The sequence below is a fragment of the Oncorhynchus clarkii genome, chromosome 4 (genome assembly GCF_045791955.1).
Source record: "Oncorhynchus clarkii lewisi isolate Uvic-CL-2024 chromosome 4, UVic_Ocla_1.0, whole genome shotgun sequence".
Classification (NCBI taxonomy): domain Eukaryota; kingdom Metazoa; phylum Chordata; class Actinopteri; order Salmoniformes; family Salmonidae; genus Oncorhynchus; species Oncorhynchus clarkii.
In genome coordinates this window covers 80,428,560-80,496,884 of record NC_092150.1, presented here as the reverse complement: position 1 = coordinate 80,496,884, position 68,325 = coordinate 80,428,560, and the positions used below count along the sequence as shown (strand labels likewise).

Genomic DNA, 68,325 nt, shown 5'->3' with positions numbered 1-68,325 from the left:
CCCACTCCACTACAATGAGCTGCTAGTACACCCTCCCCTTTAACCGAACTGATCCACCATCACAATTATATTTGGGTAAATACAAGCAAATAAATTATTTTCTATACTGTAACAAATGTTGTTGTTGGAAATGTACTTCCCCCTAAGAGCTTTTGCATTGCCATCATGTATTATTATAAGCCTCTGGGTAAAGTTAAGGGGGATGTCAGTATTTTTCCACAGTGTTCAAAGGGAATCACAAAGTGCAACTTTTTTATGGAGAATCTCACCAGCAACAGTGGTCTTGGGCTTAACACCCTGTGTGGAGACTACTGCATCCCAGTGGTAGCACAGAGGTGGTGATGACTCACTGTCAAGACAGATGTCTGAAAATCTCTCCCCATGTTGGTGGGTTGACAGCATAAGTGGGGGGGTATATCATGTGATTGATCAACACCTGCTATTGAAATACCTCAGTCTTGCAGGTAAACACCATAGACATATAATTCTAATCTAAGTCTATTCTATTTCTATGGTAAAGACAGAGAAGTCATCATATCTGAAATGGTTGCACTCGCACAGCATGCTGGGTGGGTATAGTAATTATTTTGTTATTCTAGGGACGTACTCACACAACTTTTTACCAGGCTAGCTACTGCAGCCCCTGACTAACGTCACCCCACTTCCAGACTATCTGCAGCCACTGACTAACATCACACCACTTTATACCAGGCTAGCTACTGCAGCCCCTGACTAACGTCACCCCACTACCAGACTATCTGCAGCCACTGACTAACATCACACCACTTTATACCAGGCTAGCTACTGCAGCCACTGACAAATGTTACCAGGCTAGCTACTGCAGCCACTGACTAACGTCACCCCACTTTTTACCAGGATAGCTACTGCAGCCACTGACTAGCGTCAGACCACTTTTTACCAGGCTAGCTGCCTCAGCCACCGACTAATGTTACCAGGATAGCTGCCTCAGCCACTGACTAATGTTACCAGGCTAGCTGCCTCAGCCACTGACTAATGTTACCAGGCTAGCTGCCTCAGCCACTGACTAATGTTACCAGGCTAGCTGCCTCAGCCACTGACTAATGTTACCAGGCTAGCTGCCTCAGCCACTGACTAATGTTACCAGGCTAGCTGCCCCAGCCACTGACTAATGTTACCAGGCTAGCTGCCTCAGCCACTGACTAATGTTACCAGGCTAGCTGCCTCAGCCACTGACTAATGTTACCAGGCTAGCTGCCTCAGCCACTGACTAATGTTACCAGGCTAGCTGCCTCAGCCACTGACTAATGTTACTAGGCTATCTGCCCCAGCCACTGACTAATGTTACCAGGCTAGCTGCCTCAGCCACTGACTAATGTTACCAGGCTAGCTGCCTCAGCCACTGACTAATGTTGCTGAGAAATGGGATGTGAAAAATACATGCAGTATTACATTAGGGCTGCATTGATGCATTTTCACTTCTGATAATGGCATTGATGTAAGGCTGAAACATGCTTATGATATGGGTGGTACAGTACATGTATTCCTCTGATACATGTTTCCATTGCAACACTATTGTAAATCATTTAAAGGAAACAAATGTTTCTAATTTCTGGAAGAAAAAAAATGTACTATATGATACAATGCATTTTTGCACCTTATATGTACTATTCATGTTTGTATTTCCAAGGGAAATGTAGTTCATGATGCTCACTTGCTATTGTTGCAGTTTATTTGCAAGGACAGATGTGGGATATTTTCTACTGAATAGGAAGGACTATTACGTTATTCTATAGTCCACTTTGAGTTGTGTGTTTAGCCCCATAATGACATTCTGGCATTCAAGCCTCTGGTGTCAAGTACGATTGCTTGTAATGATAAATCATGTAATCTATCACACCCACATATATATTAGATTGAACTCGATATTCTCATAGTAGATGGTGTGAAAAAGTGAGTATCTATCGGGTGTAGAGAACAGTGGCCTAACAGTCCTACCTATTAGGGACCACATCACAGCCATATCATCCCATCTGGCACACAACAATCAAGTACAGATGTAGTGTGGGACAGACAGGTGCAAATGACACTTTAACACTATCTAGTTACTAGTAAATGGTGCTGTTTTTTACTCTGAAACGGTTGTTATTTACCCTGTCCTACACACACAGCTACTTTTTAACATATTTACTAAATGGTGCCCATAGCATCTGGAATTAAAGATGGTTGCTATTGACTTGCGAAAACACCATCTTTGCAAATAGTCTATTTGCAGTGTTAATTTTTGCTTAGCAGTTGTTTATTGAAGAGGCAGAGAAAATACATATTAATGAGGAATTTCCAGTCCATCTCTGGACAGCAGAAAATAGGGTTTCTGTCATGGCAGGGAGTGTGTGTGTGTGTGTGTGTGTGTGTGTGTGTGTGTGTGTGTGTGTGTGTGTGTGTGTGTGTGTGTGTGTGTGTGTGTGTGTGTGTGTGTGTGTGTGTGTGTGTGTGTGTGTGTGTGTGTGTGTGTGTGTTTGAGAGAGGTTTTTATTGACATGGCTTTAACATTGCTTGGACGTTGCTCCACTGAACACTACAGTGGAGAATTTGCCCCTCGCCCTGCCAATGAACTTATTAGTTCAATCTACTTTTACATTTCCTTCAAAAACATAGAACCTGTCCTTTTACTAGATGACATGATATACTGGCATTTGTGTTGCACTGTATATCATTGGCATAGCATATCAATTTACCCACATGAACAGCACATTTGGATTTGAACTATAATACATTTATTCCCATATCATTGTGACGTTAGGGTTGTAAGCTTCCAGCACCAGTAGTTGACTGCGAATGTTCAATAGAATGTGATGCGATTGTTTGCTTGTTTCGGGTTAGTTAGTGTGGTGTACTTGGTGGTGAAGGATTAGCTGTTATCTGTTATATGTCCACATTGTATCGATGAAGAAAAGCTTTTAATGGAGGGCTTTGGAATGACAGCACACAGTAAGCCACAGTTCAGTTGGTCAGATATGTTGCCAGATATTTTGCTCAAAAGGGTGGAAAGTAGTTTAATGAACTGGAACTTTCCTCATTCCTATATAGCTTCTAGTAAACCTCTCAGCATCCCCCATTTCATTTCCTGACGTCAGTCTCTCTCTGCTGTGAAACTCAATGAAACACTTACTTACCAGGCGGCCTTAAACACATGGAAAGCAAAAACGTTCATGAATGTAGAGCCCCTAACAATGCAAAAAAAGGAGATAGGTGCTGTGTAGGAGCTGTGTAGGTGCTGTGTAAAAGCAAACAGTACAGTGATATCATCCCTGGTGATTTCAAGTCCATGTCTGGTCTTAGTGAGGTACACAGGAGAAAGTGAGAGACATTGATAGCTTGATGAAGAGATGCTAAAACTCTAATAATACTCATTAGAGTATGCTGATTGGTCAGTAGAAATGATGTCACTTCAGCTCCTTCACACCTGTTGTGATGGTCTCATCAGAAAGATCCCAAATCACAGGGTCACCAACTGCTGCTATGGTGACGTGCGAGTAACTATTCACTACAGTTAACAAGTTTCACACTGATACTGTATGTCAACAGATACAGATTATATTTAACGTGATATTAGACCAAAGCAAATTGTCTATGGTTTTCTTTCAAGTTTTCTTTCACTCTATCAATTCCTAGTCTTTAGTTACTCATATTGTGTAGTACTGTAATGTGTATATATAGCCTTTTAAAGTAGGTGCATAGGTTTTGACAGCAATTGTTGGTTTTCATAGCAAATTCATTTCCCTTTCTCAATCTCAAACATTCTCTATTAGCACGTTTGTCCCATGCTGCTTTTCCATGACCTTAGGAGGGGTATAGTTAGGCAACTAGGAATGGTGGGAAAAATCTTTAGGTGCCTTAAAATCAGACGTATAAGAATCTGTGAATGAATGTCTTAGGTTGAGGTCTTTGGTTGGACTACAATGCCTGACAGAGTGCTTGGCCATCACTGCTTGTGTTGCTTGGGTAGTTTCACCACAAAACGGCTGTTAGGGAGAAAACTAGCTTGGCTTTATTCATCCAAGTGCATTGATATTGCTAGTGTCAATTTAGAGTTGGATCAAATTGACTGTTGTATGACTGCTGCGCGTGTTGATATGAGGTCTAGGATATGAGGATGTGATTCTAGTCACATTGTGTGAATAGAATGCAGGTATCTTCATGATTGGTACACACTGTTTATACTTTATCTTGTCTTGTACGTTGATGGTCTTTGATTTAGGAACAGAGAAAGCGGCGTAGAAAATGTTATCGAAATCTAATTGAATCAGTGGAACAGGAGCAAACGTGGGGTTTGGCAGAGAAAAACAACATCCCAGAGAGTATTCTCATCAGATAGGAGATGGTGAAGATGACCCCGTTTCTCCTCCGCCTCCTTGCTAAGAGATCGTAACCTCGTTCCAGTTGTCAATGCCTTATGGTTTATTATCGTCGCCACAAACCAGGGATTGACTAAACTTCACCAGCCAAAGGTGTAATAGTGCTTCATACAACAGGCAGGCACACATACAGCTGGTTTACCTCATGGTTGAGAGTCAGTTACAGTGGGATAGATAGGTGTATTTGTATATGACGCCCATCAAAGCACTTTGCCATGCCTGTGTTCTATGCAGCAATCCTGCATCTTATCCCCATGTCTTCAGGCATGCCCTCTAAAGCATTACGACACGTTATTTAATGATTGCTATGAAAGTGGAGATTGTGATAAGAGGGTGGAAGATTTGAATTGTTGGGCACATGGATGAGGTCAATGCAGTACGTTTTCAACAATCTATCTTCTGTAACTTTGGTGTTTACGCACTCTTACTGGCCGTCTTGATTGGTTGTTCTGAAAGAAGCTCCATTAGGTACATACATAACCCTCATCTAGTATGCATTCCACACTGGTAGCACTGGGTGGCTCAGGTCCATATAGATACAGTACTGCATATCCATGATGAATTGCTTTCCAGATACATTATAGTGATTGAAAATATTAGCATTTTAGGAAAATAATGCTCTTTAAGACGTAATCGCTAAACACACATACACAAAGACATTTAGAATAACAAATTGTATCATATATCACAGTACTCAATCAATCAACAGTGGTTGTGATATATTGCTCTGCGGCCCTGTACGTATGGAACTCTTTTAGGAGCTGAAAATGACTCATGTTCCATCATCATTGACTAGTGTGTTTGGTGAGCTGCTGTGCTAAAAACCTTAAGGAAGAGTCACTAAAGGTGATGATATTATTTTGTTACTTTATTTTTTGTAAAAAATTTACAGAGATCGGTTTATTCTGATAATCCGCACAAACAAACAGATGCACACACACACACACACACACACACACACACACACACACACACACACACACACACACAGACACGCTACATATTTCACAGCAGTACCACAAGATGTCATCAAGATGGCACCCTAAATTCTTTCTTTTCAACAACTTATCTTGAAGTATTTTGACACCACCACAGGCCCTGTAAACTTTGCTTTTTTTTTTCTTTCAATCTTATATTTCTTCATTTTTTTCAGTGCAGTTACACTGTAAGAATGTCTCTCTCTTCTCATAAAACATTTGATTCAATTTGGAGCACAGAGTTAATTGTTATCATTATCACTGATCTTTATTTCCACAAAATACCATGGGCTCTTTCTTCATTTCCTCGAGGCAATGCTATTGACTCATGGCTTATTTAAAAAGGTTTGATCGAATCAGGGCTGCTTTACATTCTAAACCTCATGGACTGCGAGTGCCTGCTGCCCGATTAGCAATAAGCTTCATTCAAACAATGGACTCACAATGCACTGTAGCCTCTATATCAAATGACCTTCCAATTTGACCTGTCATCCAATCTGCTCACACTCTGTTTCTTAGTTAATGCCAATATTGTAGAATGGAGGATTCTGCCCACAAGGTCTCCCATTCCCCTGCTATTAACTAGGCCTACATGTATCTCAACTGTATGGACATTCGGGGCATATGTGCGTTCATTGTTCACATTGACAGTCATTGCATTGTTTGCCTTTAAAAGCAAATGAAACCCCCCCAGGGAAGAGAAAGGGCACCCTTGACCTGTGCTATTTTCTCTTTTTTCTAAATGTTTTGCGAGGTGAGACAGCTTTCATTCTATGTTTACCTATGGTGGAGAAATGTCTGATGTCTTGTGGGTAGAATTAATCAATTGGAATGTGACATGGAAGAAAAAAATCATATGAAGGTAGATGTTTAGCTTAAACTATTTTTAATTATTAGATATATCAATAATGAGGATGAATATAATGCCAAATATGCATTATTTGTACAGAAATATACATATATAAATATATAAATATATGCCTAATTTAAACGGAACTATTTTCTGCTCTTGACCATGTTTTTGTTGTTTAAACTTTTATTTGTCTACGTTATTTTATAAGGTCTTAAGATAGCATGCAGGGTAGTGAAAATGAAGGTATTATCTGATGTTTCATTGCTGTTCAGTATTGCAGTTTGTTTTGTATTTGTATGATTCATTTGCTGATTCAGTTACTATTCACATTTAATTTATATATTTGGTTGTCTGAAATGAATTGAATTTCTTTTCTAAATGAGAGTTTTTTGGAACGTTCTTTATCATGGTATTTATTTAGTATTTTATCAATGTGCTTCAGTATTTTTGCCATAGTTTATCAATCTGCCTCTTTGAATTAAGTATTGTTAATGACCATCTGTTGTAAATACAAATTAAACTTTTTTGAAAAAAAACTGCTTCTAACTTGTTTTTTTGCTGTGTATATACAGTCATATGAAAAAGTAAGTACACTCCCTGGAAAGTTGTCTTTTTTTGCACAAATTTGGACAGGTGGATATGTAATCTTCACTTCAACACTATCGACAGATAAAGGTGACCTAATTTAACAAATGACACTAAAAGATTATACTTTGCAATCATTTATTTATAAAAAATCTACAGAAATCCAATTCCATAGTGTGGAAAAAAACATTCCCCCCCTAGCTTCAATAGCTGGTGTTGCCCCCTGCTGAAATAGCTCTTGCAACTGTCTATCCGTCTTATACATCGACTCAGAGGAATTTGCCCATTCTTTACAGTACTGCTTCAACTGTGTCATGTTCCAGGGCTTTCTTGCATGCACGGTCCGCTTCAAGTCCCCCATAGCATTTAGACAGGATTGATATCTAGGCCAGGTATTTTGATCTTGGCATGATATGTGTTACCACACATGATGTGTTACCACACAGTTAAGACCAAACCAGACCAAGTTTCTAATCTTTATGGAAGGCTGGACCCTCCCAAGTTACTCTCTAATCATTTGCATCTGCTTTGGTGCACCTAATTCTAATTTGAGCCATTTTTTGTGATGTAAAGGTAGGGGTCTACTATTTTTTTCCGCATAAGGAAATTGCATTTTTGTTTTAGTTTTTAGTTTGTCTTTTAATTGCATAACATTTTCAAATTAAACTTTTTTTGTGTGATTTGTTAAATTAGGTTACCTTTACCAATGAATGTGGTTGGAATTTAGCTCAAATATCCATGTGTTCAAATATGTTTAAAAAAATCAAAAGACCACTTTCCAGGATGTGAACTTACTTTTTCACGACTGTATATATACTGAACAAAAATATAAATGCAACATGCAACAATTTCAATTGTTTTACTGAGTTACAGTTCATATAAGGAAATCAGTCAATTGAAATAAATTCATTAGGCCCTAATCTATGGATTTCACATGGCTGGGAATACAGATATGCATCTGTTGGTTACAGATACCTTAAAATAAAAAGTGGGGTGTTGATCAGAAAACCAGACAGTATCTGGTGTGACTCCCATGTGCCTCATGCAGCGCGACACATCTCCTTCGCATAGAGTTGATCAGGCTGTTGATTTTGACTTATGCAATGTTGTCCCATTCCTCTTCAATGGCTGTGTGAAGTTGATGGACATTGGCAGGAACTGGAAAGTCAATCCAGAGGATCCCAAACATGCTCATTGGGTGACATGTCTGGTGAGTATGCAGCCCATTTGTAGCTTCCAGGAATTGTGTACAGATCTTTGTGACATGGGGCCGTGCATTATCATGCTGAAACATGAGGTGATGGCGGCAGATGAATGGCACGACAATGGGCCTCTGGATGTCGTAATGGTATCTATGTGCATTTCATTTCGATAAAATGCCATTGTGTTTAGTGTCCATTGCTTATGCCTGCCCCTACCATAACCCCTTCACCACCCTGGGGCACTCTGTTCACAACGTTGCCATCATCAAACCGCTCGCCCACGCGAGGCATGAGGCCAGTTGGACGTACTGCCAAATTCTCTAAAATACATTGGAGGCGGCTTATGCTAGAGACATTAACATTCAGTTCTCTGGCAACAGCTCTGGTGGACATTCCTACAGTCAGCATGGCAATTGCATGCTCCCTCAAAACTTGAGACATCTGTGGCATTGTGTTTCGTTACAAAACTGCACATTTTAGAGTGGCCTTTTATTGTCCCCAGCACAAGGTGCATCTGTGTAGTGATCATACTGTTTAATCAGCTTCTTAATATGCCCGACCCGTCAGGTGGAAGGATTATCTTGGCAAAGGAGAAATCCTCACTAACGGGGATGTAAACATTTATGCACAAAATGTGAGAGAAATAAGCTTTTTGTGTGTATGGAACATTTCTGGGATTTCTTATTTCAGCTCATGAAACATGGGACCAACACTTTACATGTTGCGTATATATTTTTGTTCAGTGTAGTTTTTGAGAGATTGCAACATGTCTGTGTTATGATGAGAAAATACATCTTGGATAGTCTCTTTACTTACTTTAAGTCATTACAATTATTTAAAATGAAGCCACCATCAACTGTTCTTTCAGCCAATGTTGAATGAAACTGTGTTGACCAGAAGGAGGAGCTCTTAGAGAGAAAAACTATCTCAACTTGCGTTTCGATTCAGTCCGTATCCCCAACCTATCTTGGAAGATCTGCTTTATAGCTTGATTGAAATTTAAAAGCAATGTTCCTGTGTTTACGGACTGCAAACTCTGCATATGTTGCCTCAATCGGAATTTACCTTTACATTTTAATCAGTTAGGCAATACGGATAAAGTCCCTTTATCAGGTTTGATAGGGTTCATTTACAACCGTACAGACTTCATCAAAACAATAAACATTCCATTGACCTATATTTTAGACAGTGTGCCTTTCAGGATAACACTTTACTTTACTGGGGTACACATTCATTACAGCATTTATTACACCTTCATGAAATGTGTATTAACACCTTTATGAGTGTAGCCTCTACATTTGTTGTGTGTTGGTCGTCTGTAGCTCATTTGGTAAAGCATTGCCCTTGCAACACCAGAATTGTGGGTTTGATTCCTAGGACCACCCGTATGTAAAATGTATGAATACGTAGCTGTAAATTGCTTTAGATAAAAGCATCTGGTAAATAGCATATATTACCTACCAATTTACTTTCATATTTTTGAAATGTAACATAAATGTGACCATATTGTTAATCAGTCCAGTACCAGTATTTAATCTTTGTGTCTGGTGTAGCCTAGTTGTCGGTGATTCCTTACCCTTCTAACATTCCCTTTGGCAACATGAGCAAATCACTGCAGAGCATTTAACCAGGAAACATTGGGAAGGAAAGAGGAGACCTATGTCAGTTGCACAACACAATGCATTCAACTGAAATGTGTCTTCCACATTTAACCCAACCTGTGAATCAGAAAGGTGCAGTGGGCTGCCTTAATCGGCGTCCAGGGAGCAGTTGTTGTTGGGGGCCAACTGCCTTGCTCAAGTGTAGAACCTCACATTTTTCCACATTGCCGGGTTGGGGAATTGAATCGTCCAACGCTCTTAATCGCTAGGCTACCTGCTGCCCCCTCATTGTAGCAGCAGACACAGGAAAGTAACCCTACCTCTACTTATGTAAGATAATGACTGCACTCTCCTCAGATGAGTAAAGGGAATTAGATGTTGACTGTTAAACTGATTAGAGGTTGTATTTTTACAAGGATCCCTGTATTTAGCTCCACCTGTCATTGGTCCAGACAGCTGGATGTTGATGAAATCGTGGAACACAGAGCCTTTTGTGATGAGTACGTGACTAGACACACTCTCCTCCCTCCCTATACGTTCCTGAAACTAGCATGGATTTAAAAGCATGGTTGTGTTACAGTAACAACCGTGAAATTTGGACTACATGTTTGTTGTACTATATAGATGTATGTTGATTGATTCATTGCCTTATGCATTTCTTTCTTCTGGGGTTAGGGTAAGATCCTTGGGATGTCCCTACCCTAAATCCCAATCCTAAACATAATGTTAGGGTTGGGGTTTAGGGTAGGGACATCCCAAGGATCTCGGATAGCACTGACCATGCTGAAAGCCCCCAGTGTTCTCTATAGCAGTAGCTGTGTGTGGGTAAAATCACCTGGGAAGCCAAGCCAGGAAAAAAAGTAAAATTACAACCTGTGTTGTGATAACTGCATTGTTTGCTCTATAACCTGTAAGTTCATATTCCTTGCCACTGTGGTATATTTTATTTAACTAGGCAAGTCAGTTAAGAACAAATTCTTATTTTCAATGACTGCCTAGGAACAGTGGGTTAACTGCCTTGTTCAGGGGCAGAACAACAGATTTTTACCTTGTCAGCTTGGGGATTTGATCTTGCAACCTTTCAGTTACTGGTCCAATGCTCTAACCACTAGGCTACCTGTAGCCCCAAATAAGTCTGAGGCCGAGACAATTGTCTCTGAGGCCGAGTGGCACAGTGGCAGAAGAAATTCAACCACACCTTTGTTTCATTACCAAACCGGAGAGCAACCTCTGTCTGAAGTCCACAAAACAAAAGGTTACATGGTCAATCAAGTTAATGTTTCTGTCATTTTCTGACAACTAAACAACTTTTAATTTAGAACTGCAGAGAGTTACCGCAAGTCTCAAAGAAAACACGAGCTGGTACTGATTTATGTGTGTGGTATGTTTGGTGTCTGTGCGTTTGTGCAAGTAGAAGAAACATGTTGACTCACACTACTTGTAGAGAAACGCCAATGGCATCCATGTTGCCTAAACGGTCTATGACTCTGTCATACAGTACACACTTTTAGTTTTTGTTGTCCTGGGCTACCTGGCTAAAATGCTTGCTCGCTAGTCTCACTTCCTTTCAAATCAAATAAACTTTTATTGGTCACATACACATGGTTAGCAGATGTTAATGCGAGTGTAGCAAAATGCTTGTGCTTCTAGTTCCGACAGTGCAGTAATATCTAACAAGTAATCAAACAATTCCACAACAACTACCTAATACACACAAATCTAAAGGGATGGGGTAAGAATATGTACATATAAATATATGGATGAGTGATAGCCAAGCGGCATAGGCAAGGTGCAATAGATGGTATAAAATACAGTATATAAATATGAGTAATGTAAGATATGTAAACATTATTAGTGTGGCATTATTTAAAGTGACTAGTGATACATTTATTAAAGTAGCCAATGATTTGAGTCTATATGTAGGCAGCAGCCTCTGTGTTAGTGATGGCTGTTTAACAGTCTGATGGCCTTGAGATAGAAGCTGCTTTTCAGTCTCTCGGTCCCAGCTTTGATACACCTGTACTGACCTCGCCTTCTGGATGGTAACGGGGTGAACAACGGGGTAACGGTGTCCTTGATGATCTTTTTGGCCTTCCTGTGACATTGGGTGCTGTAGGTGTCCTGGAGGGAAGGTAGTTTGCCCCCAGTGATGCGTTGTGCAGACCACACCACCCTCTGGAGAGCCTTGTTGTATAGGGTGGTGCAGTTGCCGTACCAGGCAGTGATACAGCCCGACCGGATGCTCTCAATTGTGCATCTGTAAAAGTTTGTGAGGGTTTTAGGTGACAAGCCAAATTTCTTCAGCCTTTTCAGTATGAAGAGGCGCTATTGCGCCTTATTCACCCCACTGCATGTGTGGGTGGACCATTTCAGTTTGTCCCTGATGTGGAAGCCTAGGAACTTAAAACTTTCCACCTTCTCCACTACTGTCCCATTGATGTGGATATGGGGTGCTCCATCTGCTGTTTCCTGAAGTCCACGATTATCTCCTTTGTTTTGTTGACTTATAGTGAGAGGTTGTTTTCCTGACACCATGCTCCGAGTGCACTCCCCTCCTCCCTGTAGGCTGTCTCGTCATTGTTGGTAATCAAGCCCACTACTGTTGTGTCATCTTCAAACGTGATGATTGAGTTGGAGGCATGCATGGCCACGCAGTCATGGACTAACAGGGAGTACAGGAGGGGGCTGAGTACGCACCCTTGTGGGGCCCCAGTGCTGAGGATCAGTGAAATGGTGATGTTGTTTCCTACCGGCGGGCAGCCCGTCAGAAAGTCCAGGACCCAGTTGCACAGGGCGGGGTTGAGACCCAGGGCCTCAAGCTTAATGATGAGCTTGGAGGGTACTATGGTGTTGAATGCTGAGCTGTAGTCAATGAACAGCATTCTTACATAGGAATTCCTCTGGTCCAGATGGGATAGTGCAGTGTGATGGCTTGCATGGTCAACGATATGCCAGGCCTGCTAATTAACATTAGCATACTACATCTAGTTACACATTGAATTTCCATCCTCCCAGGCCAGGGGCACAGTGTATGAATTTAGGCTTGGATCAGAATTGCCATTATAGTTATTGGCCAGTATGGAAAATTAAGTAAAACCACAAGTCCAAATCCCTATCTCCATCCCTGGCTAATTTAGGAAAGGGACGATTTTAGCTAGCTAGCCAGCCAGGAGGACAACGACACAACTAGATGCAGCAATTCAAGTTTTTTTCAGTCAATGACATTTGGCTTCTAATGTGATTGGTCTAAAGCCAAATCCAAACTAGCTTCCCTTGACATTTTTTTGTGGTGAGCCAGGACCTTTCACAGCTGAGCTCACTCAGTTTAGCTAAACGCTGATTGGCTATTATTATTATTTTAGTTTTTTTTCAATGGAGGCCAAATGCTCGCTCGCTTCCCTTGCATTCAATGCTATGGGCGGAAACAATGTCATACTATTTTTGACCAGACAGCATCAGATAGATCAGACAAAAAAGTGGAGTGCTGTTTCGTTCGCTCCGATGCTTTCTCCAGTGAGATACGTTCAGCCTCTTGCGAACTGAAATTAATTTATGAAACACAGAGAGACCAAAGATTCATTATTTTGTATGTTTTTTTCTTAATTTCTTGGTGAATTTCTTGGGGAAAGCCTGGCATCCCTTGGCTCCATGAATACACGCTACTGCTCTATGGTAACGGTTAAAGGACAAGCCTTCCTGCATCTGAAAGACAATTGTGAAACTTGAAATAAAGAGAGTCCACCACAATTAAAGCAGTTAGCAAAATCCAACAACATGTTTCAAATGCTCATTCAACACTGCAAGACAGCTGTTGTGAGTTCTAGCATGTTTTTTTGGTAGTAGCTATTTTAAATGTTTGATATTTACTTTTTAAGTTTAGTTTAAACAAATAAGGCACTGTATCACAGTGTCCTTGTCCTCCCATAACCCGGATGACGCTGGGCCAATTATGCACCGCCTCATGGGTCTCCCTGTCGCGGCCGGCTGCGACACAACCTGGGATTGAACCTGGGTCTATAGTGATGCCTCAAGCACTGTGATGCAGTGCCTTAGAGTCGCTCTAGCAACTCCCCTGGCGGGCCGGGCGCATGCACATTGACACGGTCGCCAGTTGTACAGTGTTTTCTCTGACACATTGGTGGTGAAGTGAATATTGTGTCAAGAAGCAGTGCGGCATGGTGGGTTGTGTTTCAGAGGACGCATGGCTCTTGACCTTCGCCTCTCCCGAGTCCGTACAGGAGTTGCAGCGATGGGACAAGACTGTAACTACCGATTCTATATCACAAAATTGTGGAGAAAAAAGAGGGTACAAATGTAAAAATAACAAGGAAGGATTTTTAAGACTTGAGTCAATTGAGGCATGTATTGTGTATGTGTGCCATTCAGAGGGTGAATGGGCAAGACAAAATATTTAAGTGCCTTTGAATGGGGTATTGTAGTAGTTGCCTGGCAGGTGCACTGGTTTGTGTCAATAATTGCAACATTTTTGGGTTTTTCACACTCAACAGTTTCTTGTGTGTATCAAGAATGGTCCTCCACCCAAAGGACTTCCAGCCAACTTGACACAACTGTGGGAAGCATTGGAGTCAACATGGGCCAACATCCCTATGGAAAGCTTTCGACACATTGTAGATTCCATGCCCCAAAGAATTGAGGCTATTCTGGGGGCAAAATGGTGGGGGGTGCAACTCAATATTAGGATGGTGTTCCTAATGTTTTGTACACTCAGTGTATATCTGGAGCCACACAAGGACATTATTTAGCTATTTCACCACTTATGTACCTGTCAAAAGTTTGGACAAACCTACTCATTCAAGGGTATTTCTTTATTTTTACTATTTTCTACATTGTACAATAATAGTGAAGACATCAAAACTATGAAATAACACATATGGAATCATATGGTAACCAATTTATTTGTTTTTACAAATGTAAATATATTTTATATTTGAGATTCTTAAAAGTAGCCACCCTTTGCCTTGATGACAGCTTTGCGGGGGGGAGACACGCTGGAGATGCCATGGAACCTGAGAACAGGCCTGGTCTGAGAAAACAACTGTGCTTTGTGAACGCTCGCCAAAGGTGCAACTGGCATTGAACCAGAGGTGTGATGTCATGTCAGCCTGGTTCAGTGGTCTGTTTGAATGGGATACTAGAGACTACTAGCAGGGGAGCCCCCAGACCACAGTGCATTCTGTCTCCCTTGTCAGGTGGTTTCTGCTGTGAAGACTTTCAGTTGGATATTTGGTTTTGGTGTATATTATGAAAATACACCACCTTGTCCTACAAGCCAGCTGTCTAAATTGGAATAATCATACTTTTTCAAAAAATTATCCATGGTTTTTCCATAGCCTTTCTCCTGAGACTGGTCAATGACATGGACGGTTTCGCTAAAAATGTATTTCCTAATTTCCTTGTAGGCCACGGCACAATCCCAATGCTTCTACTGCAACAACTGTGTCAACATCGGAAGTTTAACTCTTTTATTGGTTTGAGTCATTCAGTTACCTCACTGCCCAGAAAATCAAACAATGTGGTCATTCTTGGCGGAGTGCCCTCGTTTGTTCTAAATATACTGTATTCTTATGTGGAGCTACTATAGCCATTTCATTGTTGGCTGTGGTTGCAGCTTTTGTCAAGAAGATAATCTTGACAAAGTTATTATAACGTTTTATTCCAAATGATTTAAAGCTGGAATCAAGAAAGCGGTCACAGTGCCTGTGTTTTGGTAAAAAGCTGAGGGATAGTTTTCATAGCAGTCAAATAGTTTCTAATTTCTCACACTCCTGAGAGTGATGATATAACAGACTGTAGGAAAATAAAAGTATATGATTGGAAAGTGGGAGAAGGGGAGAGAGAGAAAGAGAGAGGCTTAGTTTCTGACTAGATCTGGTCCCAGAACAGCAGCAGGTCTCAGTGTGCTGTTTATTTCTAATGAGGAGTGCAGGCAAAATCTTGTGATGAGTGAAATAGCTTCCTGCTAATCCAAATGTAGAATTATCTCAATTATAATGACCTCATTTGACCTGATTCTCTAACCTGATGTCTGCAATTGTGACTCCTCCAAATAAAAGGTGCCCTCTGGCAGTTAATGAAAATAGGTTAACCTCAGTTTGTTCTCAGAGCAAGTCTGCCTTCCAAAACTCCAATGAGACACTATATCACTCGATCAGTCCAAACCCACCTCTATTTCCTCTCTCAGGCAGTATGTGGAGAATGTTCTGGCCTTGAGTCACAGACCAGCCGAGTAACCTTAACAAGATCAAATCTCCTCATGCTGATGGAAAGTAAATGTTCCAGTCCTGTCTGAATGCTCCCCAAAACATAAGGAGAGGTATTAAATCCAAATGGTTAAGGTAAGGGTTACGGATTGGGATAGGCTTAAAACAAAATTCTCAAAAACAACTTTCTAACGCTGGATTCAAACATACAACCTGCTGCACAAAAAGTAGATGCTTACGCCCATTCTCCATCTCTGTCCACAAAGCTGAAACCTACTTCAAGGTAACAGAGCTCACGGTTGCCCCTAATGTCCGGTTTCAATGTCCTCTCTCGACGTTCCCAGACACGGATGGACATCGAATACTGACTTATCATAGGTGACCTGGCTGGTCCACATACAGTGCAGTGACATCGGGAACTCTAGTGACAGGGTGACAGTTGAATTTTAGTGTATAAATGACGTGAATCCTAACTATGGTCCCTTCTGAGCAAAACAATCACACATCTTTACAAGCAAAACAAACTCAGATCTTCACTCCTTTGAGTCTTTGTGACAGATTCATAATATGAGTCATTCAGGGTTGACAGTGGGGTATGTGGTTTTACTAATTAGAGGTATTTTGACTCATGCTGAATACAAATGTGCCAACAGCCAAACTAAACAAAAAAGGCAAAAAAAAAATTTGAACGATATAATGAGATGAGATCTTCTGGAGAGACAAGTCAGAGTGCATACACACATTTTTTTGTTTTATATCGGGACGTGAGAAAAAAATAGGAAACCATTACACTGCTCTTGCTAGTATCACTGTTCTTTATTATGCTTTACTCATGAAGCGAAATAAAGAGCAGTGATAGTAGCAAGAGTACGGATAGTAGCAAGAGCACTGATAGTAACAAGAGCACTGATAGTAACAAGAGCACTGCTAGCAGCAAGAGCAGTGATAGTAGCAAGAGCAGTGATAGTAGCAAGAGCACTGATAGTAACAAGAGCACTGATAGCAGCAAGAGCAGTGATAGTTGCAAGAGCACTGATAGTAACAAGAGCACTGCTAGCAGCAAGAGCAGTGATAGTAGCAAGAGCCCTGATAGTAACAAGAGCACCGATAGCAGCAAGAGCAGTGATAGTAGCAAGAGCAGTGATAGTAGCAAGAGCAGTGATAGTAGCAAGAGCACTGAAAGTAGCAAGAGCACTGATAGTAGCAAGAGCAGTGATAGTAGCAAGAGCGGTGACACAAGCAAGAGCAGTGATAGTAGCAAGAGCACTGATAGTAGCAAGAGCACTGATAGTAGCAAGAGCACTGATAGTAGCAAGAGCACTGATAGTAGCAAGAGCACTGATAGTAGCAAGAGCACTGATAGTAGCAAGAGCACTGATAGTAGCAAGAGCGATGATAGTAGCAAGAGCGATGATAGTAGCAAGAGCACTAATAGTGGCAAGAGCACTGATAGTAGCAAGAGCACTGATAATAGCAAGAGCGGTGATAGTAGCAAGAGCACTGATAGTAGCAAGAGCGGTGATACTAGCAAGAGCACTGATAGTAGCAAGAGCGGTGATAGTAGCAAGAGCAGTGATAGTAGCAAGAGCACTAATAGTGGCAAGAGCACTGATAGTAGCAAGAGCACTGATAGTAGCAAGAGCGGTGATACTAGCAAGAGCACTGATACTAGCAAGAGCGGTGATAGTAGCAAGAGCAGTGATAGTAGCAAGAGCACTAATAGTGGCAAGAGCACTGATAGTAGCAAGAGCACTGATAGTAGCAAGAGCGGTGATACTAGCAAGAGCACTGATACTAGCAAGAGCGGTGATAGTAGCAAGAGCACTGATAGTAGCAAGAGCACTGATAGTAGCAAGAGCGGTGATACTAGCAAGAGCACTGATACTAGCAAGAGCGGTGATACTAGCAAGAGCAGTGATAGTAGCAAGAGTACTGATAGTAGCAAGAACACTGATAGTAGCAAGAATGGTGATAGTAGCAAGAGCAGTGATAGTAGCAAGAGCGGTGACACAAGCAAGAGCAGTGATAGTAGCAAGAGCACTGATAGTAGCAAGAGCACTGATAGTAGCAAGAGTGGTGATAGTAGCAAGAGCACTGATAGTAGCAAGAGCGGTGATAGTAGCAAGAGCACTGATGGTAGCAAGAGCAGTGATAGTAGCAAGAACAGTGATAGTAGCAAGAGCACTGAAAGAAGCAAGAGCACTGATAGTAGCAAGAGCAGTGATAGTATCAAGAGCAGTGATACCAGCAATAGCAGTGATAGTAGCAAGAGCGGTGATACTAGTTAGTGCGGTGATAGTAGCAAGAGCACTGATAGTAGCAAGAGCACTGAAAGTAGCAAGAACACTGAAAGTAGCAAGAGCACTAATAGTAGAAAGAGCGGTGTGAGGCTTTCTTATTTTTCTCATCTTATTCAGCTTTTGCCAATCACCTGCAACAAAGATAGCTCAGATGTGCGATTGCCTTCATAATTTTAAATATCAGGACATACAAGCATTTCCTAGGCTGGTTCCAAAATACACCAATTGATTATCTTTACTCAAAACAAGAGTTTAAGCTAGCAAGATCTTATTCACAAATGCTCTGTTCTGCTGACGTGCCATGCCATTCTGCCAAGTAGCCTATGAATTATGATGAATCTCCTCTCTTTACTAAATGCCAAACTAGCATTTAATTGCTTCTCAAGATATTGACATCAAGAGTGAGAGTGGATCCTCTAACCTTGACATTTGATTGGTCTTGTGTATAAACATTCTTCCCTCAACCAGTCTGCAAATTCAATTCCCATTCATCATCTGCAGTACTGCTGACTCAATGTCCATCAATTAGCCAATTAGGCATAGGCACAGTAATGTTTGTCTGTCTGCTGTCTGCGTACATTGATCAGAAAATACTTTGAAATTATGAATTGTGACAATATAGGCTTTTTTCTGAGTGTTCTCATATTTTCTAAGTGTAGGTACAGTTACTGTTGTCTTACTGATCTGGGAGAAGATTACAGTGGTGGAAAAAGTAGTCAATTGTCATACTTAGGTAAAAGTAAAGATAACTAAATAGAAAAGTTCTCGCAACACAGAAACAAAAAGTCGGACAATTGAATTTAAGTCAAAAAGCGTTACTTCCTATAAACAGAATTACAAGTTACTTCATATAAACAGGATTACAAGTTACTTCCTATAAACAGGATTACAAGTTACTTCCTATAAACAGGATTACAAGTTACTTCCTATAAACAGGATTACAAGTTACTTCCTATAAACAGGATTACAAGTTACTTCCTATAAACAGGATTACAAATTACTTCCTATAAACAGGATTACAAGTTACTTCCTATAAACAGGATTACAAGTTACTTCCTACAAACAGGATTACAAGTTACTTCCTATAAACAGGATTACAAGTTACTTCCTACAAACAGGATTACAAGTTACTTCCTATAAACAGGATTACAAGTTACTTCCTATAAACAAGATTACAAGTTACTTCCTATAAACAGGATTACAAGTTACTTCCTATAAACAGGATTACAAGTTACTTCATATAAACAGCATTACAAGTTACTTCATATAAACAGCATTACGATATGGTGTAACAGAGTGTATAAACAGTATTTGGTGTGTGAATGAAAACACAAAGGTGTCCGACAGGACATCTGTGCTTTCCTATACGTAACGTTTGACCAAGACGACTTTTAGGTCCTTTGAGGTTACACTATATCCTGTCTTCTTTGGTGATCTTCAATTCTGAAGGTCATCATAATTTTATTTGGTGCCAAGAAAACATGGGACTTTAGCTTCTTCAGTCCTCGCAGGACACAGGGCACAGAAATACAGGACACAGAAATAATTATATTTACATCTATCCGTGTAGTAAAATCTATCAGTGACTCTTTTTTTTGGCCATCTGAATCTACCGTAAGGCTTCAAGTCATTAACAAATTCTAGCAAAGTGCCTGGACACCCATTCTCAACCAAAATAACTTTTTTTGCGTTTTAATGTTGGAAAAATACTTGCACACAGCACTATATATTTGACCTTTATTTAACCAGGCAAGTCACTTAAAGAACAAATTCTTAATTTCAATGACGGCCTTGGAACAGTGCCTGTTCAGGGGCAGAACGACAGATTTGTACCTTTTCAGCTCGGGGATTCAAACTTGCAACCTTTCGGTTACTAGTTCAATGCTCTAACCACTAGGCTACCCTGCCGCCTGCTGATATAGTATATCCTTACTATATCCTAATCAAGGTTTGTTTAGAATGTTTCTCTTACTGTAGATCATTATAGTCAAGGTCAGAGCTCTCAGAAGCTGTAGTGAGGCGGTTTGGGTTTTGCCCAGCAATGACATATTTCTTCCGTGACCTTGAGCACCCCTTAACTTCCCATACTGCTTCTGAGAAAACATCTAATGTAGTCTTGAGCAATCCTTTTAAGTATTCCTCTGTCCATTTGGACTGTCATTTTTATGACCTTAGAGTAAATATGCAGGGTTTATAAACCCCTCTGAGTGTGTGTGTGTGTGTGTGTGTGCGTGTGCGTGCACGTGCACGTGTGCGTGTGTGCGCATGCGTGTGCGTGTGTACAACGACGACCCACAGATAGCATTGTGAGTTATAACAGTCTGTAAATATGGAGAGATGGACATTAGTTTCACACAGGTCAGATCATTATTCTGGTGCAATGTCAGGGGCACTGCATTAGACAAACATGAAATGATCTTCTCTTACTGCTTGACAAGTCACCATAAAGATTTGAACTGTAGAGTAGATAAGAAGAAAAAAGACATATTCCACTTACTGTTTTGTTTAATCAATACTCTATAATTGTGTTCCATTATGTGAACTGTGGCATATCTGCTGTCTTATCTGGTTTCCAGTGGATTCATTCCTATTTTGATGAAACCTTGTGACAATGCATAATCAGCACTGCAAGCTGTTTCACCGAACTGTGTGGCTCAACCATGTGGTTCAGTCAGGAGAAAAGGAAGTGAGCAGGGAGATAGGGTTGGCAACATGCAGCACGGTCTCTGTTTGTTTTGAGTAGTTTCCCGGGCTACAGGAGAGGAGTGGATGGCCTATTGGAATGAGGAGGCCTGTGAACACAAAGATGCTGTCCGTTGTTGGTGACTGAGTGACATCAGTGGGTACTAGCACAACAACATGCCATGTTGCAACATGACAAAGCTTTTTCTGACCCTCTGTCAAGAATGTCTCATTGACCGTTACAAACTAATCAAAATTTTAGTGCTGCAAAATGCTCAAAGGTTTCTTGATTTTAACTGTTGAATGGGTCATTTCCTACCTACAGTGTGATTCCATTCGTGAGTGATTGAGATGAGCTTTCCTCCCACATGTGGCCCTGGAACTGAGGATTCAGGTGACATGAGACAGCTCAGGGGTACAGAGTAAGGACGCGTCAGCTACACAGGGATGCAGCTGGTCTAAAAGACAGGAAATGAGGGGGCTTTAAAAGTCTTCCCCTTCCCATGACTTCTTACTGTATTACCTGTGTAGCAACAGCAGAGGACAACAAACACTGATGATGTCACTGAGGATAACAAACATTGAGTCACAATCTGTCTCTATCAATCCTGCTATCTTATCATCAGAGTGGTCCTCTTCTATGATGTGTAGAAAGCTTTTGGAACCAAATTGCATTGAAGCATTACCCAAGAGGATATTAGTGGGTGATAGTAGTTCATTTCCTGTAGCATTTCAGATTGGCTCAGTATGACTCAAAGTCAGCTCAGATTAATATGTTTTTTAGATGAACATTCTCAAAAGATATTGTGACACCAATGACAGGAAAGCAGCATAAACACAGCTTGCTGCCCTAATGTGGGTTCTCTCGTTCTGTGTGGTTGGTCAGTCAGCCAACACTAAGGGACAGGTGTTATATTAGGCCCAGCAAGTCCTGGTAGTTGGCAAGTGTTTCCTGCAATCACCCACCAAGACCAGTTAGCAAGAGTTTCCGACAATCACCCAGAAAGTGTTTCCTGTAATTACACAGCCGCTGATCCAGCCCTGAGACATATGTTATCATCCCGACAAGAGAGACACACAGAAGGACTGAAAGTCTAGCTAGCACAGCTTGGAATAGGGATTTGAAAGTGCAAGAGAGTACAAACACAGCCATGCATGGGCAGATGTATTGATTAGGAGGAGTGAATGAGTCACTACTACTTCCCGTTCCTTTTTATAGGAAACACAGAGTGACCGATTCCTTCTTGGTTCCACAAGCTCTGAGTGAGCGGCGTGGGCATCTAATAAGGCCTATAGACCTGTGCTAGCTGTGATTCTTCTACCAAGGTGTTTCTAGATCTGGGGTGATTCAGGTCTAAGGAGTGCGGCGGTAGCAAACAATAGTGATGCTAACTTAGCCTTAGCCTAGCTGTGATTCTACTGGGACTCAGCTGGGAACACAGGTCCCCCTGCAGGTGGCTGTGGCTGAGGCAGGGTAACAGTGATCTCGTTGGGGTGGAAATACCAGGGCGGGAGGAACAACAGAAACAAACCCCGGCCAACGGGGCTTCCTTTCTTTCACTCCTCCACTCTGTTTCCTCTCTTGTCCCCCTCCTCTATAATCTGCTGGGGGGGAGGGGGGTACCCAGTCCTTTCAGATGAGGTGGAATCGCTCCTCTCATATTTACCCATGTGGAATGAGAAGCGGCAGCTGATTTCTTCACCGCACAATGTCTTTGGAACACTTGAGATTCCTGGAAGGGACTGATTTAGAAAGCCTTTGAGAAAGTCTCTGCCTTGATTGAATGTCTTGGTTGTTTCAACTTCTGGTTGAAAAGTAGCATGAATTTAGGAAAAAATCACCATCACATTCAATAGATCTCATGCTTTTACCAGAGAGTGGCTGCTGTACGGTGGCCCTCAACAGTCCATTTCAGTATTGAAAGAAATGTGAGAAATATCCGACCTGATCAGTGTTGTCTCATTTATCCTCCTCCTCTTCTCTGTAACTATTCCCCAGGTTGTTGCTGCAAAGGACAATGTGTTCTCAGGTCAACTTACCTGGTAAAATAAGGGTAAAATAAATACATTTTTTTTTATAAACAAATCTGCCGGCAAGGAGAGAGAGACACTAGAGACACGGAGACACAGAGACAAACACACACACATACCCACAGACCCTTGCATAGTCAATACACATTAGGATTAGTCTTGTTATGGCATAAGTGGGGTAAAGTTTGCTTATTAAAGCGGCAAATGTTAGCAGCCTGATTATAATGCATAGCAGTGGCAGATATTATAAGCGTGTGTGTGTGTGTGTGTGTGTCTGTGTTCAGTGTCCTTCCTTGAATTGGGTAAGAGGGTGGCTGAAGAGGCCCCAGGCTTCACTGAGAGTTCTGTGCAGGAGAAACCTGCCTTCAATTCAACAATTGATGATAAGTTTGCTAGACTTCAACTTCCAGTTCTCTGTCAGACTCACTGTTTTAAGGCTCTGCGTGCATGATATTTTACCTGTGAATATGAAACGTCATCCTAAACAGTTTTACTCTGAACATTTCTAATCTTCCATTTCTAGGTAGTCACGTGATTTCCCTTAAGAACCCGTCTTCTGCTTCTGCTAGATAGACTACAAATTCTACCTGCATTAGCAAAACAAGGAAATTTACTTGCAAATTCTTCAAATGGAAAACATTATGGAGATAAGGAGTGGGATTCATATTCATATTTCCAGCACAGTGTTTCTCTATCAGAAGAGCTCTCTAAATCAAAGCTCTCTGCTGCTGCTAGAACTATTTTAGAATATTCATGAGCATGCATGTCATTAAAGTTCCTGCAACCATTTTGGTTTGAAGCAGAGACTTGTGGAACTCCTTGCAGATAATGAGTACATTTTGAGTCTTTGAATTTCCTCTCCATTGGCATCGGCACAACTCTTGCCCTATATAGTTGGCAACTATACAGTACTTACTACACATGTGCTATCATCTACAGTAAAGTATCACTGTTGTTTTGCATGGTGTAGATATAAACTGTTGTTATGTCTGACTTCATGTGCCACTCAGTGAACCTTTTTGCTTAAATATACCACACCACCTTGGGCCTTATTGCTGGAATATCCCTCATTCATCAGCTCATCTCTGCTGTCAGGGTGAGGTCAGGCATCAGTGATTTATCTAGGAGTTGTGTGTAGTCCTCTATTGGAGGCCACCCACTAAGCTCCTTTATCCTTCCTATAAGAGCCTGTGGACTGGCTCTTTCTCACCACTGTTCCTGAGCTGTTTAGAATGATCTTCTGCTTCACTGTGCCAACAGCCATTTCTAATGCACTGTGCAGAGGGGAGGCTTTTCCCATGTGGTTATCTACATGTCTTGAGCCAGTCTCACCTCACAATACCACAGGTACTATTAAAATAGTATGTCAGAGTGCTTGAGCTCTGGTTAGCTGTTGCTGGTTGTTCTATTTTCTATTAGCATTGGGATTATTCAATGCACACTTACCTTCTCAGTTAGAGATAAGAAATTAGGCGTTTGGCAGAAGGGGATTTTGAAAATGCCAAAGCATGTTTATCCCTTTATATTGTAGACCTACTTCCTCTGAAATGTCAATGCCACTGTTCCATTTTAGGTGCCTTCAATATTGAGTTGGATTAACTGGATATATGCACTGTGTGAATCTGATGTATACGTTTTTGTTTAGCTATCCAACCCCACACGGCTCTTTTCTTATTACAGCTCTCATTTAATAACACAAGGCTGCAGTAGTTTGTCAACTAACCTGTACCCCCGCACATTGACTCGGTACTGGTACCCCCTGTATTTAGCCTCATTATTGTTATTTTATTGTGTTACTTTTTTATTTTTTACTTTAGATTTACTTTAGTATAGTAAATATTTTCTTAACTCTAATTTCTTAACTGCGTTGTTGGTTAACCACTTCTGTGAAGGGTTAATAAACCAACACCTTATTTGGCCGCCTTTCCTTACAGTTCTCTGCTGCCTGTGACTGGAACGAATTGCAAAAATCGTTGAAGTTGGAGACTTTTATCTCCCTCACCAACTTTAAACATCTGCTAACTGAGCAGCTAACCGATCGCTGCAGCTGTACATAATCCATTGATAAATAGCCCATCCAATTTACCTACCTCATCCCCATACTGTTTTTATTTATTTACTTTTCTGCTCTTTTGCACACCAGTATCTCTACCTGCACATGACCATCTGATCATTTATCACTCCAGTGTTAATCTGCTAAATTGTAATTATTTGTCCTACCTCCTCATGCCTTTTGCACACAATGTATATAGACTCTTTTTTTTATTTTTCTACTGTGTTATTGACTTGTTTATTGTTTACTCCATGAGTAACTCTGTGTTGCTGTCTGTTCACACTGCTATGCTTTATCTTGGCCAGGTCGCAGTTGTAAATGAGAACTTGCTCTCAACTAGTTTACCTGGTTAAATAAAGGTTAAATAAATAAATAAAATAAAAGGAGGAGGCTTTACTGAATATAATTTTTGTTCTTTTTTCTTCATTAAAAAAAGTAATTATGCAAAATTATCAACATCTTACATCCCTACCTCAAACATGTCTAACAAAACAAAACACAGGTATAAACAAGAAAATACTAAATACATACAATATATATATATATATAACATTAAAATAAAAAATGATATTAAAAAAATATAACAATTCTAGTGCAATTCTATTCACTCAGAAAAAATATAATTATGATTCAGGAAGATGTTGTTCTTATTGTTATTCACTAGGGACAATGTCTTAACAAGATTACTAAATTCAATCAAAAATATTGGTAATTTTGGTATAGAAATCTGGAATTATGTTTTGTGTATAAAGTATTCGACAAATTATTTTTTTTTAAATCACAAAAATTTCAATGGTCTTGTTATCATGGCAATAGTAGCAATAGCATCACATTTTGCAGCTGGGGAGTGTAGTAGCCTAACACGGAACCCAAACCGGCTGCGCGCGTGCGCCATCATCCCCTATCGTGCCCCACACACCAAACGCGATCAAGATACGCAGGTTAAAATATCAAAACAAACTCTGAACCAATGACATTAATTTGGGGACAGGTCGAAAGCATTAAACATGTATGGAAATTTAGCTAGCTAGCTTGCACTTGCTAGCTAACGTTAATTTGTCCTATTTAGCTAGCTTGCTGTTGCTAGCTAATTTGTCCTGAGATATAAACATTGGGTTGTTATTTTACCTGAAATGCACAAGGACCTCTACTCCGACAATTAATCCACACATAAAACGGCCAACCGAATCGTTTCTAATCATCTGTCCTCCTTCCAGTCTTTTTCATCTTTGAACTTATATGGTGATCGCATCTGAACTTTCATTGTATTACCAAGACAACCAGCAACAAAGTTTGTCTTTCAATCACCCACGTGGGTATAACCAATGAGGAGATGGCATGTGGGTACCTGCTTCTATAAACCAATGAGGAGATGGGAAAGGCAGGACTTTCAGCGTGATCTGCGTCAGAAATAGAAATGAGTTCTATTTAAGCCCTTGGCGTCCAGATGCTCATTGGCAATAAGTGGATTTCTACATTTATTTTGCGACGCTGGCGCACGCAATGCGTCCGGTCTGGTCAGCATGTAAGTATGACATTGACTTTGCATTTTAGTTACTGTGATGTTGTAGTTAATGCATTTGTTATTTAGTTAGTTACAATTAGTATGGTGGTTCGTTCTGAAAAGGTGATTAGTTATTTATTGAGGTGCTTCCATGTTTCAAATTAGGCTTCACTCAGAACAGACGCACAAAAGCGTTACACCAAATAAGTCATTACACAATCAACACAAATCCTCTGATATGGGCCATATTACATTTTATATCTCAAAAAGATCATTTATCAATATAGATATATACATAATTTAAAAAAAGTCAGAATACAGTGTTGAATGCAGCCACATCCACACATGGGATTTATATCACTGGAGCGCCCCTGTGAGCTTCCTGGATTCCTATCAACCTTGCCTTTGGCAAGCCCTGCACAGTCTCAAATGTTTTTCATTGTGTCACTCTGAGCTGCATAGCCATAAGAAACAATTAACTAGAATTGTGTTTAGAAGAGTGAAATTAGTCTATCTCGATGCTGTTGCTTCTAATTCCCACACCTCTCCACAGATGACGGCACCAGCACCTGTTGAACCCTGAAATGAAGATGGACAAAGGAAACAATAGGATTTTGTCGTCGTTGATCCCCAGTTCCTGGCATGTCGTAATACTCTGGCTCTGTCCCTGCATGGGAAATTAATTTCATTTCTATTTCCCTATGATCAAATGAAAAGGGGGAATAACAGACCCGAGGAGAGAGCAGATACAACAATACAATGAGATCTTATTATTGCTTGCTGTAGCCCAAGGGATTGAAGGATTAAATAGGGATATTTCAGGGGCGATTACAATAAAATCTCTTAATTTATATTACATCAATATATTGCAGCAATATTGGAATATTGGACATGTCTGATTTATCTAAAACATTAACAAAAATGAATATATCCCAAACCCGTGCGTTGAGATAATGGATGAGAGTGCGCAGTGCGTACTGTTATTCCCAGAGGTGGAAGATTAGCGCCAAATCAGTGCTGATGCTGACACCTCCCCTGTCTGTCACGAGAAAGGGCAAGTAGACAAAATGGCTTTGCTGACCCAGGACTTCATTGGAAATATCCCCTAGATGAAAGATCCAGAGAGAATAACAATTTTGGGCACAATGTATTACGTAGACTAATGGACCACTTTTTATTTCACTAGGCAAGTCAGTTAAGAACACATTCTTATTTACAATGACGGCCTATCCCGGCCAAACCCGGACGACGTTGGGCCAATTGTGCGCTGCCCTATGAGACTCCCAATCACGGCCGGATTCAGCCTGGATTCGAACCAGGGACTGTAAAACCGCTGCGCCACTCGGGAGCCCACTTGTTGAAATGGATAATGCTGTCATGGGTCTTAGATGTTATAATGGTAGCCCACCAAGGAATGGCTCAGTAAATGCAAATGAAGATCGAATGCATGGGTCAGCCATGAATGAGAACCCCCCAACCCCACATATCAACAAAGAGCAGCACTGTTCAATAGAGCCCGATGCGGTGGAGGAGAACTGCCGCGCGCAAGTGAACGTGGCGCACAGCTTGGGCTTTTCCTCTTCTAACTGGATGACGAAACGAAAACACGGAGTGCATCTCTCGTGTGTTAAATCAGCGGTGAAGCTGTGAACGGTCAGTGTTAGATTCATAAAGCGAGTTCCCGGGCGGGGCAGAGGGAGGGGAGGTCTGCGCCTATCACCTTTTGTATCTGCACGGAAGCACAGCCAGCACATGAGCGCGGACAGACGGCTGTGCGGGGAGAGAGCGACCCAGAAGCTACACAGGGAAACCAAGCACCGCAGTCCAGGCAGGAAGGATGGGGATGTGGGAACGGCGTCTGTGCTTCTGGAGATAAGTCTGATTTAGTGATTCAAGTGTCTGGAAAGAAACTTGAAGCGCATAAAGCCGTTTTGGCTGAGAAAAGTGACTATTTCAAGGCGCGGCAGTTCCGAGACGTATGCCGATTAAAGGGGGTGAGTTTTAAGACTTTGACAATATTGGTGGATTACATTTACTCGTACCGAATGCAGGTTAGTAAGGTTAATATTGCAGAGGTCGTCACCCGGGCTAAAGTGTTATACATTCTTTTCGCAGTTCAAGCTGCTGTCGATAAAATGTCGGAGCAGATTACCGATGAGAACTGCTATGAGATTTTGACATTAGCCAAAAGTCAATGTATCGGTGAATTGAAGCAGAAAGCCTACAAGCACATGAGTGACAATTTATTGGAAATACTGCGTGATCCTGCTGTCTATGGGCGTTTGACCGGAGGGGAGAGAGAGCTGATTCTCACTATGAGAATGGAGGGAAAGAGGGCGTTGGTGGTGGCTGAAATCAACGAGGTGTATGACCGCGCCGGGAGCAGACCTCCAAGCCGTGAGAACAGTCGCCCCCAGAGCCCTCTATCGATGGTGTCCCTGGAGGAGAACCATGTGATTTACTATTACAACGAGGAGACAAAGGACTGGAAAGTGCTGACGAAGATGCCGGATGAAATCAACACAAAGGGCTCTGGGATATGCACCATGTACAATTATCTATTCGTAGCAGGTGGAATCAAAGTGCAGGGCGACAAAGGCAAAGTCTCAGACAAGGTGTTCTGCTACAACCCTCTCACTGACAGCTGGAGCGAAATACGACCGCTCACCCAGGGTCGGTCTCAGCTCAAACTGGTGTCCATGGATGGGTACCTGTTTGCAATCGGAGGGGAGTGTCTCTTCACGGTGGAGAAATACGATCCTCGCACTGACAGATGGAGCCCTGTGGCGCCGCTACCAAAAGGGGCGTTCGCTGTTGCGCACGAGGCAACGACCTGTAATGGAGAGCTGTTCGTATCCGGAGGCTCTCTCTTTTATCGTCTGCTAAGATATGACAATAGAAGAGCTGACTGGGAGGAATGCCCGTTCAACAACAGCAGGAAGAAATCCACCGACATGGTGGCGTTCAAAAACTTCATCTACAGGTTTGACGTCAACCGTGACTATGGCGTCAACGTGTTCAAATACAACACTGTGGTGAAAATATGGCATGACAGTGCGTCCCTGGAGCAGACCAACCCCTTGCCCTTTCGCTGTGCTGTCATTGGCAACACTATTTACTGTGTGAACAAGTCCCAAACATTGCAGTTTGTTGTGGAAGAGGAGAATGAACAGTTTTTGCCTGAGGCAGAAGCACTCAAAGCACCTGTAGAGGCTAAAGGCGCCCTTGTTCCATTTGTCCTGTCTCTGCCCAAGACAGCCTGAGACAGAATAATGAACAATATTTACCTATTTTTGGAGACTCACTAAAGTGGCCTCAGAAATGTCATTTGAGGACAAAATATGTTGTGTTTGATAAAAGACTGTGATAAGAATGATACATTAAATAATTTGTCCATTTTCATGAACAGTATTTGTAATTCCTACCAGAGGACACTAATATTGTGATAGGCTTCTCTTATCTTGCCTCTATGGCTATACACTTCAACAGCTCTACAGAAACAATGTAGCCTACTGTATAGACCTAGGTGATGTCAATAGGCAGAACTTTTTCATCAACAGCACTGCCAAAGCAATATTTATTCCCAAGTGTTTATAATTCAATGTCAATATAACTATTGCATGATTCAAATAGTTTTCCTCTCTGAGAGTATTACCTGTTATTACTAAGTGGAAACATTGCCGTGTTCTTTCTTAGAGTAGGAATAAAACGTGTTGCAAAGCAGCTTTTGCCAAAGGCAGGGGAGATATACACAATGGGAGATAACAGGGATCCCTGTTGATTTAATATAACCTAGCTACTATGACTTTATTACAGGGAATGATAGAACATCCCATCATATGGTAAAGGATTAGCAGCATCAAGAAACCGATTTGAATGTCTAAGGAAAGTCTGGTTTGAGTGGCTATATTGTCTATTAGTCTGTGGCCTGGATAATGACATGAATTTCTCACATTACTGTAAGTATGGCATCTTTAGATGGACTTGTCTTCCAAACCCTCTCAGCCCTGATGCCCTGACCACAGGCGGACAGTCTCATTTTGGAGCTGGACATATAGACACATAATGCCAACTCTCCAAAATGTGCTGAGTTAGGCACTAAACATATTTGTGAGATTCATGTTTTTTGACACCTTATAGTATTTATTTTTTTTACACTTTTCACCCGTGTCCGCGGCGATTGTGCAATAGTTTATTTATCAATACATCAATGGACAGCAGTTTGTGAAACGAATGTACTCGACAGCATGTTGTGAAATTCACAGTTGGGATAGTTGCTGTTGCTGCACAGCTTCCTTTTATTTATTTAAACTTAATTAACCTTCCTTATAGAGCGCCTGGAGAGGGCTAAGGCTGTTTACAGCAGGACCAGGGCTAAGGCTGTTTACAACAGGACCAGGGCTAAGGCTGTTTACAACAGGACCAGGGCTAAGGCTGTTTACAGCAGGACCAGGGCTAAGGCTGTTTACAACAGGACCAGGGCTAAGGCTGTTTACAACAGGACCAGGGCTAAGGCTGTTTACAACAGGACCAGGGCTAAGGCTGTTTACAGCAGGACCAGGGCTAAAGCTGTTTACAACAGGACCAGGGCTAAGGCTGTTTACAGCAGGACCAGGGCTAAGGCTGTTTACAGCAGGATCAGGGCTAAGGCTGTTTACAACAGGACCAGGGCTAAGGCTGTTTACAACAGGACCAGGGCTAAGGCTGTTTACAACAGGACCAGGGCTAAGGCTGTTTACAACAGGACCAGGGCTAAGGGCTAAGGCTGTTTACAACAGGACCAGGGCTAAGGCTGTTTACAACAGGACCAGGGCTAAGGCTGTTTACAACAGGACCAGGGCTAAGGCTGTTTACAACAGGACCAGGGCTAAGGCTGTTTACAACAGGACCAGGGCTAAGGCTGTTTACAACAGGACCAGGGCTAAGGCTGTTTACAACAGGACCAGGGCTAAGGCTGTTTACAACTGGACCAGGGCTAAGGCTGTTTACAACTGGACCAGGGCTAAGGCTGTTTACAACTGGACCAGGGCTAAGGCTGTTTACAACAGGACCAGGGCTAAGGCTGTTTACAGCAGGACCAGGGCTAAGGCTGTTTACAACAGGACCAGGGCTAAGGCTGTTTACAACAGGACCAGGGCTAAGGCTGTTTACAACAGGACCAGGGCTAAGGCTGTTTACAACAGGACCAGGGCTAAGGCTGTTTACAACAGGACCAGGGCTAAGGCTCTTTACAACAGGACCAGGGCTAAGGCTGTTTACAACAGGACCAGGGCTAAGGCTGTTTACAACAGGACCAGGGCTAAGGCTGTTTACAGCAGGACCAGGGCTTTGCTCCAATGTGTGCTTTGCCTGGTCACCCAGTCCAGCCAGCAGGGACAAAGAGAGGGTAATTCACTCAAGACTCAAGGGGAAAAGACTCGCTGTGAAATGAGAATATGACCTTGTCTGTCTGTCTGCCAGTGAATCAAAACGCACGCACGCACGCACGCACACACACACACACACACACACACGGTGTGAGGCCTGTGACTTGCTGCCAAGTCTCGGTGGGCCCATATGCTGATGGTCTCTGCCCTAAGGTGTGCCATGTCTACTTACTGTGGGAGCCTATAGGCTCTAACAATAGAATCAATAATCCCCTCACCTCTCTGTTATAGTAATAGATCCTGTTTCAAAGGAATGACATTCAAAGACATGAAGTCACCCTTACAGTATGTCGTTATTTTATCCTGTTCAGTGAAGAGTGCACCTTTGAAAATGTAGCTGCCTTTCCGTGCCGCACCCATTGCTGAGGGCAAGGCTAGGTTTTAATGTACTGTAACTTCAAGCCCTATCTTCCTCTGTCTTTTAGGGTGTTTCTTACTGCAATAAAACCCTTTTTTGATTATATAAAAAAAACGTTATTGATTATTATTTTTGTTTTTATATGACAAAGATCCCGCCGCTAAGGTCTATATTCATCTTGCTGCTGGATCTAATCAAAAGTCTTCATGAATGAGCATGCTGTGTGAGTTATTAAGTTTATGCTGTGTGAGTTAAGTTTATGCTGTGTGAAGTTTATGTGGACCAAGGCAATCGTACTGCCGAACGAATGGCCATAGGCTAATAATACTAATTCAAGGCTTGTGAGCTTGTGAGTGATGGTGTTGGGTGTTTCAGTATGTTTGAATTGCTGTAATAAAAATAGTTATTTGGATCTCCCACCTGTTCGCTGGCTGGCTGTTTATTTCATGTTTATGGTTTGACAGCTTCAACGGTTTTCAATCATACCTTATTTATCTGCTGTATGACAGCCTTTCAACTCCAAACCAACCACATTCACTACTGTAGTGGTGCATAGGACATGATCAATTATATTGATGTTTGGTGTGTTAACGTACTGACTCATTTACGGATGTAGGGTTCCTGCACACAAACATACTGTTTCTTTGTCAAATTGTCAAAGATTTCAGCCGCCAAAGTCATAGACTTTTCTCTCTGCTACTGGATGGCAAGCGCTACCGTCGGACCAAGTCTGGAACCAACAAAACCCAGAACAGCTTCTACCACCAAGCCATATTACTGCTAAATAGTTAAATAGTTAACCAAATAGCTACCCGGACTATCTGCATTGACCCTTTTTTCACAATGTTTTTTGTTTCATCACATACGCTGCTGCTACTGTTTATTATCTATCCCTTCATTCCTAGGTACAGTTTCGGAAGTTTACGTCGGAAGTTTAAGTCGGAAGTTTACATACACCTTAGCCAAATACATTTAAACTCAGTTTTTCACAATTCCTGGCATTTAATCCTAGTAAATATTCCCTGTTTTAGGTCAGTTAGGATCACCACTTTATTTTAAGAATGTGAAATGTCATAATAATAGTATAGAGATGTCACACCCTGGTCTTAGTATTTTGTGTTTTCTTTATTATTTTGGTCAGGCCAGGGTGTGACATGGGTTATTTATGTGGTGTGTTTTGTCTTGGGGTTTTTGTAGGTCATGGGATTGTGGTTAGTGGGGTTGTTTAGAATAGTCATGGCTGCCTAGAGTGGTTCTCAATCAGAGGCAGGTGTTTATCATTGTCTCTGATTGGGAACCATATTTAGGCAGCCATATTCTTTGAGTGTTTCGTGGGTGATTGTTCCTGTCTCCTGTGTCAGTGTTTGTACCACACAGGATTGGTTTCGGGTTGTCACATTTATTGTTTTGTAGTTTGTTCATATATAGTTTTCCTTATTAAAAAACCATGAACTTCAACCACGCTGCGTATTGGTCCGCCTCTCCTTCGACGGAGGCTTCTGCCATCGTGGAGGCCATTTTGCATCTCTGCAAACCCCTGGTCAGACCGGAGCAGATGTGTAATTCTAATTCTTATCATAATTTATATATTTAGCCAGGATCTGCCGGAACCACCAGTCAGCCAGGATCTGCCAGAACCACCAGCCAGCCAGGATCTGCCAGAGCCATCAACCTGCCTGAGCTTCCTCTCAGTCCTGAGCTTCCCCTCAGTCCTGAGCTTCCCCTCAGTCCTGAGCTTCCCCTCAGTCCTGAGCTTCCCCTCAGTCCTGAGCTTCCCCTCAGTCCTGAGCTTCCCCTCAGTCCTGAGCTACCCTTCAGTCCTGAGCTACCCTTCAGTCCTGAGCTACCCTTCAGTCTTGAGCTACCCTTCAGTCTTGAGCTATCCCTCAGTCCCGAGCGGTCCCTCAGTCCGGAGCTGCCCCTCAGTCCAGTGGGGCCCTTGGTTAGGTTTACTAGGCCAAGGTTGGCGGCGAGGGTTGCCAATTTAAGGACGCGATGCATGCAGACTAAGACTTTGTTGAAGTGGGGTCCACGTCCTGCGCCGGAGCCGCCACCGTGGACAGACGCCCACCCGGACCCTCCCCTATAGGTTTAGGTGTGCGGCCGGGAGTCCGCACCTTGGGGGGGGGGAGGAGGACATTTCTCCAAAAAGTACCATCGTTCTGTCACGCCCTGGTCTTAGTATTTTGTGTTTTCTTTATTATTTTGGTCAGGCCAGGGTGTGACATGGGTTATTTATGTGGTGTGTTTTGTCTTGGTGTTTTTGTTTCATGGGATTGTGGTTAGTGGGGTTGTTTAGAATAGTCTATGGCTGCCTGGAGTGGTTCTCAATCAGAGGCAGGTGTTTATCATTGTCTCTGATTGGGAACCATATTTAGGCAGCCATATTCTTTGAGTGTTTCGTGGGTGATTGTTCCTGTCTCCTGTGTCAGTACCAAACGGGACGAGTTTCGGGTTTTCACATTTATTGTTTTGTAGTTTATTCATGTATAGTTTTCCTTATTAAAAAACCATGAACTTCAACCATGCTGCGTATTGGTCCGCCTCTCCTTCGACGGAAGAATCCTGTTTACAATAATTATTTTTTTCAGCTTTTATTTATTTCATCACATTCCTAGTGGGTCAGAAGTTTACATGCACTCAATTAGTATTTGGTAGCATTGCCTTTAAATTGTTTAACTTGGGTCAAACGTTTCAGGTAGCCTTCCACAAGCTTCCCACAATAAGTTGGATGAATTTTTGACCCATGCCTCCTGACAGAGCTGGTGTAACTGAGTCAGGTTTGTAGGCCTCTTTGCTCACACACACGCTTTTTCCGTTCTGCCCACATTTTCTATAGGATTGACGTCAGGGCTTTGTGATGGCCACTCCAATACGTTGACTTTGTTGTCCTTAAGCCATTTTGCCTCAACATTGGAAGTATGCTTGGGGTCATTGTCCATTTCGAGGACACATTTGCAACCAAGCTTTAACTTCCTGACTGATGTCTTGAGATATTGCTTCAATATACCCACATAATTTCCCTACCTCATGATGCCATCTATTTTGTGAAGTGCACCAGTCCCTCATTATGGCCAAACAGTTCTATTTTTGTTTCATCAGACCGGAGGACATTTCTCCAAAAAGTACCATCTTTGTCCCCATGTGCAGTTGCAAACCGTAGTCTGGCTATTTTTATGGCGGTTTTGGAGCAGTGGCTTCTTCCTTGCTGACCTGCCTTTCAGGTTATATCAATATAGGACTTGTTTTACTGTGGATATAGATACTTTGGTACCTGTTTCCTCCATCTTCACAAGGTCCTTTGCTGTTCTGGGTTTGATTTGAACTTTTCGCACCAAAGTACATTCATCTCTAGGAGACAGAACGCGTCTCCTTCCTGAGCTGTATGACGGCTGTGTGGTCCCATGGCGTTTATACCTGCATACTATTGTTTGTACAGATGAACGTGGTACCTTCAGGCGTTTGGAAATTGCTTCCAAGGATGAACCAGACTTGTGGAGGTCTACAATTTTTTTCTGAGGTCTTGGCTGATTTCTTTTGATTTTCCCATGATGTCAAGCAGAGACACTGAGTTTTAAGGTAGGCTTTGAAATACATCCACAGGTACACCTGCAATTGACTCAAATGATGTCAATTAGCCAATCAGAAGCTTCTAAAGCCATGACATAATTTTCTGGATTTTTCCACGCTGTTTAAAGGCACAGTCAACTTAGTGTATGTAAACTTCTGACCCACTGGAATTGTGAAACAGTATTAGTCTATAAATAAATCTGTTTGCCAAATTTGGCACCTGTCCCATGTCTTATTCGACTAGTAGTTGTTCTGAAATTTTTATTGCCTACATTTTACTCCAATGTTTAATATAACACACATACACACATACAGTGGGGCAAAAAAAATATTTTGTCAGCCACCAATTGTGCAAGTTCTCCCACTTAAAAATATGAGAGAGGCCTGTAATTTTCATCATCTTCAACTATGACAGACAAAACGAGATAAAAAAATCCAGAAAATCACATTGTAGGATTTTTTATGATTTTATTTGCAAATTATGGTGGAAAATAAGTATTTGGTCAATAACAAATGTTTATCTCAATATTTTGTTATATACCCTTTCTTGGCAATGTCAGAGGTCAAACGTTTTCTGTAAGTCTTCACAAGGTTTTCACACACTGTTGCTGGTATTTTGGCCCATTCCTCCATGCAGATCTCCTCTAGAGCAGTGATGTTTTGAGGCTGTTGCTGGGCAACACAGACTTTCAACTCCCTCCAAAGATTTTCTATGGGGTTGAGATCTGGAGACTGGCTAGGCCACTCCAGGACCTTGAAATGCTTCTTACGAAGCCACTCCTTCGTTGCCCGGGCAGTGTGTTTGGGATCATTGTTATGCTGAAAGACCCAGCCACGTTTCATCTTCAATGCCCTTGCTGATGGAAGAAGGTTTTCACTCAAAATCTCACGATACATGGCCCCATTCATTCTTTCCTTTACACGGATCAGTCGTCCTGGTCCCTTTGCAGAAAAACAGCCCCAAAGCATGATGTTTCCACCCCCATGCTTCACAGTAGGTTCGGTGTTCTTTGGATGCAACTCAGCATTCTTTGTCCTCCAAACAGTTCAGTTTTAACCAAAAAGTTATATTTTGGTTTGATCTGACCATATGACATTCTCCCAATCTTCTTCTGGATCATCCAAATGCTCTCTAGCAAACTTCAGACGGGCCTGGACATGTACTGGCTTAAGCAGGGGGACACGTCTGGCACTGCAGGATTTGAGTCCCTGGCGGCATAGTGTGTTAGTGATGGTAGGCTTTGTTACTTTGGTCCCAGCTCTCTGCAGGTCATTCACTAGGTCCCTCCATGTGGTTCTGGGATTTTTGCTCACCGTTCTTGTGATCATTTTGACCCCACAGCGTGAGATCTTCCGTGGAGCCCCAGATCGAGGGAGATTATCAGTGGTCTTGTATGTCTTCCATTTCCTAATAATTGCTCCCACAGTTGATTTCTTCAAACCAAGCTGCTTACCTATTGCAGATTCAGTCTTCCCAGCCTGGTGCAGGTCTACAATTTTGTTTCTGGTGTCCTTTGACACCTCTTTGGTCTTGGCCATAGTGGAGTTTGGAGTGTGACTGTTTGAGGTTGTGGACAGGTGTCTTTTATACTGATAACAAGTTCAAACAGGTGCCATTAATACAGTTAACGAGTGGAGGACAGAGGAGCCTCTTAAAGAAGAAGTTACAGGCCTGTGAGAGCCAGAAATCGTGCTTGTTTGTAGGTGACCAAATACAAATAAAAATCCTACAATGTGATTTTCTGGATTTTTTTTCTCATTTTGTCTGTCACAGTTGAAGTGTACCTATGATGAAAATTACAGGCCTCTCTCATCTTTTTAGTGGGAGAACTTGCACAATTGGTGGCTGACTAAATACTTTTTTGCCCCACTGTACATTAATTATTCATTTTGGTTGCCTATCCTGATATGAAGTTTTTTCTATAGAAAGTATTTGACTCTAGCCACAAAATTAAGGAAATTAGAAGGGGGGGTTGGCAAGGCTATTTGATTGCCTGCCGAAATTCTCCCCCCATTCTATCTTGGGACTGCAAGACTTGGCACACTTCATAATCATTTTGGTAGCTCATGTTGACCAGTAGTGTGTGCCACAGAAAGTATTTGACCCTAGCCACAAAATTAAGGAAATTAGAAGATGGGGGAGGATTGCGGCAAGGCTATTTTCTTGCTATCTCAACTAGCAAGCAAGTCGCAGGCATGAAGAATTGAGTGTGTGCGCATTCATGCGACGAATTCTGTCAGGGAGAGCTTTTCGGCACAACACCCCAACACCCAAAATGAGCACAGCTAACTATTTCAGTCCAAGTCCAGCATCGATCAATTCGCTTCATGAGTTGGCCTTGGAAGCTGAACTGACACTATTTATTGCCATGGGAATAGAGGAGGACTTGGCAGTTGTTCTCACAGCCATGTGGCTTGCGTGATGGTGTGACTTGCGCAGGAGACGCATAATGTTTGCCAAATACAGTTTGTTTTATCCACTTGGTCAAACCAAGGTTACATTTCACAATATCTCCTTTGTACTAAAACTATATCAAATCAAATTGTATTGGTCACATACACATATTAGGCAGATGTTATTGCAGGAGTAGTATAAGTTACATTACTTAAAAATCACAGGAGGATGGATAGTGGCACCTTAACTGGGGAGAACGGACTAGTGGTAATGACTGGAGTGGAATCAGTGGAATGTATCAAATACATCAAATACATGGTTTCCAAGTGTTTGATACCATTCCATTTACTCCATTCCAGTCATTATTATGAGCCGTCCTCCCCTCAGCAGCCTCCTGTGTTGAAAATAGGACGATTGTTTCGTTTTAAATATTTAAAATGACATAAGAAATGTTGGTTAATTACAAATTATGATTTTAATAATTGAATCAGGGGTGTCATATATGCTTAGTCATGATTAAAGATGAATTGTTGATAAAGATAGGTTGAGGGCAGAGTCATGAACACAACAGATCCCCGCAGAAGCTTCTCACAACTGTACACCAGGTATTACATAGAGACAGACAATTACATTAGGACCTTTAATTAGCAAGTGAGCACAAATGACAGCAATCAAGCCTCAAAGGTTGTAAACCGGCAACAATTGTAACATTACGTTGACAAGAGCATGCACTAACTAAATAGTGCATATGAGGCTGCCTGTCCTATGAACCAATTACCTAAGGCAATAACATAATTTCACTCAAATCAAATATGACCTAGTATTTGGCTTTCTTAAACAACAATACTGCCTTATCTTTGTAGAACTCACTTAATTCTAGGGAAGCTGTCTCCGCACTGATTTTACAACGCTTCATTCCAGACTGTGTAGAGACATAGTGTAAAGAGTGTAAATGGCCCCATCTACTGGGTAACAATAACAACGCTGTTACTTCTACTAATTGTGAGCAGTTTGCCATGGCTGAAACCCAAATTACACAGTATTGTCCTTCCGTTAATAAATACATTAGGAAATTAATATAGGCCATAAAAAAGTATTTTTTATTTCGTCTTTCAAAATACATTCAAACACAGACATAAACCACAATTGTGCATTAACCAAAGACAGAACTGCATAAAAGCAACAACCGATATATCATATTCATAAACAATAAACAGCAAGTAGAAACAGTTGTCATTACAGTAGTTATCATTTAAATAAACACTTTTGTTATTTTACATTGATTATTCCATGTAAGGCTTATGGAAACATTCAATAAAGATGGCATAGGTACATTGATAAATGTATCAGACGGCGCTAGGGTTCACAGCAGTAGCAGTCTCCACCACAGGGTCTCGTCCTCACATGGTGAAAGAAGATGCGTTGTCTGTAGAGGATCCATCCATAGACCTGCGGACAGTGGAGACATACATCTCTGACGTGACCCTCGAGAAGCGTCGGGAATTCATGACCCTCTTCCCAATGCACCACACATCCTCCACAATCTTCCTGAAGTGGTTCCTGAACTTCACCCCGATGAAGGCGTATAGGACCGGGTTGAGGCAGCAGTGCAGGTAGGCCACCGTTTCTGTCACTGTCTTGGCCACTTCGGTGGTATCCACCTGACTGCAGGTCTGGATCTGGAACTTGTTGACCGTGTCGTAGAGCAGTGCGGCGTTGTAGGGCAGATGACAGATGATAAACACGACCACCACAGCCAGCACCACGCGCACCGCCTTGTGCCTCTGGAAGTTCTTGGCACGCAGCAGCGTGACAATGATGTTGGCGTAGCAGAAGCCCATGACCAACAGGGGCAGGAAGAAGCCCACCGCCATCTGGGTGCTCGGGACCAGGATCTTCATCTGACGGGCCGTGGCGTTGTCTGGGAACCTGAAGTTGCAGACTACATAGTCCTCCTCCTCCTCCTCTAAGAATATGGTGTTCTCCAGATCAAACAGTGTTGTAGCATTGTTGTTATCATAGTTGTCATAATAATTTCCAATGGTGCTGTGTGCAGGCACATAACGCTCGTAGTAAACAAAGGTGGGGACAGAGAGGAGCAGGGCCAGGCTCCAGACTGCAGCGCAGATGATGCGGCTGTAGATCAGGGAGCGGAGCCGGAAGGAGCGACGGGCCTGGACAATAGCAATGTAGCGGTCAGTGCTAATACAAGCTAACAACAGCATGCCACTGTACAGGTTGACGCTGTAGGCCCCACGGAGAACCTTACAGGCCACCATCCCCATGGCCCAGTCACTCTGCTCATTGTAGATGATCAGGGGTAGAGCCACCACAAACAGCATGTCTGCTATGGCCACGTTCAGAAGGTAAACGTCCGTCATGGACTTGGCCTTCTTGTAGAAGGCGTAGGTGACGATCACCAGGATGTTGCCCAGTAAACCCAGGATACAGATGACAGAGTGGATGTAGAGTCGCACCACTCTCTCCACACTGTTGTTTTCTTCCATATTACATGGCTCCACCCAATCATAGTCATACGCCACTGAATTGTTAACTGTTTCCTCTGCATTATCCGTATAGTTCATTTTCTCCTATGGATAAATAGAGAGAGCACTCAGAGAAGAACAGGTCTTTAATTTAATAACACACTTGGAATTTATTTCAACATACAATGTGTACTCATGGCACCCCCCCAAAAAAAGCATTTCTGTTTTATTGAAATGTATCCTATCACTATCAACTACTGTATACGTATATTATTTTAACTACAAAGCAAAATTCTGATTGTAGTTAATTAACATCCTTACAAAAGTGTGACTGAAGTAATCTGGAGTCAAATAGGGTTGGCAATGTGGTGCGATTCAGAGAAAGGAAATTTGCAGAGAACCAGGTCACATAACCCCAATCTTGCTTGAGTGACCCAAATTCTTCTTTAAATGCAAGAGTGTGGTTAAGTATCTAAAGTGCACAACTGGGGTTGGCTTTCAATGACACACAGTAATTCATGTCAGTATTGCGACTTTTAGGGGAATGCTGGCATTATCAATTGGCAGTTCATTGTACATTTGTCATTTTAAAAAATCTGTGTTTTGAATATAAAAATGTCTCAATGCTATTGACAAAGACATTCAATTGTTGTTCTGCTTCTGGTTGTTGTTCCTATTATTCACTTCTGCATGGTGGCTGTTCCCAAAGCATAAAGACGACAGCAAAGCAAGAATGGTTGGATTTTCCATCTCGCCTGACTTCCCTAATCAAATGGCAACTGAAGCACATGATCATCTAAGTGGATATTGAAGAAATTAATGTATGTACAAGGAGCATTGTGAGTTCTTATGAAGCTAATTGGATATCTAGAAATTATATCAGATGTATGCATGGAAAATAATTTTATGTATACCTTCATCCATGTTAGTTTACTCAAACATACTGTATTTCCCCTTTCATTCTTATATAACATCCCCCACCACCTGCTAGAAGTGAAGACATACAGTACATCCACATACCTTACTGTTTTCTACACATCCCTCTGAGGTCTTCTAAAGGTACATCCACTGGCTTTATTTTCTTTTTCTCTTCTGACCTATTAGTGATGGTGGCTTAACTACAACCATGTAGGTTCTTTCATGTTGGCTGTGAAGGATCAATCTGGGCCAGACAGCCTAGTCAAAGGCTTTTGCATAGGATATGTTGTAGAATATGTTTTGTGGGACATTGCTTATTCTCTGCGGTGAGGTTCCCCTTTCCTAGCTGCAGAGTGTATGCATACATTTCAGCAAGACCCTGAGATTTCGGGGGATTTATTCCCAGGTTGTTAGTTCAGAACGTGTAATAAACCTAAACAACAAATACAAGCAGTCTCACGTAGCATGGACCTATTGCACACAAGTATCTGTTTTCAGTGGTGTAAAGTACTTAAGTAAACATACTTTTTTTTTAAATATTTTTTTTTGAGTATCTGTACTTTACTTTACTATTTATTTTGACTACTTTTACTTCACTACATTCCTAAAGAAAATAATGTACTTTTTACTCAATATATTTTCTGACACCCAGAAGTACTCGTCACATTTTGAATGCTTAGCAGCACAGGGAAATGGTCCTATTCACACTTATCAAGAGAACATCCCTGGTCATCCCTACTTCCTCTGATCTGGTGGACTAAAGACAAATGCTTTATTTGTACATTGTCTGCTGTGTGTTGGTGTGCCCGTCTATCCATAAATAAAAATAAGAAACAAGAATATTGTGCCGTCTGGTTGGTTTAATATAAGGAATAAAAATGATTCATACTTTTACTTTTGATACTTAAGTATATTTAAAACCAAATACTTTTACTCAAGAATGACAATTGAGTACTTTTTCCTAGGGTGACAGACTGTTATGATAGAAAAACGTACTTTTGTGAAATGAATGGTAATTAAAATTGTATAATGTAGACAATTACATTTCAGACAATACAGTCAAAAAGTAGAACTGAAACGAGTTGCAAACAACTGTGTTAATTTCAGGTATGACATGTTTAGAAATTAACTGATTTTATTACAATACACACAATGTAATCTACAGTAAGATCTAGTTGAATGTCATGTTAACAAATAAAGATTAAAGTGCATGTTGAACATATTTAACCCAGCAGTTTTCCTTACATTAAGAACAGTAAATTATATATTTTATTAAACAAACATGGTAAGATTGCTTAAGTCACATATTATCCCATGTATTGTGTAAGAGAGGACTTACCAGAATAACGGAGTAATCGTTTCAAAAGACTCTTGGGACTATTCTAAGCCAAGTTTGAAAGGAAGCTGTGAACCTCAGAATCTCTCAATTAGAGAAAACAGGAAGAAGTCAAGTTGTTCTCTGTTTGATCAACCTAGACTGTCAGCTGTGGAACCAAGCAGTGTCGCAGCATGCACTTGACGTTCTCAAATAACCTGTTGGCTGACACCTGCAGATCACACGATCTGAGCAGAAGAACTCAAGAAACATGCTCATTACACCTTAACTCTTTATTGACCTTTGAAACATATTGACTGTTGATTGCTCACTTCTATTCATTCAACTTCCTTGAATATTAGGTACACTGGAAACAGTGTGCATTATTTTGCAGACATGCATTACATGGGGGATAAAGTCTCAAAGAACTTGATATTTAGCAAAGCGGTGTCACTGATTAGTACTATCATGTGAATAAAGCATACATACATTTTACAGTGCCTTTGAAAAGTATTCATACCCCTTGACTTATTCCACATTTTGTTACAGTCCAAATTAAAAATGTATTGAAAGTATATTTTTTCTCTCACCCATCTACACACAATACCCCATAATGACAAAGTGAAAACATGTTTTTAGAAATGTTTGCTATTTTATTTGAAATAGAGAAATATCTCATTTACATAAGTATTCACACCCGAGTTAATACGTTGTACAAGCATCTTAGGCAGTGATTACAGCTGTGAGTCTTTCTAGAGAAGTCTAAGAGCGTTCCGCACCTGGATTGCACAACATTTGCCCATTATTCTTTTCAAAATTCGGTCAAATTATACTGACAGTTCATATAATGAAATCAGTCGATTTAAATACATGCGTTAGGCTCTAATCTATGGACTTCACATGACTGGGTATACAAATAAGCATCTTTTGGTCACAGGCGTGAATCAGAACACCAGTCAGTATCTTGTGTGACCACCATTTGCCTCATGCAGCGTGACACTTCTTCGCATAGAGTTGATCATGCTTTTGATTGTGGAATGCTTTCCCACCACTCCTCAATGGCTGTGAGAAGTTGCTGGATATTGGTGGGAACTGGAACACGCGGTCGTACGGGTCGATCCAGAGCATCCCAAACCTGCTCAGTGGGTGACGTGGTGAATATGCAGGCCATGGAAGAACTGGGATATTTTCAGCTTTCAGGAAGTGTGTACAGTTCCTTGCAACATGGGGCAGTGCATTATCATGCTGAAACATGAGGTGGTGGCGGTGGATAAATGGCACGACAATGGGCCTCAGGATCTCATCACTGATCTCTGTGCATTCAAATTGCCATGTTTAAAATGCAATTGTGTTTGATGTCCGTAGCTTATGCCTGCCCATACCATAATCCCACTGTGGGGCACTTTGTTCACAATGTTGACATCAGCAAACCTGCTCGCCCACACAACGCACGTGGTCTGCTGCTGTGAGGCCGGTTGGATGTACTGACAAATACTCTAAAATTACGTTGGAGGCGGCTTATGGTAGAGAAGTAAACATTAAATTCTCTGGCAACAGCTCTGGTGGACATTCTTGCAGTCCAGCATGCCAATTGCAAGCTCCCTCAAAACTTGAGACATCTGCAGCATTGTGTTGTGACAAAATTGCACATTTTAAAGTGGCCTTTTGTCCCCAGCACAAGGTGCACATGTGTAATGTTCATTCTGTTGTATTAGCTCCTTGATATGCTAAACCAGTCCCGTGGAAGGATCATTTTGGCAAAGGAGAAATGCTCACTAACATGGATGTTAACAAATTTGTGCACAAAAGTTGAGAAATGTTCTATTATTTCAGCTCATAAAACACGGGACCAACACTTTACATGTTACCTAATAACAGTTTCAGACGATTCTTGGAGCTCCCGCATGCGTATTGTAATTTACAACCCTGTGGCACCAGGACAAAAAATAAATAAACACAATGCCACAGTTCTCAAGTTGAGGGAGCATGCAATTGGCATGCTGACTGTAGGAATGCCCACCAGAACTGTTGCCAGAGAATTGAATGTTTTAGAGAATTTGGCAGTATGTCCAACTGGCCTCACAACCACAGAACACATGTATGGGCGAGGGGTTTGCTGATGTCAACGTTGTGAACACAGCGCCTGATGGTGGAGGTGGGGTTATGGTATGGGAAGGCAGGCATAAGCTACGGACAACAAACACAATTGCATTTTATTGATGGCAATTTGAATGTACAGAAATACCGTGAGGTGATCCTGAGGCCCATTGAGAGGCCCATTTTCTTTTTTATAAGGTATCTGTATTCCCAGTCAGGTGAAATCCATAGGTTAGGACCTAATGATTATATTTCAATTGACCGATATCCTCATATGAACTGTAACTCAGTAAAATCTTTTAAATTGTTGATTGGTTGTGTTTATATTGTTGTTCAGTATAGATACAAGCCATGGCACCAGTGCAAACTATGAATGCACAGTGACCACTCCACAAATTTTTTGTTAAACTATAGTTTTGGCAAGTCGGTTAGGACATCTACTTTGTGCATGACGCAAGTAATTTTTCCAACAATTGTTTACAGATTATTTCACTTATAACTCACTGTATCACAATTCTAGTGGGTCAGAAGTTTACATACACTAAGTTGACTGTGCCTTTAAACAGCTTGGAAAATTCCAGAAAATGATGTCTTGGCTTTAGGAGCTTCTGATAGGCTAATTGACATAATTTAAGTCAATTGGAGATGTACCTGTGGATGTATTTCAAGGCCTACCTTCAAACTCAGTGCCTCTTTGCTTGACATCATGGGAAAATCTAAAGAAATCAGCCAAGACCTCAGAAAAAAATTGTAGACCTCCACAAGTCTGGTTCATCTTTGGGAGCAATTTCCAAACGTCTGAAGGTACCACGTTCATCTGTACAAACAATAGTACGAAAGTATAAACACCATGGGACCACGCAGCCGTCCTACCGCTCAGGAAGGAGATGCGTTCTGTCTTCTAGAGATGAACGTACTTTGGTGCGAAAAGGACCAAGGACCTTGTGAAGATGCTGGAGGAAACAGGTACAAAAGTATCTGTATCCACAGTAAAACTAGTCCTATATCGACATAACCTGAAAGGCCGCTCAGCAAGGAAGAAACCACTGCTCCAAAACCGCCATAAAAAAAGCCAGAATACGGACTGCAACTGCACATGGGGACAAAGATGGTACTTTTTGGAGAAATGTCCTCTGGTCTGATGAAACAAAAATAGAACTGTTTGACCATAATGACCATTGTTATGTTTGGAGGAAAAAGGGGGATGCTTGCACGCCGAAGAACACATCCCAACCGTGAAGCACGGGGGTGGCAGCATCATGTTGTGGGGGTGCTTTGCTGCAGGAGGGACTGGTGCGCTTCACAAAATAGATGACATCATGAGGATGGAAAATTATGTGGATATATTGAAGGAACATCTCAAAATGTCAGTTAAAACCAAGTTAAATCTTGGTCGCAAATGGGTCTTCCAAATGGACAAATACCCCAAGCATACTTCCTAAGTTCTGGCAAAATGGCTTAAGGACAACAAAGTCAAGGTATTGGAGTGGCCATCACATAGCCCTGACCTCAATCCTATAGAAAATGTGTGGGCAGAACTGAAAAAGCGTGTGTGAGCAAAGAGGCCTACAAACCTGACTCAGTTACACCAGCTCTGTCAGGAGGAATGGGACAAAATTCACCCAACTTATTGTGGGAAGCTTGTGCAAGGCTACCCGAAACTTTGACCCAAGTTAAACAATTTAAAGGCAATGCTACCAAATACTAATTGAGTGCATGTAAACTTCTGACCCACTGGGAATGTGATGAAAGAAATAAAAGCTGAAATAAATCACTCGCTACTATTAATCTGACATTTCACATTCTTAAAATAAAGTGGTGATTCTAACTGACCTAAGACAGGGAATTTTTACTAGGATTAAATGTCAGGAATTGTGAAAAGCTGAGTTTAAATGTATTTGGCTATGGTGTATGTAAACGTCCGACTTCAACTGTAAATATGTCATATCTGAAATATACAAACGTTAGCTTCATGTTAAACAGTACAGGATGTGCAGTTAAAATGTAAGAAAGTAACAAGTCAGAATTGCTAACAGCATAAAACCCACAAGAGTAAACTCACAACTCACTTTATGGATGCACACATAATCTTCCTGGTAACTTGGTCAGCAGCCAAACTTGCGTCTTCATCTGCCGACAACAACAGCCACTGACCTGGGATGGGTCAGTGTCTAAATATGCATTCGGGCCTTGGAATCAAGGAGACTGTTGATAGACAGCTGAGAAAGGGAGAAATCACCCTAATGGGACTGTGGGGTTAAGTCACGTGCTGCCATTACATTCTTAACTGTTTTAAAAAGTCTCCATTGGCCTCATGGTGAAATCCCTGAGCATTTTCCTTCCTCTCTGGCAACCGAGTTAGGAAGGACGCCTGTATCTTTGTACTGACTGGACGTATTGATACACCATCCAAAATGTAATTATTAACCTCACCATGCTCAAAGGGATATTCAATGTCTGCCTTCATTTTTTTTTTTAAAGGCTCCCTTCTTTGCAAGAAAAACCACCCTGGTCTTTGTGGTTGAAACCGTCTGCCAACGTATGTTAATGCCACAGCATAAATTACAGTAAACTCCCCCATTGTGGTTTCAGATTGACAGAAAACATGTCATTCATGTATCAACATGTCATCCCTGAGATCCTTGACATTCATCTGTATACATGTTATAAAGGAGCACAATAGAAACAGTCATCAAGAACAATCTGGGGAAGTGGTAATTTTATTAGGTCTGTGTAAACAAACTATGTACACACCACAGGAGGCTGGTGGGAGGAGCTATGGGAGGATGGGCTCATTGTAATGGCTGGGATGGAATTAATGGAACGGTATCAAATGATGAAACCACGTTTAACTCCTTTCCAAAGATACCATTGCAACCATTACAATGAGCCCATCCTCACATAGCTCCTCCCACCAGCCTCCTCTGGTACAGACAACATAAATAATAGTTAACATAGTAGAAATGGCCTGTGTGGTGTAAGGCTGATGGACTGTCATGCCACCACCTCCATGTAGTCAGCTCCTTGAGTCTGGCTGAGCTGAGATACACTGAGGTCCTGAGTGATCTCATCAAACTGATGGGGGGTATAGATAGGATGGGGGAGAGGAGAAAATAAAGGGTGAGTGTGTGAGAGACAGGGTAATATACCAAAGACACCCTACTTCCTTATTTACGCAAACATATCACTAGGGCATGATGATAGTGAACAGGCCATATTTAGCTAATCTAATGTCAACTATACACTACAGGTCAAAAGTTCACACCTACTCATTCAAGGGTTTTTCTTTAGTTTTTTAAACTATTTTCTACATTGTAGAATAAGAGTGAAGACATCAAAACAAACAAATAATAACATATAGAATCATATAGTAACCAAAAACAGGTTAAACAAATGACCATATAGTAGTCACCCTTTGCCTTGATGACAGGTTTGCACACTCTTGGAATTCTCTCAACCAGCTTCATGAGGAATGCTTTTCCAACCATCTTGAAGGAGTTTCCACATATGCTGGGCACTTGTTGGCTGCTTTTCCTTCATTCTGCGGTCCAACTCATCCCAAATCATCTCAATTGGGTTGAGGTCAGGTGATTGTGGAAGTCAGGTCATCTGATGCAGCACTCCATCACTCTCCTTCTTGGTAAAAATAGCCCTTACACAGCCTGGAGGTGTGTTGGGTCATTGTCCTGTTGAAAAACAAATGATAGTCCCACTAAGCCCAAACCCGATGGGATGGTGTATTGCTGCACAATGCTGTGGTAGCCATGCTGGTTAACTGTGCCTTGAATTCTAAATAAATCACATACAGTGTCACCAGGAAAGTACCCCCACACCATCACACCTTCTCCTCCATGCTTCAAGGTGGGAACCACACATGCAGAGATCATCCGTTCACCTACTCTGCATCTCACAAAGACACGGCGGTTGGAACCAAAAATCTCAAATTTGGACTCATCAGACCAAAAGGACAGATTTCCACCGGTCTAATGTCTATTGCTCGTGTTTCTTGGCCCAAGCAAGTCTCTTCTTATTGGTGTTCTTTAGTAGTCGTTTCTTTGCAACAATTTGACGATGAAGGCTTGATCCGCGCAGTCTCCTATGAAGAGTTGATGTTGAGATGAGTATTACTTGAAGAATTTATTTGGGCTGCAATTTCTGAGGCTGGTAACTCCAACTTATCCTCTGCTGCAGAGGTAACTTCCTGTGGAGGTCCTCATGAGAGCCAAAATATGGAAAGTGAAGGGGTCTGAAAACATTCAGAGTGCACTGTATGTGGACACCCATTCAAATGAGAGGATTCTGCTATTTCAGGCACACCTGTTGCTGACAGGTATGAAATTGAGCACACAGCCATGCCATCTCCATAGACAACATTGGCAGTAGAATGGCTTTACTGAAGCTCAGTGACTTTCAACGTGGCACCATTATAGGATGCCACCTTTCCAACAAGTCAATTTGTCAAATTAATTTCTGCCCTGCTAGAGCTGCCCCGGTCAACTGTTAGTGCTTTATTGTGAAGGGGTAGGCCACACAAGCTCAAGAAACAGGACCGGCGAGTGCTGAAGCGAGTAAAAATGGTCTGTCCTCGTTGCAACACTCAATACAGAGTTCAAAACGGCCTGGAAGCAACATCAGCACAAGAACTGTTCATCGGGAGCTTAATGAAATGGGTTTCCATGGCCGAGCAGCCGCACACAAGCCTAAGATCCCCCTGTGCAATGCCAAGCGTCAGCTGGAGTGGTGTAAAGCTCATCGCCATTGGACTCTGGAGCTGTGGAAACGCGTTCTCTGGAGTAATGAATCCCGCTTCACCATCTGGCAGTCCGACAGACTAATCTAGGTTTGACAGATGCCAGGAGAACGCTACCTGCCCGAATGCATAGTGCCAACTGTAAAGTTTGATGGAGGAGTAATAATGGTCTGGGGCTGTTTTTCATGGTTCAGGTTAGGGCCCGTGGTTCCAGTGAAGGGAAATCTTAATGCTACAGCATACAATGACATTCTAGACGATTCTGTGCTTCCAACTTTGGGGAAGATCCTTTCCTGCCCCTGTACACAAAGCGAGGTCCACACAGAAATAGTTTGTCGAGATCAGTGTCAAAGAACTTGACTGGCCTGCACAGAGCCCTGACCTCAACCCCATCAAACACCTTTGGGATGAATTGGAATACCGACTGCGAGCCAGGCCTATTTGCCCAACATCAGTGCCCAACCTCACTAACGCTCGTGACTGAATGGAAGCAAGTCCCCGCAGCAATGTTCCAACATCTAGTGGGAAACCTCCCCAGAAGAGGAGGCTGCTATAGCAGCAAAGGGGGAACCAACTCCGTATTAATGCCCATGATTTTGGAATGAGGTATTAGACGAGCAGGTGTCCACATACTTTTGGTCATGTAGTGTACTCAAAGAGAATAAACTGTTGATTCCATTTAGATTCATATACCCACACTATACCGGGATTTTTAATTCACTGATTGCTTACTCTCTGACATTTGCAAGTGAATGTCTTCAAGCAGCTTTCCTTTTCTCTACATAGAACTAAACCTGAACAAAACAGCAGTAAATCACTTCCTGTTTCTGAGTCTAGACTACCAGAGGAACCCACTGCTGCTCACTATCTGAACACAGATACGTAGGGCTGAATGCCTGTTATCCTTACTATCATACATACCTTATTGCTGTTGTCAGGTCCCTCGACAGAAACCTCCTCGATCTCTCCTCCAATGCTCACCTCACTTTTAGAGATATCTGATGGATGGCTGGTGGAGGTGAACCAGACACACAGGAAACCCTTTAGATTGATATCTGTACAATGAGAGAGAAGGCATACGAGTGAATGAGCACTGAATACCATCTAAAAATAGCTAGTAAGATCTAGTGAAGATACAGGACAATGCCCTACATTACCTGTTAAAGTCATCATCATAGTCAACGTCATCATCTGTTAAAACAGAGGTATTTTTTAAGTATAAAAACAATACCAAGACAATATGAAGGGCCGCTTGCATCAGTGGGTGCTCTGGTCAGTGGGTGTGCTTGCCCCGAGATGCCGGCAGGGCGAAGCCCCCACCCTCACTCCTGATTGGAGGACCTCAAACATTTATACTGTGCATGCGTATGTATTTATTCCAACACTCATTAATTCATACAGCCACAGTTCAACCCATCTTTCCCAGTAAATCATAATTCCTCCATTTTCACCTGCAATACATCCCTCCATTCTACCGTGGTGTCTCACTAGGGACTTGAACCTTCCCATCTGCAACATTTCTGACCAAATTGCCCTAAAATAAAAAAAAATCCCAACAGTAGAATGACATTTCCCCCAGCAATCCAGTTTGCAGGTCCAATCACGTCCTGATATCATGGCATAACAAAACATTCCTGGACCGGACTCCAACAACAATCCAGTTTGCAGGTCCAATCACGCCCTGATATCATGGCATAACAACCATTCCTGGACCGGACTCCAACACCAATCCAGTGATGGACAGTACCAAAAGAGATGCTCTATTGATTCTGGTTCAACGTGGCAAAATCTGCATCACTCTGACTGTTCACTTTTTTTTTTAGCAAATTCTATTGGTCATTTTAAGCCATTTAATTGGTGGCAGGTAGACAAACCCGTTTATTATTTTTTCTCTCATGTAATGCCGCTTCCATTTTTGTGGCAGAGCTGCGATAGGTTGGTGCTAATTTTGTATTGAGTTCTCCACACACCCTGATTGATTGCTCGTGTGACAATTTTACCGTTGTTGTTTACAATGTCATTAATAAACATGGTACCTTCCTTATACATTCTCTTCAAGAAAACTGGTTTATCCTCTATCAGTACATCAGAGTTGAGCCATATTATTTGCTGTAATATAGATTAGGTATTACACTAACCCACCAAAACAACATAGAAAATAAAGAAATAGAGATGGAACTGGGTTAACATCATACCCCTGATGGGTTCTGACTTCTAAACTTGAAATATGAATATCCCTGTTCATGTTACTGAGGGAGAAAAGGGATTGCAGAACGTTTACACTCTGTCAGAACATGTTATTGTTAGACATCAGGTATCCTATGGAAAGGAGAAGGGACACAGTCTGGTTTCAGTTGTTGGGTTTGAAATACGCGCTGCAGAATAAGTGAATGGTTATCTGTAGGAGGAATGTATATGGTGGGGGTCAATTAAGGTTGGATATGAGCCAGGGACTTGGAATGTTACTGAGTAAAGGAAAGGCAATCACATGGTTGTGGTCACTGATAAGGTTGGAAAGCTGTGGATTAGTGAGGAATGGGGGCAGAGGTCAGGTACATTAAGGAAGAAAGAACAGTTTATTACCCACAATCTAACTTCCTGCCTAGCAATACAGATGTGATGTTCAGAGAAAAGGAGGAGACTCCGCCTGAAGTGGGGTAGAAATACTTGTGCTGGGAAGGAACATGTATTTGTCTGTTCAGCTGTCTGACCCATTGGGTGAATAAACTTGGTTTGAGCTTTTTCTAATTGTCCGCTAGTTTTTAAACTCTGTTTATTTAGAACCCTGCACGGAAGATCCAGTTTTATCGTCCATCATTTTAAAGTCTTTCAATCCTTTGTCTTTGGAGTGTGAAGTACCTGAAAGAATTCAAGCATTACTTACAAAAAACCCTAACAAACCTAGTCACATCAATCAAGTGTAATAGTGCTTGACAGAAAAAAAATGGCAGAAATAAAAGCATTTACCATTCACATAGTGATGTTGAAGATGCATCCTATATTCCAGTATTCACCGAGTGTATAAAACATAATGAACACCTGCTCTTTCCATGACAGACTGACTAGGTGAATCCAGGTGAAAGCTGTGATCCCTTATTGATGTCACTGGGTTTTTCACGCTCTACAGTTTCCTGTGTGTATCAAGAATGGTCCTCTACCCAAAGGACATCCAGCCAATTTGACAACTGTGGGAAGCATTGGAGTCAACATGGGCCAGCATCCCTGTGGAACACTTTCGACAACTTGTAGAGTCCATGCCTCGAAGAATTAAGGCTGTTCTGAGGGCAAAAGGGGGTGCAACTCAATATTAGGAAGGTGTTCTTAATGCTTTGTACACTCAGTATATCTTCCTTACACACACATGCTTCTCTCACCGTTCCTGCTGCCTGAGAGGTCTTTGTGGTGGGATTCTCCTGCGTGGGACCCCCCCACCTGCAGCACTCCGTTGGCTGGCCAGGTCCAAAATGGAGACCAGGGTGCTGCTGCCCACTCCCCTCCCCAAACCTGCTGCTCTCCTGGGGGATGAACTGAAGAGGCAAGGCCTCAGTCTGGAGGACACACACAGTCAACAATAAAACACATTAACTAAGGTCGAGGAGACATTCACTGAGGTAGACATGTAGTTGATATAAAGGTGTGCGCACGCACACACCGAGAGAGAGAGGATGCCTTGAGCATGCAGCTCATCTGTTCTCCGAACAGCTCAGTTTATTATCAGTCAGAAAAGAGCTGGTCCCCATCACCCTCTGTGTCACTGCCCAGAGCATACAGGCTGAGTGAGTGAGTGAGTGAGTGAATGAGTGAGTGAGTGAGTGAGTGAGTGAGACCACAGACAGGAGTGCAGTGAAGGAAGGACACTCGCACAACAAACACAGAAATACACACACACACACAGAAATACATACAAAAAACAAGAACAAACAGAAAAGTACAAGTCCATAATCTCCATATTGAATGTTAAAGTACAGACTTTTGATTCCAAGGCTGACAGCAAACGTTACAAAACAACATTCATTACAGTTGAGGCAGGAGGCAAATTATGTGATTTCACACCTCATCACTCGGAGGTGCACAACTAACTTAGCTAATGATACACAAACACCATGCACACACACATTGAGGCCAGTGCCGCTCCTCATTGGAGTAAAGGAGCGCCCTGAGAGGCTCTCCTCCCTCAGGGAGTGGACGAAGCTGCTTGGGGACAGAGGGAAGGGACACACAGATAAACAGAAAGACGGGAGGAGACATAGGAAACTACAGTGGAAGAACAAGGACATGGTGCAACAGAGCAGATCCAGACAGCACAGTGCTCCTGTGTATTAAAGCAAAGCATCTGCCACACAACTTAGGCCAAGGTCACACAGGTTCATGTTTCTAAGGGTCTTTAGTCATCTTAACAAACACCTCCTTTGTACTTTCAACAAGAGTACAGAACACTAACCTAACATAGATTTACAGTTGAAGTCGGAAGTTTACATATACTTAGGTTGGAGTCATTAAAACTTGTTTTTCAACCACTCCACAAATTTATTGTTAACAAACTATAGTTTTGGCAAGTCGGTTAGGACATCTACTTTGTGCATGAAACAAGTAATTTTTCCAACAATTGTTTACAGACAGATTATTTCACTTATAATTCACTGTATCACAATTCCACTGGGTCAGAAGTTTACATACACTAAGTTGACTGTGCCTTTAAACAGCGTGGAAAATTCCAGAAAATTATGTCTTGGCTTTAGAAGCTTCTGATAGGCTAATTGACATCATCTGAGTCAATTGGAGGTGTACCTGTGGATGTATTTCAAGGCCTACATTCAAACTCTGTGCTTCTTTGCTTGACATCATGGGAAAATCAAAAGAAATCAGTTAAGACCTCAGAAGAAAATTGTAGACCTCCACAAGTCTGGTTCATGCTTGAGAGCAATTTCCAAACGTCTGAAGGTACCACGTTCATCTGTACAAACAATAGCACGCAAGTACAAACACCATGGGACCACTCAGCCATCATACCTCTCAGGAAGGAGACGAGTTCTGTCTCCTAGAGATGAACGTACTTTGGTGTGAAAAGTGCAAATCAATCCCAGAACAGCAGCAAAGGACCCTGTGAAGATGCTGGAGGAATCAGGTAGAAACGTATCTATATCCACAGTAAAACAAGGCCTATATCGACATAACCTGAAAGGCTGCTCAGCAAGGAAAAAGCCACTGCTCTAAAACCGCCATAAAAAAAGACAGATTACGGTTTGCAACTGCACATAGGGACAAAGATTGTACTTTTTGGAGAAATGTCCTCTGGTCTGATTAAACAAAAATATAACTGTTTGGCCATAATGACCATTGTTATGTTTGGAGGAAAAAGGGGGATGCTTGCACGCCGAAGAACACCATCCCAACCGTGAAGCACGGGGGTGGCAGCATCATGTTGTGGGGGTGCTTTGCTGCAGGAGGGACTGGTGCGCTTCACAAAATAGATGGCATCATGAGGGAGGGAAATTGTGTGGATATATTGAAGCAACTTCTCAAGACATCAGTTAAATCTTGGTCGCAAATGGGTCTTCCAAATGGACAATGACCCCAAGCATACTTCCAAAGTTGTGGCAAAATGGCTTAAGGACAACAAAGTCAAGGTATTGGAGTGGCCATCACAAAGCCCTGACCTCAATCCTATAGAAAATGTGTGGGCAGAACTGAAAAAGTGTGTGCGAGCAAGGAGGCCTACAAACCTGACTCAGTTACACCAGCTCTGACAGGAGGAATGGGCCATAATTCACCCAACTTCTTGTTGGAAGCTTGTGGAAGGCTACACGAAACGTTTGACCCAAGTTAAACAATTTAAAGGCAACGCTACCAAATACTAATAAAGTGTATGTAAGCTTCTGACCCACTGGGAATGTGATGAAAGAAATAAAAGCTGAAATAAAATCACTCTACTATCATTCTGACATTTCACATTCTTAAAATAAAGTGGTGATCCTAACTGACCTAAGACAGGGAATTTTTACTAGGATTACAATGTCAGGAATTGTGAAAATGGAGTTTAAATGTATTTGGCTAAGGTGTACGTACATTTCCAACTTCAACTGTATATTTCAGATGACCTGCTATAGAAAGAACAGAGTTGTGTTCATCAGGCACCAAAACGGAAGAAAACTGACTGAAAGTTGCAAAATTCTTTGTTACGGTGCTACCTAATGATCACAGCCCTGCACTTCCAACTACGAGTCAATGTAATGAGCCCACCTCATTGAGTTTACAGTGAAGACATACTTACTCTTTCTGACTGTTTTTCTTGTTACAGACTGGCCCCTGAATTACTCTTAGTCAGGGGGACACTACTACTTCCATACGCAGCATGACAGAAGAGAGAACATTCAGTGGGCAGAGCCGCACTGCTCTACACAAATTACGGCAGGATGGCTACAATGTCACAAAAATATCCCGCAGCACCACTTTTTCCAAACAGACCTAACCCCTCAGAGTTGATTAACAACTTAGATTCTTAGATATACGGTTCCAAGATTTGTCATGATACATTTTTACGCTAATATTAATGACATGCATGTTTTACATTTATCACTAACGCATTACTTATGTGATTGATCATAGAGCAGCACACCTGTTCAATAGAGTATCACATGGGTCTACATTTTCCATCTCTTTAATGTAAGGGACCTAGAAACAAAGCCTGTGGTCGTCAACTTCCCAGTGGTCAAAGCATCCTCACCAGCCGTAGGTTCTGTGGTTTAGGCAGAGGGTCGTCAAAGAACGAGTCGCCCTCGTCTGCGTTCTCCTCCGCCCTCGAGACCCTTCTTCAGGCTCGCCACAGGGGCGTTGCCGTTGTCCCCAGATGCCTCGCTGTGCCTCGACACCACGTGACCCTGACCTTTACCCTTTAGAGAGACGAAGTTCAGACTGGTGTCACTGTGGCTGGCCTCCTCGCCCTGTGTGGTACCATAAGGAACAAGACAACAAAAATAACATAAAAACAGACGTTTAAAGTTGCTTCTGTTTATTTGAGTGGGTTAGCTCGCATTTATTTGCAAATGGTAAGAAGACTTGAAGCGACAGGAAGAGTTAGTTGTGGCACGGAAATATTTGCGAGGAAATGTTGACAACTAACCCATTAGCTATGTTAGTCTTACCTACTATATCAACCATTAGGATAGTTGAGAACTAACCCATTAGCTATGTTAGTCATACCTACTAAATCAACCATTAGGACAGTTGAGAACTAACCCAGTAGCTATGTTAGTCTTACCTACTACACTGCTCAAACAAATAAAAGGGAATGACAATGACGATAAATTTCACATGCTGTTGTGCAAATGGAATAGACAACAGGTGGAAATTATAGGCAAGTAGCAAGACACCCCCAATAAAGGAGTGGTTCTGCAGGTGGTGACCATAGACCACTCAGTTCCTATGCTTCCTGGCTGATGTTTTGGTCACTTTTGAATGCTCGCGGTGCTTTCACTCTAGTGGTAGCATGAGACGGAGTCTACAACCCACACAAGTGGCTCAGGTAGTGCAGCTCATCCAGGATGGCACATCAATGCGAGCTGTGGCAAGAAGGTTTGCTGTGTCTGTCAGCGTAGTGTCCAGAGCATGGAGGCGCTACCAGGAGACAGGCCAGTACATCAGGAGATGTGGAGGAGGCCGTAGGAGGGCAACAACCCAGCAGCAGGACCGCTACCTCCGCCTTTGTGCAAGGAGGAGCAGGAGGAGCACTGCCAGAGCCCTGAAAAATGACCTCCAGCAGGCCACAAATGTGCATGTGTCTGCTCAAACGGTCAGAAACAGACTCCATGAGGGTGGTATGAGGGCCCGACGTCCACAGGTGGGGGTTGGGCTTACAGCCCAACACCGTGCAGGACATTTAGCATTTGCCAGACAACACCAAGATTGGCAATTTCGCCACTGGCGCCCTGTGCTCTTCACAGATGAAAGCAGGTTCACACTGAGCACATGTAACAGACGTGACAGAGTCTGGAGACGCCGTGGAGAACGTTCTGCTGCCTGCAACATCCTCCAGCATGACCGGTTTAGCGGTGGGTCAGTCATGGTGAGGGGTGGCATTTCTTTGGGGGGCCGCACAGCCCTCCATGTGCTCGCCAGAGGTAGCCTGACTGCCATTAGGTACCGAGATGAGATCCTCAGACCCCTTGTGAGACCATATGCTGGTGCGGTTGGCCCTGGGTTCCTCCTAATGCAAGACAATGCTAGACCTCATGTGGCTGGAGTGTGTCAGCAGTTCCTGCAAGAGGAAGGCATTGGTGCTATGGAATGGCCCGCCCGTTCCCCAGACCTGAATCCAATTGAGCACATCTGGGACATCATGTCTCGCTCCGTTGCACCACAGACTGTCCAGGAATTGGCGGATGCTTTAGTCCAGGTCTGGGAGGAGATCCCTCAGGAGACCATCCGCCACCTCATCAGGAGCATGCCCAGGCGTTGTAGGGAGGTCATACAGGCACGTGGAGGCCACACACATACCTCATTTTGACTTGTTTTAAGGACATTACATCAAAGTTGGATCAGCCTGTAGTGTGGTTTTCCACTTTAATTTTGAGTGTGACTCCAAATCCAGACCTCCATGGGTTGATACATTTAATTTCCATTGATAATTTTTGTGTGATTTTGTTGTCAGCACATTCAACTATGTAAAGAAAAAGGTATTTCATAAGAATATTTCATTCATTCAGATCTAGGATGTGTTATTTTAGTGTTCCCTTTATTTTTTTGAGCAGTGTATATCAACCATTAGGACAGTTGAGAATTAACCTATTAGCTACAGTGGGGAGAACAAGTATTTGATACACTGCCGATTTCGCAGGTTTTCCTACTTACAAAGCATGTGTACCTTTTATCATAGGTACACTTCAACTGTGAGAGACGGAATCTAAAACAAAAATCCAGAAAATCACATTGTATGATTTTTAAGTAATTAATTTGCATTTTATGATGTTCTGTCCCTCATGACACTGTAGCCTATTTCACTTCCTCAATATCCAAAGAATAACTAAGATAACTCAAGAAATCTTTAATACATGTGTACATTTTTGCCAAGAATGTTTTAGTTGCACATTTAACTAAGGTGTTTATCAATTTAAAAAAAATGTGTGACTTGTCTTGTGCAAATAAAGTCTGACTGATGGGCAGGTCTGTCTCACTGTCTATGCTATTGGATAGAGAGCAATCACCACAACTGTTCAACACCATGTTAGTGGGCATTGTCAAATCAAAACCCAACCTTAATTTACCCGTTGTGACTCACGTATGCCCAATGTCCATTTTAGATGAGACTGACTTTATGACCAAAATGATCCTATTTCCACTTTGCAGTCAAATTTGACACTAATACATTTGACTCATATCGATGCCACATAGGTTGTTTTCAAAGGAATTTGCTGCTTTTTAAAGGCAGCCTCCTGGGGAAAACAAACCAACTTGTGAGCATGAGATTCATATCTACATAACCTGATTCAAACTGTCCTTTGTGGTGTTACATGCTAGTTATTCATGTGCACCTTTGTGGCCCACATAGTTCTCAGTAAGCATTAGCATGCTAGATTAGCCACGTGAGCTCATTCTGCTGTTTTGAGCAGAGTATGAAACATGACTGGAAGAAAGTAGGACAAACTTGTTATGTCAGAAACTCACTGATCAACAGGAAAACCATTTTCACTCAATCATCTCAACCTTTCAAGCACGATTCATTCTTATGACCCAGATAATATTAGCATTTGTTAGTTATATCTGCATTTGGTAGTCAATGACAACCATGAGATATACTAAGTTTATTTTCTTTCCGGGCAGCTCAGGTCTATTGACAAACAGCCTAAATGTTGTTGTATAAATGATAACATCTGTGTGTTCATGTTGTAGGCCAGTGCCGGGCAACTGGTGGCCCGTGGATCAAATAAGAACCCAGTCTGGGTCTCAACTTACTGTTTAAAGTTAGAATAGTAAAATACAATTTCTACATTTGGTTGTGCATCAGCAGTTTCTCTTGTTATGTCAGTCACTCAATTACCTAGGCTAGTTAACATTTTTTAGATTGGTAAATGAGTCTAGCCAGCTATCTAGTAATCATGGTCGAATTACTGACCGGGGTCCCCCATTGATTTTGAGCAGCGAAAGCAAAGGGAGAACAGGGTTAAGTAGGGTTAAGCAGAGGGAGAACAGAGCAGGAAAGCAGAGGGAGAACAGAGCAGGAAAGCAGAGGGAGAACAGAGCAGGAAAGCAGAGGAGGAACAGAGCAGGAAAGCAGAGGAGGAACAGAGCAGGAAAGCAGAGGGAGAACAGAGCAGGAAAGCAGAGGGAGAACAGAGCAGGAAAGCAGAGGGAGAACAGAGCAGGAAAGCAGAGGGAGAACAGAGCAGGAAAGCAGAGGGAGAACAGAGCAGGAAAGCAGAGGGAGAACAGAGCAGGAAAGCAGAGGGAGAACAGAGCAGGAAAGCAGAGGGGGAAAACAGCAGGAAAGCAGAGGGAGAACAGAGCAGGAAAGCAGAGGAGGAACAGAGCAGGAAAGCAGAGGGGGAACAGAGCAGGAAAGCAGAGGGGGAACAGAGCAGGAAAGCAGAGGGGGACAGAGCAGGAAAGCAGAGGGGGAACAGAGCAGGAAAGCAGAGGGGGAACAGAGCAGGAAAGCAGAGGGGGAACAGAGCAGGAAAGGAGAGGGAGAACAGAGCAGGAAAGGAGAGGGAGAACAGAGCAGGAAAGCAGAGGGAGAACAGAGCAGGAAAGCAGAGGGAGAACAGAGCAGGAAAGCAGCGGGAGAACAGAGCAGGAAAGCAGAGGGAGAACAGAGCAGGAAAGCAGAGGGAGAACAGAGCAGGAAAGCAGAGGGAGAACAGAGCAGGAAAGCAGAGGGAGAACAGAGCAGGAAAGCAGAGGGAGAACAGAGCAGGAAAGCAGAGGGAGAACAGAGCAGGAAAGCAGAGGGAGAACAGAGCAGGAAAGCAGAGGGAGAACAGAGCAGGAAAGCAGAGGGAGAACAGAGCAGGAAAGCAGAGGGAGAACAGAGCAGGAAAGCAGAGGGAGAACAGAGCAGGAAAGCAGAGGGAGAACAGAGCAGGAAAGCAGAGGGAGAACAGAGCAGGAAAGCAGAGGGAGAACAGAGCAGGAAAGCAGAGGGAGAACAGAGCAGGAAAGCAGAGGGAGAACAGAGCAGGAAAGCAGAGGGAGAACAGAGCAGGAAAGCAGAGGGGGAACAGAGCAGGAAAGCAGAGGGAGAACAGAGCAGGAAAGCAGAGGGGGAACAGAGCAGGAAAGCAGAGGGAGAACAGAGCAGGAAAGCAGAGGGAGAACAGAGCAGGAAAGCAGAGGGAGAACAGAGCAGGAAAGCAGAGGGAGAACAGAGAAGGAAAGCAGAGGAGAAACAGAGCAGGAAAGCAGAGGGGGAACAGAGCAGGAAAGCAGAGGGGGAACAGAGCAGGAAAGCAGAGGGGGAACAGAGCAGGAAAGCGGTCCATTATATCCACAAGCTGGACACTCCATTCGGATGGGGGGGAAAAAACACAACAGGAGGTGAAGGATAGCCATTTAAGAGCACAATCAAATCAGCAAGGCTTCGGGTTTGGACAACCGCTAATGTCAGAGTCTCTTTGGAGAGCAAAGGAATACGCTAATGTATGTGAATGAATAAATGTAAGTAAAATGTTAAGCCCTGTGTACTGGTGTGTCTTTACCGCTGAGAAGATGGAGGCCTTCTCCCTGTGTCTGCCTCTCTTGACAAGCTCAAGCAGCAGAGGAGTGGTCCTATTCATATCGGTCTCAGTGATACCCAGATCATGAGACACCTGCTCACAGCTGTCCAGGCCATTTAGCTGAAAATAAAACACACACACAGTGAATGCAGCACTGACATTTGAAAGTATTTTATTTGACCAAATATCAGGCCAGCCCCATCCACTGGGAGTAACACACTCACTGAGTTGATCTCTGGAAGACAGCAAGCGTGAAGTCTATGTGGAACACCTGCAGGAAGTCTATGATAAGGCTGGCCACCAGGCATCATACAAATGGAAGGATATGATCAACCTCATCGTGAAAAAAATGAGTAATTGTAAAGTACGTTGATTATGGGATGAGCAGATTATGACAATCATGGTGGATAATAAAACCCTGGTTTACCATCCTGTGTGTTAAGACATGTCTTCAAGTTTTCATTGACAAGTGGAGTTTTATTCTGTGGGGGGGGGGGGGGGGGGGGGGGGGGGGGGGGGTGAATGAGAGTCAAAGGTTATGCAAATGTGGATAGATCATTTGCTTTAGACACATCCATACAATTAAGTCATTATTAAAGAGAAGCAATAAGTAGCCCTAAACTTTCAGGATTTTTTGGAATACCCTCCCAAAGTCAGCTAGTTATCTATCTTACCTCCACTCTAGCTTGTTCATCCATGGCAGAGGAAGACCGCAGCGCGCATTTCTGCCATGCAAAATACCAGAACACCAAAAAGAGGGTGTTGGCCAAAGCAAGTGGGCCGCATAAACGAGTTAGCTATACACTAGATAGGTAACTAAGTATCTAAATATGTATACTTATAAATGAGTTAGCTAGTTGACTAGCAGTTGGTTATCCAGTTAGAAGCTAGCTAGCGCACTAGATCTCATGACAGTAAACCGGGGACTTCACCGCGGGCCAGATAGCCAGCTAACGTTACCACTGTGCTATCGATGTAGCTATTGCGAAATGTTAACGTTAGCTGTGTTACAGCAACATTCTCAGTCTTTGAACTGTCCTTTCAACATAGTTATATAGCAACGTACCTTTAGTTTATTCAACACCCCATTGTTTTCTAGGGTTTGGATCAAAAGATCCCGCAACTCAGTGTCGTTCTCCGTTGCAGACATGTTTCTTTCAGCTGACAACCAAAACAAACAGAGGACAGGGCAGCCCTCTGGTAATTCAGCAACACCGATTCCAGGAAAAAGTCACCTGCAATTCCAGCGCCTGCTCCTTGCACGAGCGAAACTGTGGATACATGCATGTCTTTAGTGCCACAATGACTGACTGAGTCATAGAGAGATACGACTGAATTGAAAATGTCTATCAGATATTTTGATTGAAGTTGCTGTTGATTTGCTGACCTGTCTCATGTGTCAAGGTGCAATACCTACTAGGCTACACTGTCCTAAGGTTTGGGAATGGTTGGTCGTGACATTTGTTCCGTAGTGTTCTCTCTCACAGTTGTGTGCCTTTACAATAACATTGTTTTATTAAAATGTAACCTTTATTTAACTAACCAAGCCATTAAGAACAAACTCTAATTTACAATGACTGCCTACCCCGGCTAAACGCTGTGTGCACACCCGCGCAAACGACGCTGGGCCAATTGTGCGCCACCCTATGGGACTCCCAATCACGTCCGGATGTGATACAGCTTCGAATCGAACCAGGGACTGTAGTGACGCCTCTTGCACTGAGATGCAGTGTCTATTTCGACCACTGCTCCACCCGGGAGCCCACACCGTTTAGATCTTTGCGGCGTATCAAAAAAATATGCACGTCAAATAAACCTATTCGACGCTCAAATAAGCTTTTAATTTGACACGTCAAATAACACAATTATATTATAGAATGTTGTGTGTGCTTTAGCTTGGTACCTAGCTAGCACCAATGCAACCAGCCTGAAAACAATGAACAGTCATGTTCAATATTCTTAGCAATGATTTAGGAATCTATGTGAGTAAGTATTCGCTAGGCCACTTGTTGTTGTTCTCCCATTGAAATAACTAGCTAGCCAACTACTTAACCCTGTTGCCCAAAACTACATTTATAAGCAGCCAGCTAGCTTCATCTGGCTACTATGTTTTGACCGGACCCGGTTATGTGTTGTGAAGCTTGCCACAATAGTGGAATTTGCTGTTCGCATTCAAAATAAAAATCCATCTTTGAAAGTAACGCAGAAATGTACAATTGGTGGAATCATGCAATTTTCAGACGAGGTAATGTTAAACATGAATGGAGTGTTGGAATGTGGAGAAATGAAGTGGGGTATCAGTCTACGTGTTGACACCCAGAGAACACAACTGTGAAGTGTTTAGCCAATATTTGCTCTTATTGCGTGACTTTGACTGTGGGAAATCACATCCCCAGTCAGCCTATAGTGTGCATTGACATTCATATTGCACTGTGCAGCTTTACCTAATGATTGGGGATCAATTAAATGCACATAGTAGGTTGACTGGTACAATAAATGTGGCTCAATTCACAGTGGTTTCAGAGTCCTGCAATAAGAGCTACGGCTAATGTTCTCTGGGGGTCACGAAGTCAGTAGACTGATACCACATGTCATTGATCCACAATCCATAGATGATGCTGTACAGTGAAATAAGTATGCCCCTAATGCTATTCTAAAGTCTAATACATCCAATGTGGTTTCAACAGATTTTTGTCAAATTAACAACTGATTGTCTTTTGTTGAATTTATATAAGAACATTCCAACCTCGTTTAGCATCATCTATTCCATTATGGCATGATTCCACAATTTATATTATTTGCTTGACTTTCATTGAGAAAGTTTATTTTAAAGGCAAACCGTAAATTCCACTATTGTGGCTAATCCTTTTTGTGGTTAGCTTCACTTGCAGCTGCTCTGATCAAGTCAGGTAAGTGACTCTGCACCAATGCTCTCTGACGAGACTATTTCTCTTCTCATACTCTTCATCAACAATGTTTGAGGCAATCATTTTCGGAAACAGTACAAGTTAGTGTTGCAACACACGTTTTATTCAGAGTAAGAGATGTTAACACCAGCATGATAAAAATCGTACAAACGTCACAATTTCAAATGAAATATCATAGCAACTTGTGATTTTAAACATATACAACAAAAATGATAGATCAACAAAAATCATGCCATGTGGTACCAAAATTAAGTTGGAAAGTTTGCAAGAGGGGGCAGGGGAAAGGACAGAAGGAAATACATTTAGTATAAAATCATTTTCATCAAAGCATTACTCAAAATAAATTATAATTGTAGCAGTTTAATAAATTCATGAATTCCCAAATATTCATACGAAAATTATTCTGCATTCTAGCATGTGACATGTTAGTGTTCTGTATGTAAATAATTACAGATAAACTTTAACATTTGATATTACAATATGAACTGACTGTTGGTGAGCAGCAGATTTGTGCTTAAAATTCCCATTTCCTTTGTATCAGTAAGAATAATTGACTAAAGAAAAATAGTAGAAGCTGTCGATCTGTCTAAAGCTTTGCTATATTGGCAATAAGCTGCTGACACAAAGCTTTAGACACGGACATGAGGAGTCATATGGAATGTGGACCTCTAGTAGAAGTCCACATTCCACCTGTGAGATCAGGTCAATGACTATAGCACCCTCAGGTTGACTATCAAAAAGGGATGTCTGAAGTGAACTTGACTCACGGAGCTCTGTCTTGTTGACTCCACACACAAACTTACTTCCACATATGTCTTACGTGAATCATTCTCTCTATTTACCCATATTCATACTCGCATGAAGTGCATGCACGATAAACTGTATTAAGAACACATTTATAATCCATTAGTAGAGTCATCTTCAGCAAGTGCAAGTCGCATGGTTATGCCAATTTGTATAGGAAATTTAATTAGTAATAAGTAAGGGTAGATTACTGCAGTTGGCTGATGTTTAAAAGATAACAGCATTATAGGGGGCTGACATTGACACTTACATTGCATTATAATGGTGTTTTTAAAGGTCCAGTTCAGCTGTTTTTATCTCAATATCAAATCCTTTCTGGGAAACAAGTAGGTTACTGTGATTGTTTTCAATTAAAATGGTCAAAAATAAACAAAAATATCTTCTCAGCAAAGAGGAATTTCTCAAGCAATACTTTTTCTTGGACTGTCTGGGAGTGGTCTGAGTGGGGAAGGGAAAACTGAAAACTAGCTGTTATTGGCAGAGATTTGGAACTCGCTTTCTTATTAGTCTTTTAACTAATTTACAGCCAAAACGCCATCCCACCAAAACAGGCAGAAATTTCAGGCAGTCTTTTAAAACAGCTCTTACACGAAAAGGGCATTAACATAATTTTCACAATTTCACAGTATTATTCCAAACTCAATGTGCGGAAATATATATGAAACACAGAAAAATCATGTTTTTGACTGCATTGGGCCTTTAAGTACTATGAATACATTTATTAAGGGTGTCTCCTAGAAAGTGATTGCAATTTACTCATGAAATTGTCATCAATCATAGAAACAATCATGGACCACTATTACCAATGTCACTGTTGTTGGTTAGCATTCTTTGCTGTTATAATGCATATCAATAACATGTTTTTTTTACCAATATATCCACTTTTAGGACTGAATCAAAGAGCAGTCTTTATCTCATGTAATGTGTTGTGGCTCAGACACATAGATGCATGATCGCAAAGACATTTCAACTGAACAAGTGCAATAATATACTATGATTAATGAAGGACGTTGACCCTGTAAGTCGAGCGCATCAATCAGCCGTTGTAAAGATAACTTTTCTACAAAACCTCTGACCATCAATTTGAGCTTTCAAGTACCTCTTTAAGTTTCAATCAAAACATCAAACCATGGAAACAAAGGTGTCCCTGTGCAAAATGTAACATGAAAAAAACGAAACTCATTAACTCATCCATCGTTCATTTTGGAACTGATCTCCCCATGTTGAATTTCTAAAACATGATTGTATTAAAAGATTTATACAAAACTTAATACATTTACATTGTTAGTAAAAAGAGTTTTATCAGCTATAATTTCATTTATAAGAAATTGCATATACCCAAACTTTTTCTATATCGATTGCATCCCATATCTAAACAAGTGATGTAATCATTGTTATACCAATATTGCTGATAAGTGGTCCTACTAAGTATTCAATAGAATTTAAATAAATTAGTAATGCTAGATTGTCTCCTTTATATTTTCCATAGCCATTGGTCATTGGACATCTCGCTCTGTGTTTTTAACAACACAGATTACTAAGACTTTTTATTTCTAAGTAAATGGAAGTATAGTCATTCTAGGTTATGGGAGTTGGACATCTCGCTCTGTGTTTTTAACAACACAGATTACTAAGACTTTTTATTTCTAAGTAAATGGAAGTATAGTCATTCTAGGTTATGGGAGTTGGACATCTAACTGTGTGTTTTTAACAACACAGATTACTAAGAAGTTTTATTTCCAACTAAATGAAGTATAGTCATTCTAGGTTATGGGAGTTGGACATCTCGCTGTGTGTTTTTAACAACACAGATTACTAAAACGTTTTATTTCTAAGTAAATTAAGTATAGTCATTCTAGGTTATGGGAGTTGGACCAGTTAGCAGTTTCTGTGTCATGATGTTTAAAATGTGTCATATTTATACATGGTTTCTTCTTAAACTTGATTTAAACACAGACATTATTATTAGTGTTCACACAGACCACTGAAGACAAAGAGTTTTTCAAACATTGTTACAAAAATCAATACATTTACATCCATTAAACAATCTTCACACCAAAGGTCATTTTTGTTTTCTATGACATACTTAGAGAAAAGCTTATCTAAAAATGATTGGTCCTCACATTGTCCTCATCTGGCTCCCCACCCATGGCACTCAGTTCTGATTGGTCCTCACATTGCCCTCATCTGGCTCCCCACCCGTGGCACTCAGTTCTGATTGGTCTTCACATTGCCCTCATCTGGCACCCTACCCGTGGCACTCAGTTTTGTCCTTTTTATCAATATCGTTAAAATAATGAATGATACAAGCTTACAATTAATAAATACATATACACTAAAATGTGCATACATTAGCAGCTATAAACAGTACATCACATTATATTAGGTCATATGAAAATGTACAAAACGTGAATGTTCTTTGAAACTTTTGCCATTGGGAACTATTTTTAAAGCAAGGCAGAAAACCCATTACAATGGAGCTCAGAGCATTACAGCATAATGAATAAAAGAAATACTACGGTAAATTACAGCAGCAACAATCATAATCCATTCTCTTTTGACTTTTATTTGTTGCTTTAACATAATTTGATTTGGCCTCAGACTGGGCCTTTTGGCCAGAAGATAGGCTACTACACTTGGATGCCTTGCACCGCTTGTTTGATGTTCTCCAATAGTTCCTTGTTCTCTGGACTCTGGTATTGGTCCTGATGGGTGTACATGTCTGTCAAAGTACTCACATAAGTGTCAAAGTTTTGTTCATTCATTGGCTCCTGTGAGGGGAAAAAAAGAACCAATAAGGACAATGGTACATAGTGTAAGTTCAGCAGTCAGATTCAGTATGGTTTCATTGTGATGATCAATTCATTTTGTGTTCATAGAGAATGGAGAGGAGGAAAATGAAAATTGGTCAGGGAAGGACATTGACAGCTGCAAACATTGTCAGGACAGTATAGGTTATACAGGACAGTATAGGTTGTACTAACACAGTATAGTGGGGTTGTACTAACACACTATAGTGAGGTTGTACTAACACAGTATAGTGGGGTTGTACTAACACAGTATAGTGGGGTTGTATAGTGGGGTTGTACTAACACAGTATAGTGAGGTTGTACTAACACAGTATAGTGGGGTTGTACTAACACAGTATAGTGAGGTTGTACTAAC

The 68,325-nt window shown here is 41.9% G+C and overlaps 2 protein-coding genes and 3 pseudogenes across 7 annotated transcripts in view; 2 read left to right on the top strand and 3 right to left on the bottom strand.

The window, feature by feature from the left end:
- The first annotated feature begins 8,188 nt into the window (after positions 1–8,188).
- Positions 8,189–26,982, top strand: LOC139408062 (dentin sialophosphoprotein-like; annotated as a pseudogene).
- A 786-nt stretch (positions 26,983–27,768) lies between these two features.
- Positions 27,769–29,714, top strand: LOC139408061 (kelch repeat and BTB domain-containing protein 11-like; annotated as a pseudogene).
- A 9,520-nt stretch (positions 29,715–39,234) lies between these two features.
- Positions 39,235–42,940, bottom strand: LOC139407855 (C-C chemokine receptor type 6-like). The gene is made up of 2 exons (XM_071151724.1): positions 42,899–42,940; positions 39,235–40,746 (listed from the first exon to the last, which is right to left on the bottom strand). Exon 2 carries the CDS (start codon positions 40,738–40,740, stop codon positions 39,556–39,558), a length of 1,185 nt encoding a protein of 394 aa, XP_071007825.1. The 5' UTR covers positions 40,741–40,746; positions 42,899–42,940; the 3' UTR covers positions 39,235–39,555.
- A 5,025-nt stretch (positions 42,941–47,965) lies between these two features.
- LOC139408060 (centrosomal protein 43-like) lies at positions 47,966–62,579 on the bottom strand (annotated as a pseudogene).
- A 2,757-nt stretch (positions 62,580–65,336) lies between these two features.
- LOC139407341 (myelin transcription factor 1-like protein) overlaps positions 65,337–68,325 on the bottom strand; it is a 131,269-nt gene continuing 128,280 nt past the window's right edge. For all 6 annotated transcript variants that reach the window (XM_071151049.1, XM_071151052.1, XM_071151050.1 and 3 more), the window contains one exon: positions 65,337–67,931. In XM_071151049.1, coding sequence (XP_071007150.1) covers positions 67,791–67,931 — 141 coding nt within the window. In that variant the 3' untranslated portion in view covers positions 65,337–67,790. The remainder of the gene's footprint in view (positions 67,932–68,325) is intronic.

Coding starts and splice junctions, on each gene's coding strand:
- LOC139407855 (XM_071151724.1), bottom strand. CDS start 40,740: ATGAACTATACGGATAATGCAGAGGAAACAGTTAACAATTCAGTGGCG.